General features: G+C 43.2%; 3 protein-coding genes across 5 annotated transcripts in view; all 3 read right to left on the bottom strand.

Moving 5' to 3' along the window:
* COQ3 (coenzyme Q3, methyltransferase) overlaps positions 1-3036 on the bottom strand; it is a 27691-nt gene extending 24655 nt beyond the window's left edge. Inside the window, exon 1 of the mRNA XM_026654063.2 lies at positions 2898-3036. Coding sequence (XP_026509848.1) covers positions 2898-3003 — 106 coding nt within the window. The 5' untranslated portion in view covers positions 3004-3036. The remainder of the gene's footprint in view (positions 1-2897) is intronic.
* A 15022-nt stretch (positions 3037-18058) lies between these two features.
* On the bottom strand, positions 18059-46913 carry PNISR (PNN interacting serine and arginine rich protein). Its single transcript, XM_024198420.1, has 12 exons — positions 46799-46913; positions 37869-37975; positions 35841-36026; positions 32983-33206; positions 29160-29346; positions 28769-28959; positions 27607-27744; positions 26484-26583; positions 25715-25768; positions 24137-24307; positions 18629-19733; positions 18059-18390 (listed from the first exon to the last, which is right to left on the bottom strand). The coding sequence occupies exons 2-12, from the start codon at positions 37954-37956 to the stop codon at positions 18360-18362; spliced, it is 2475 nt and encodes an 824-aa protein (XP_024054188.1). The 5' UTR covers positions 37957-37975; positions 46799-46913; the 3' UTR covers positions 18059-18359.
* A 20556-nt stretch (positions 46914-67469) lies between these two features.
* Positions 67470-72089, bottom strand: part of USP45 (ubiquitin specific peptidase 45) — an 85871-nt gene continuing 81251 nt past the window's right edge. For all 3 annotated transcript variants that reach the window (XM_024198422.2, XM_024198424.2, XM_024198425.2), the window contains one exon: positions 67470-68479. In XM_024198422.2, the coding sequence (XP_024054190.1) occupies positions 68349-68479 (131 nt within the window). In that variant the 3' untranslated portion in view covers positions 67470-68348. The remainder of the gene's footprint in view (positions 68480-72089) is intronic.

The following is a 72089-nucleotide window of genomic DNA, read 5'->3' as shown; positions in this document are numbered from 1 at the left end:
AGATGTAACCCCCACACCTTCTGGGTGTGGGACTAAGGACAAAAATATAGTGAGAGTGCTAAGATGGCGTAGCTGGCATGGCAGCATGGCTCAAGGGAGCAACTCTATATTAACCTTTGTTTCTCTATGCTAATTTAAGGACTTTCAGATTCTGTATGCTAGGTGATTAATAAATTACCGTCTTATTTTGGAAAGGATGCCTGGTGTCGCAGCAACTACTCATTGAGAGCACTGTGCCCTGAAAGGGTACCACACAAGTCTCCCACAGAAGTCTGCCTTGGCTAGCTTTGCTGCAGGGAGCCGAGGAGAGAAACAGGGATCACTGGTGCCCAAAGGCCCAGTTTCAAAGTCTGGGAGGTCCCGGGCCTGCCCTTGTGGAACTTTGCGAGTTCTTGGGGCCCAGCACACAAAAAGGATCACTCCCCAGGAACAGGTCGTAAGCTGGGGCATAGACCAGACCCTGTGAATCCATGACGATAGTACTCTTTAGAACTTTACTCCTCTAAGCCACCTTCGCAGGCCAGTAGTTCCATTCAAAATTGCCAGCTTCAAGCTTTAATAGAGCAAACAATCCATTAAATGTTTCTAAGCTTAATTTTATATAATAATTAGTTCCATCCTAAATACATTGACAATTATCTTTCCTGTTTAAATGACTATAGCAAAGTAGCTAATTATTACTCACTGTCGAACTTCCATCATGCCAACCGACCAACCCTCCATTTGTTTCTAAAGAGCTACTCCTCCTTACATATTATAACAATTTAGTCTGCAAGTACAGTATTGTGACATTTCTAAGCCACTGACCACAGGAACTGCAATGGTGGGCAACCTGCGGCCCGACAGGGTAACCCACTGGCAGGCCGCGAGACAGTTTGTTTACATTTGCACAGCCACCCGCAGCTCCCAGTGGCCAGGAACGGCGAACCACAGCCACTGGGAGCTGCGGGCAGCCATGCAAATGTAAAACTGTCTGGCAGCCCGCCAGCGGATTACCCTGATGGGCTGCGTGCGGCCCGTGGGCTGCAGGTTGCCCACCACTGAGCTATATTATGTAGCTATCACCACACATTTTACTTTGTGGGCCTTAATTGCGTGCTGTTTATATCTTTCACCATGATTTGTGCTCACTAACATAACCTTTGGGGCCTCTCCTTCCAACACTCCTGCATGACCCTAACAAAAGGTCTGCCATTAAACCACTTAAGCTAACATTTACAGAAAGCCCCTATGAGCCAGCTGAACAAGACAGCCTATGGTGCCACTTGTGATCAAACTGGCCTCAGATATTCTGCAGATAACAGAAGGAATCCCTAGTTGTACCCCTAGGTTTTCACATGCGCTAAACTAGAGAGCTGAGCTGTTTCCATGGGTAAGCTCCTTGCTCTGAAAGTTAACTGTAGCCAAGAAAGGCTGAGTTTTACCTTCAGCGCAGACAAGGAGCGCTAAAGAGAGTAAGCTGTGAACTGTATAGGCTGGGGCTCCCAGAAAGACCCAGTGAAGTGAAATCACTGTACATAATCCCAACTATACATATAAAATGATGAGGTCTAATTTAGCTGTTACCACTCAAGAAAGAGATCTTGGAGTCATTGTGGAGGATAGTTCTCTGAAAACATCCACTCAATGTGCAACGGCAGTCAAAAAAGCTAACAGAACATTGGGAATCATTAACAAAGAGATATACAAGATGACAAAAAATATCATATTGCCTCTATATAAATCTATAGTACACCCACATCTTGAATACTGCACACACATTTGGTCACCCCATCTCAAAATAGATATATTGGAATTAGAAAAGGTTCAGAAACGGGCAACAAAAATTATTAGGGGTATGGAACAGCTTCCATATCAGGAGAGATTAATAAGATTGGGACTTTTCAATTTGGAAAAAAGATGACTAAGGGGGGATATGATAGAGGTCTATAAAATCATGAGTAGTGTGGAGAAAGTAAATGAGGAAGTGTTATTTATTCCTTCTCATAACAGGAGAATTAGGGGTCACTAAATGAAATTAATAGGCAGCAGGTTTAAAACAAACAAAATGAAGTATTTCTTCACACAATGCACAGTCAACCTGTAGAACTCCTTGCCAGAGAATGTTGTGAAGGCCAAGATTATAACAGGGTTTAAAAAAAGAACTAGATAAAGTCATGGAGAACAGAGCCATCGATGGCTATTAACCAGGATGGGCAGGGATGGTGTCCCTAGCCTCTGTTTGCCAGAAGTTGGGAATGGCCGACAGGGGATGGATCACTTGATGATGACCTGTTCCCTTCATTCCCTCTGGGGCACCTGGCATTGGCCACTGTTGGCAGACAGGATACTGGGCTAGATGGACCTTTGGGCTGACCCAGTATGGCCGTTCTTATGCATAGAAAGCCTAGCTTCCAGGCGCTGACTAAATGCTAGCAAACACGCGTTACCAGGGGCGTAAGAGACCACGCTACTGTTTTCGAGGAGCTAGAAGTAGCCCTGACAGTCGGCTAGCACTTGCCCTGCGGGGTTTCAGCCTGTTGTCCTTGCCACACGCTGCAGCTCTGGACTATGGCAGGGCTGCTGGGCCCCCGGCGCGTTTGCACTGTGCCCCGGGTAAGCGCCCGCCCGCTGCATGGCACTCGGGCGCTGTCAATCACGCCGCTGTCTCAAGCCGGCCGCAGAGGCACCGCGGCGGTTCCGGAGCCCGCGCCAAGCGCCGCAGAGCGCTACCGGCCCCTGCACAGCCACAGGGACTGGCGGCGGTGGAGGCGCGTTCAGCGCTGGGGGACACGTAGCCCGGCCGCCGCGGGCCGCAGGCAGGCCCCGCAGGAAACACCCAGAGCCAGCTGGTGCCGCCGCCCCGGGCTGCCTGCCCCAGCCCCGCTTGGCTCTGGCCGGGCCCAGGAGGTACTCACCGGCCGCTGTCCCCAGCCTCCTCCCCGGCGGGCCCGCCCCGCTGCTCCGGCCCCGCGGGGCGACTAGAGCCCGGGCTGCTCTGCTCAGCCCGCCGCAGCCCCACATTGCCCCAGGCAGAGCGCTGCCGCCGAGCTCCGCCCTTAGCGGGACCCGCCTCCCGCCGCTGCACAGTTCCGGGCTAGGCAGGGTGAGCAGATCGCGAGAGGAAAATATCGGGAGGCGGGGAGGACACATAAGGCCGGGGGCGGGGCAGCCACAGGCGCACATCCCCGACCGGAGCCATTGGGCTGGGGGGGACGCACAGCCCCAGGAAGGTGCGAGGGGGGCGAACGGCCCTGCGAGGGGCTCATGGCCCCAGCTCCACCCCCCCTGCAGAAGCCGCGGGGCAGGGGCGCATGATCCCAGTTCCAGCCCCCGTCGCGCTGCTGGCTCAGCCCAGCTGACAGTCCCATCACCTCACAGCAGGACCTGTGAGTGTGGCCAGGGGAGGGGGCAGGACGTGGGGGAGTGAGTGTCTGGGAGGTCTGTGGTGGGGTGCCAGGCAGTGGGGGAGGTTTGTGTGTTTTGGGGTGCTAGGCAGTGGGGGAGATCTGTGTGTGTCAGGGCACTGGGCAGTAGGGGTCTGTGTGGGGAGCTGTGTAGTTGTGGTGGGGCTGTGGGGAAGGATATTGGGGGAGATCTGTGTGTTGGGGCACTAGGGAGTGGGGGGTTCTGTGGGGGGGGGGCTGAGCAGTTATGGTGGGGCTGTGGGCAGGGGGGCACTGTGCAGCAGTGGTGGTGTGCAGGGCACTGTGGATTTGGGGGGGGGGCACTGGGCATAGTGGGTCCAGGGGGTGTTGGGCAGGGGAGTTGTGTGGCACAGCATCGCCCGCCCCCCGACAGGAAGGGCCAGACGGACCAGTGTGCATCTGATCATGTCATGCATGCCCCATTGCCCCTGGCCGGCCCCCCGCCCGCTTTCACACCTGAGGGCTGGCGCAAGGAGAGGAGGTGCGGGGCTGGGCGGCGCTGACCTGGGGCGGCTCCCGGGAAGCAGCAGGCAGGTCCCTTTGGTTCCTAGGGTCAGGGTGGCTGGGGGGGGGGTCTCCACATGCTGTGCCCACCACTAGCGCCAGCTCCGCAGCTCCCATTGGCCGGAACTGTGCCAATGGGAGCTGCGGGGACAGGGCTCTCATGGTGCGGGCAACGTGCAGAGCCCCCTGTCCGCCCCGACCCTAGGCGCCAGAGGGACCTGCCTGGGGCAGGAGTGAGGTGGGATCCCAGTGGCGCTTACCTGCGGGGGCTCTGGGGAAGCGGCCGTCAGGTCCCTCTGGCGCCTAGGGTCATGGGGCTCTGCGTGCTGCCCGCGCTTGCAGGCCCTGCTCCTGCAGCTCCCATTGGCCGCAACGGAGACGGCGCTGGTGGTGGGCATAGCACGGGGACTGGAGACCCCCCTGCCTGCCACTGTGCCTAGGGGCCACAGGGTCCTGCAGGCTGCGGGAGCCTGCTGGCTAGAGTGACCAATCCACTCCAGCCCCACGCCAAAATATCGGGACAAATGGCGTCCCAACCGTACATTGGTCGGGACATGGGACAAACAACTATATATCGGGACAGTCCCGATTTTATCAGGACGTCTGGTCACCCTAAGGCTGGGCAGCGGCCCGAACGGCTCCCGGGAGACATGTGCAGGCACAGGTGCTGCGACCGAGGCTATCAACCCTGCCCCCCGCCAATGGGAAGCAGGAGTGGCAGAGCCCCTGCCTGACCCACACTTCTTTATTTATGTGTCCCGAGCCAGAGTGAAAAACATGATCGCCGCACAGCATATAGCAGCCCCCTGGGAGAGCCCCTCCATCTGCCTCCCCAGCGCTGCAGTAAGGTCACTGCATTACCGCCCCATTACCGCTTTCGGGGATTGTCTAAACACAGTATTTGCACCAGTTTATTTTAAATCCGTTTAAAATTGATTTAGTTAAACCTGTGAAAACTTTTGTGTGGTTTCAACCTAGTTATATCAATGGTACCTGTATATATTCTGACACATTAACCCAACATCAGAAATAAATCTGACTGTGGAAATTATAGAGGAATCTCTCTGCTAGCAACGTCAGGAAACATCCTTGCTAGATTTCTCTTGAACCATTTTCTTCCTCTGTGAAGACATTCTTCATGAATCTCAATGTGGATTTCTACCAGCATTTCTCAAATGCAGCCACCTGGGGCTTTTCTTGTGGCCACAGCACGCTGTGCTGTGATCTGGTGAGGGAAGGAAGCAGCAGCCTCTCACCCAGGACCGCTATCAGAGGTTGGGTCCTGCCCCCCCCTCTGGAGCCACAAATGCTGGAGGCAAAGGCAGCCAGCAAGTTCCCCACCTTCCCAGGGGCAGTGGGGTTGAGTTTTTCAGCTCTGGGGTGGCAGGCAGCGAGCTCCAGCCATTGGGCTTTAGGCTCCAGCTATGGGCCCTAGCTGCACGGCAGCAGACAGGCCGGCCCCAGGCTCATCCCTTCCCCTCCCCCTCCCCCCTGCAGCCCCAGGGTTTGGCTGCACTAGCCAGGCTTCGGTCATGTGGCAGCAGGCTCCAGCCCGTGGCTCGCCACCCCTTCCCCATTGCCTCTGGCCCCTGCTGCCTTCTCCGGCCCTGGGCTTCCACCATGCAGCAGGGGGCTCCATCCCCCAGGCACAGGGTTTCAGGCTCAGGCCCCAGCTATGGAGTTCTGGCCCTTGGCCCCAGCTGTGTGGCACCAGTCGGTGCTGATCCCAGGCTCACCCATCTGCCCCAATTGCCCCTGCTGCCTCCCACAAACCCCCCCATCGACTCCCCCCCTCGCACCCTGCTGCCTTCCTCTCCACCACCCCATCCAGGGCTTAATTTGTCCCAGAGCTAAGTAAGGCTACTGTGAAAAGTGATATTTGTTAATATCACTTTTCACAGCAGACTTAGGAGCCAGCTAGGAGACTGTGAAAAATGATATTAACATACAAGTATTTCTGTTTACAGCAGCAGTTGTAGGAGCTAGCAAGTCTTTTAAAAACAAAAGAAATAACAAAAAAGACAAAAACATGCAAAGCACTTTGTGTTTCTGTTGTTTAGGCCTAGTAAAGAATGGAGACAACAGTACATTTTTATTATTCAGTGTGCAAAAAAAACCCTACATGAATAAATTACGATTTGGACATGTATATGTGCATATTTGGTTTTCCTAAAGTTAATTAGTACTTCAAGAAAAATTGTCAGAGCAGCCACCAGCACGAGTGCGTGGCCATACTCTGAGGTCACCAAAAATTTTGTTGTGAGAACCCCTAGTTTAAACCATCTAGCGGTACTGCTGACATGAACTTTACTGCTTGCCAGCTGCAGGAAAAATGTAGAGAACACCACAGACCATTATATCTGGTGTTCATGGACCTGACAGAAGCCTTCGACTCCATCAAGAGAGAAGCACTGTAGAAAATCCTTCTGAAGTATGGATGCCCACCGCTATTTATCACCATTCCTTGTCTCTTTCACAATGACTTGCAAGCAGTGATCCTTTGTATTGGATCTACTATGGTGCCCTTTAAGATTAAGACATGCATTAAGCAGGGCTGTGTTATTGCCCCAATGCTCTTCTCCATCTTCCTCGCTGCAATGCTCTATTGGATCATTGACAAGATTCCGGCAGCAGTGCAGCTAATCTATCAAATGGATGCTAAGCTGTTCAACCTCGGCCACTTCTGATCCAAAACCAAAACGTCACTGACCTTCATCATTGAGCTTCAGTAGGGTGATGATGCTGTAGGGGCAATACCTTTGAGATTCCCTGTGTAAAATATTTTTCCCCCACCCAGGTTCCAGGCTCCTTTCCAGTACTGTTCTTTCCAAACTCAGGACTTGGGATGGAAGAGGGAGAAGAGGTAGGCTACAATATCTGGGGAACTCCTACTTAGGGCCTCTTCTCCTTGTGCTGGAGTAGCCAGCTCAAGGTGGTAGTAGGGGGATTACTTTGTGTATTTCTCGAGCTCCTACTGTTGGGGGAATCTTTGAGAGGTATTCCACATATAGTAACTGCAGTGTCCACAGAAATAGCGGGTGTAACTGGTTGCTCAGTAGCTGAGAGCCACAACTGTCTTAGTCCAAGTTTCAGAGATTTCTATCTACCTCAGTCTACAAGTCCCAAAATAGTGGAGTCCACAAATCTCCCGAACTCCTCAGACATCTGGCCTCAGCAACCTACTGGCCCAATCTAATCACTTTTTGTGCAACGGCCCTAAGTCTTGTCCCCCCCCCAACCACTTTGCTGCTCAAAACTTCTGCCTGTATCATTCTGCCAACAGACCCAGCCAATCTAAAATGGCTGCATTCACGGTATCATAATCTGCTGCTTGTTCATCACTGAGTGACATTGACCTTTTTACAAGAGATAGAAAGCCACATGTAGACTCATACCCTCTTTTCCCAGGCTGCTCCAGAAGCCATTCTCTCAAGTATTAACAAAAAAGCCTCAGGGTCATCCACTAGGCGCATTTTGCACAGCATCATGCCCATTGCCTGGTTATCACTCCCTATTGAGGGACTCACCAACTTCTCAAAGAACTGTTGCTGCACATGCAATTGGCCTGCAATAAATTACTGTAGGCTTTGTTGTTGTTCAGCTTGCTAAGATAACAAGAACCACCTCTCTGTGTGCTGGATCTGTTGAAACTCCTGTAGGGGTTGCTGTAACTCGGGGCTCGGCAACCTGTGGCACGCAGCCCGCCAGGGTAAGCACCCTGGCTGCCCGGGCCGGTTTGTTTACCTGCCGCGTCCGCAGGTTCGGCCGATCACAGCTCCCACTGGCTGCGGTTCACCGCTGCAGGCCAATGGGGGCTGCAGGAAGCGGTGGGCAGCACAGCCCTCGGCCCGCGCCGCTTCCCGAAGCCCCCATTGGCCTGGAGTGGCGAACCGCGGCCAGTGAGAGCCGCAATCTGCCGAACCTGCGGACGCGGCAGGTAAACAAACCGGCCCCGGGCCGCCAGGGTGCCAAAGGTTGCCAATCCCTGCTGTAACTCCTACTACTCACCTACCCACCACAGGAGTTCCTTCAGATTTCCCAGTCTGCCCACTTCAGCTTCCCTTTCCAGTCCTTCACATACAGTGGAGTAGGAAATCCCAGGACAAGCCTCCAAATTCCATGAGGTTCCCTCACGCTGGCTTTCTCTTTACAAGCAGTGCTCACACACCCTTGGTGAGTTCACTAGCAGTGCGCTTTATTTACAGTGTCTTATGGCTGGTCCACACTAAGCCCCCAGTTCGAACTAAGATACGCAACTTCAGCTACAGGAGTACTTGTGGCACCTTAGAGACTAACAAATTTATTAGAGCATAAGCGTATGAATAACGTAGCTGAAGTCGAAGTATCTTAGTTCGAACTTAAAGGTACTTACCGCGGGTCCACACGCGGCAGGCAGGCTCCCCCGTCGACTCCGCCTACTCCTCTCGCAGAGCAGGATTACCGGCGTCGACGGCGAGCACTTCCGGAATCGATTTATCACGTCTAGACAAGACGCAATAAATTGAAGATCGATTGCTTGCCGCCGAACCAGCGGGTAAGTATAGACGTACCCTTATGCAGACTTCATGTCCCATTACCATAAGGTTTTTCCCAAGTTTCAACACCCCTCCTGGCACAGGGTGAGAGAGGTCTTACCTCTCTGAGATCTTGGGCTGTTTTACCTTTCCTTCTGTTGCCTGTCTCCCATTTAATAGTCCTTAGCTGATGAGCTGAACCACCCAGTTCTAATCAACTCTCAATCTGGCCCATGTGGGGGTGCTTACAAAGTGCAGAGTGGCGAGTCAGCCCTACGCTACTCCCACTCTGTCACAGGTTGTTTTTGAGTGTGAGTGTTTGTGTGTTTGTGTTTGCAGAGGACATCAAAGATGTATCTACATCTTATTGAACAATGTTGAGTTACTTAGTATGAGCAGAGGATAGTAACAAAAGCTTGGATACAATACAGTGGTTGTACTGGATTAAGAATTTAAAAGTTTTGTTTCCAGGCTGTAACAGGCAAAGGGAAACACTGAAAATGTGGGTAAGATCATCAATGGATCTGATGCTAATTGAGAACATTAAACTAACACAGTGTTGAGAAATGATGACAGAAAACAAGTAGCAATTAAGACATGTCAACTTGGAAGCAGTAATTAGAATGCTTGAATCAAGTGGTGGTGTTTGTTTTTTAGTGGATTATAATGTGCTAAAATAGACAAACAGGTCTTAGTGTGCTGCATTACTAGGAGGAAACCTAATCAGGCAATTTCTATTTTTGGAATATGGAATTATTGAAATAAGGAACAAGGGCCCAGATCTACAAAGATACTTAGGAGCCTAAACCACAGACTTAGGAACCTAAGCCTCAGGCACTTACATTTCAGTTTTGGTTCCACTATGATCCACAAAACTTCTGCTGAACCTGGTAGGTGCCTAAACTACTTGGAAGCCTAAGTTTTCAGGGTCAGAGTTTTCTAGCACTTATGTTTTTGCATCTGGGCATGCACATTGCTGTCTCCATCTAGGCAGCTGCACACCTAACTCCTGCGTAGGTCCCAGAGCAATTCACCACCCCAGAGGAAGACAGGCAGCGGAATGCCTAAATCACATTCAGGGCCCAATCCAGTAGGTGTGCTTACAGACTGGATTAGGTCCCATTCAAAATTTGGCCACCTAAGATGTTGCCCACCTTATTACATTTAGCCCAGGGGTTAGAGCATTCACATGGGATGTGGGAGAAACAGGTTCAGTTCCCCCCCTTCTCTGCCAGAGGGGGGAAAGGATGTGAATAAGGGTTTCCTGCTTTTCAGGTGAGTGCTCCAACCACTGAGGCTATGTAGTATTCTGATTTTAGAGGGTTCCCCCAATCTCTCCTATTGAAGCTGTGCCAGTCGCTAATGAAAAAGGGAGGGGGGGGGGACAGGAGCCTGGGCCTCCTACTCCCCAGAGGGCCGCCCTAAGCACTGGACTAGTCATTCTCATGTGCGCACACACAGAATTTGCCGTATCTCAGTGGTTAAAGTACCCTCCAGAGAAGTGGGAGAAGTGTGCAAATCCTTTCCCCTCCTGTCCCCCATCAGAGAGAGGGGAATTGAACCTGGGTCTCCACATCCCATGTGAGTGCATTAACCACTGGGCTAGAAGTAATAAGGTGGGCACCTCCTCTCACCATTTTGTGTGGAGCAAGGCATGTGTCTAACTACTAAGAGATACCTTAGGCCCCTAATCCACCTGACTACATGTGGCTGGCTCCCTGTTTGGGGATCACTAAGCAGATGTGTCACCTTGCAGCCCAGACTTAAGTCCCCTCCCCTCTCAAAGATAGGTGCCTAGGACACATTGCTCGTTACCTTCTCCCACTGGCTAGCTTAGGTGTCTCCCCGCCTACCATGCTGGCTTTTGTGGATCACATTCTAAGGCACCTATCTTTCCTCATTCATTGTACAGGGAACCTAGGTGCCCAAATCAGCTTTGAGGATCACGATGATTTTCCAGGAGCTGGTGTAATGCCTCCATCCATCATGGCTTCCACCCAAAATTGGTTTATCAGTCTGAGTTTAGAATTTTATTTAATCAAAATGAAAGTAAAAATCAGGATTATTTTAAACAATATTTCCCACAAGTAACTGAAGTTACAAACTTGAAACAAACTTCTGGGGACAGAGACTTTCTAGCAATTCTGTTTTCTCTAAATCTAGTGAGTATAAAATTAAGACCCTCAATGCTACTTGTAAGTGCAAAGGAACATGTAAGGGGTACAGTAGCCACAGTTTAGGACCTCACTAAGGTCTCACACAGGATTATATTTTACCTCTTGGAGAAGCAAACACACAAAATTGTTACCAGTTTTCCAGCAAACTAAGAGAGATGCATTTCTTAACTTTTACATCCAACACTGTTTCTGCACTAAGATGATATAGGCTACCTAAATTAATAGGTGGACCACTAAAAGCTGTCTTATGTTATGTTAAAATTGTGACTAAGGCAATTTCATTTGACAATGTGCATCAAGAATATGCTATGGGTTCTAACAAAGGGTTTGGGACTAATGCATAAAAATTAAGTGCTTCCTTACTACATTTTTGGAGATAAAAGGGACACACCAATAGCCACAGTGAATTCTATCTACACAAAGAGGACAGAGACAGGACAAAAAGAGAGACAGTAGCTGCAGTCCTTAAGAGTGCTCCATCTGAGAAAATGCCTGAGAAAATGCCTTTGTACAATAAAAAGAGGAAAAAAATAAAATGAGGAAAAGAGGGCAGTAGAACCAACCCTTTCATAAAACCAAAAAAGACTTCATTTGAGAGAAGCCTTACAGTGCTTAAACATGGGGAACTGAAACAGGCCTCTCTACGATACTCTTGTACCACTTTCTATTCATTTTGCTGATGAAATTTTTAAAAAAGTCATGTAATGTTCAAGTGCATTTCCTTGTAACAATGCAAACACTAGAAAGCCAGAAAACCATGCAGCAGGCTCATCCAACATAAATCTAGGTGGTAAGTACTAGTCCACTACCAGTAGCAAGGCTTGAAAAAATTTGTTGACATTCACCTGTTTCTACTAGTTCAAACGAAAAGTCCTCTGGTGCTAGGTTTACATTTGTATTGCTGCATGTTCACTGCCTCACTAATAAATCAGCTTCCACACCCTAAATAAATCAGTATTGACACTTCCTCCCATAACATATTTTGGGTTCACTCAAATTAATTCTGGACTTTTCCTTCCTCTTCTTCATATGGGTAAACATGCTGCTTGCTAATCCTCGCTGGAAAAGCACCAGCAGCTTTAGCTACTCCACTCCTCCACACCCCTGAATTTAAAAGAGAATGCTGCTCTGTCCCCTTAGTAGGAATGTGTTATGGCTTGTATTTCAGTAACTGGCTACTTAGCCCATTACTTGCCCAATAAGTATGATTTCCTGATCAGGCCTAGGCATTTTTGTCTTCTAGCTCTTCAATCAACTACTGGGTCTATTGGTGAGCTTGGGATAGGATGCACATAAACTATTTAAAACCATTCTGTGAAACCTAATATAGTCAGTTCTACTGGAGGTGAGATGGATGCAGGGGTCAGACATCTGCTGGCTCTATGCCTTAATTGAAACTCTTGAAGCAGGTGCAGAAATTAAGGGTTTAGCCACAGAATCATTCAAGGACAAGGTTGGTTGTAGGCCTCCTCAGATAGTCGTGCCCATGGATTCTTCATTCTCAGATTATCTGTATACCTTAATGGTCTCTGTAGCTGCAATCACTAATATTTAGGAGCTTCCTTCAGCAGTCTAAATATGCATGGAGAGGTCCATGGTAAACATCATGGAGTCTTCTGCTCTCTTCCCTGGTTAGAAGAAACTCTGGTAATTTAATTTGTAAGTAATTTATTTCCTCCCTCATCATCATGATGCCAATTATAATAGAAATGATTTGTGAGAGAGGAGGGTTGTGTAGTCAGAGTCTCAATATGTTGGCTCTCTGGAAGCTAGTTTTAGTTTCAAAAGACAAACTGGATGAGGACAACTGCTTAGAGGCCCCTGGTCTCACAGAAGTTTGTCTCAGTGATGAGGACATGTAAGAGGCCTTTTCACTTTGGAGTGTTTTCGGGCTTTCTGTACCATCCCTCCCCGCCCGGTAGGTTCATAATGCTCAACAGGGCCAATAAAATAGTAATCTGTAAGAGTAAAGTGGTAAAATCTCTTTGAGGAGTCCATGTACCTGAAGGATTCCACGGCAGAGCTGTCAAAGAATCCTGGCTCAAAGATAGAAAGGAGGCCCTTTATGCTCACATGCAGGAAGGTTTCTCAGGACTCAACACTGAATCTCATGCTTGAAGAGAATTAAAATTTTGTGTTTCAGACTTCAGCAATTAGTTTGCATAAGATGAGGAAGAACAATGCAGATGGGAGATTTGGAAGAAGAGCTAGCCCTCCATTTTCCACGACAACTTGTTTAGGATGTATAGTCTAGAACTACACCAGAAAACCAATTATTGGTACCTCCTTTATGGCATAAGGACTAGTGCTTATGTTGTCATTCTTTTTTTAATATTTATTTACTGCATTAAAATATTTATTTACAAAAAGTACAATGGTCAAAATTTTCACTTAAGCTGAGTAAGATCTATATGGATGGTCTATTCAGTCTTTCTACTTCTATATGCTATAATTTTAAATAAGACACAGCTAGTAAGTGGCAGCCTTGAAAAGGTCCCTCAGAGCCAGAGAAGGTTATAATGTACACCTCTACCCCGATATAACACGACCCGATATAACATGAATTCGGATAAAATGCGGTAAAGCAGTGCTCCGGGGGGGCAGGGCTGCGCACCCCGGTGGATCAAAGCAAGTTCGATATAACGCGGTTTCACCTATAACACGGTAAGATTTTTTGGCTCCCAAGGACAGCGTTGTATCGGGGTAGAGGTGCAGTATAATCTCCCAGAACAGGAAGTTACTAAACCATATACCAGAAAATTTGCAAAACCTCAGTACATAAAAATCTGTAACATTAGCAATGTCCTTTGTTTGACTACATCTGACTGATTCATCCATCTGCATCCAGTTTGAGTTTTCAGATAACAGTTCAAGTCCCCAACTGTCTCCCACCCTTCAGAAGTTTACCAACTGTGCTATTTCACTTATCTTCACATAGACACAGCCTGAGAGTGTTAGTGATGCGTTCAGGCCTGTATATTTGCCTGAGATAGAATTTTGGGTTTTCTTTGCCCGTTTGACTTATAATATTCTTACTAACCTGTGAACAAAGACACTCTCTGTTGCATCTGCCCACAACCAGAAGGGGTTTATAGCACGAAGAAAAAAAGATAAGGAAGAGAGTTAAAGTGTTGCTGGTTTTAGTGGGAGTTTAATATATGACTGTTTTGACTTCTACCTCAAGGCAAGGTCAAGCAACCAGTTGGGAGGGACAAGGGAAGGTTGGGGGGGAGGGAAAGGAGGCGTAAGAAACACTAAAAAGCCAAAGAAATGGTGACCCTGGCCAAAACACAACCTCACTCCCTACCCATCCCATGGGATACAAAAGAGGTGGTATCAAAGCCCCAGACTCTCGACCCTCCAAAAACGGAAAATTACCATAAATTGTAAGGGGTGGTGCTGGGGCATGCACTACAGGTATAATCGAGCCTGCTAAGAAAGAGCTGGGGGGGGGGAGAGGAGAGGAAAAATATCTACTGGTGTACAAAGCTATGGATATGCTTGCTTGATTAACCCCAATAAACACTGCATTGCTTGCACTTCAGACTCTGGTCTTCTTTTTGTCTGCGTGACAATAACCAAGGGACGATGAGGGGAAGCCCTAACAGGGAGGATACTATTTTCATTCCACCCCAGCCTTCATTTGTGAACTTGGGTTTTAAAGAAACCCCATAACATTTACTCCATACACTTAAAAATGGTGTTTCCTTTTCCCTACTGCACAAATCTTTTACAATTATTTTAATCTGTGTCTGTTTAGAACAGGCAGAAGCCTGCACACATCTAAATTAATAGAGCATCCAAATTTAGAGTTCTCTTTATTTATACAAACCCCCCATTATATACTTACCCACAGAATTGTTTAAGATCATGTCTCCTCCATCTATGAAATTATACTTGACATTCTTATTTACCCTTCCCAAACATGCTCATAAGTTTAATGTACGTGAATGTCAACAATGTAACAAAATTAATGCCAATGTACTGCTAGTAATAGATGTTCAGTATATGCTATTTAGCTAGATCTATGGAATTTTTAAATACAGCAGTACTGTAGTATGCTCTCTTTATTGGCAAGTCACGACCAATATCAGTGCAGTTGTGTCAAATGTAATTTCCATAAGTACAGGATGTGACAAAATTCCAATTGTTGGTATACAGATCTGTCTCATGTTACGCTGGGGTTACGTTCCGCGGTCAGCACGTAAAGCGAAAACTGCGTAGTCAAAATGATCCTCAAAAATCCCTTAAATCACCCATAAAGTACAATTTTGTGTATACAACCCTGTACAGTACTATGTATTGTATACAGCAATGTACAGTACAGTATATAATAAAGACTACATATGCAAAATATAATTTTAAAGTATTTTAATAACAGACAGAAGAATGAAAATAAAAAATGAAAACAGTACAGTGCAGTACTGTAAACCTGAACAGTCACCAGTCATCCTGGATATTCTTGCTAGTCTTGTACTGTACACACTCCAATGATTAGTCTTCCTCTTCCGCTGACAACACTATTATTGAGTCATCAGGGCTTGATGTCGATCCAGGAGACGATGGGCCAGGCTTGGGTGACGGAGAGCGAGTCGTAGACGAAGTGGTTAGCTCTGGTTCAGCTCGAGAAGTTGATTGTGTAGGCTCTGCTGCTGCTGGTTGTTTTTTCTTTAAAAACATGGTGATTGGCAACTGTCGCTGTTGTCTCTTGACCTCCTCAAATATTTCTTGGTATGGTCTCAAATCATCCGTAATACTACGTGTGATTTTGAGGCTTCGTTCCATAGAAGGATCATATTCAGAAATTAAATCATTCAAGTGTTTTGCTGCTTGGAACACTTCAGAAAATTTATGAAGATTCCAAGTTGCTGGCTCTTCCTGTTCGTCGTCATCTTCGTCTTCTGTAGACGATTTTATCAGTTCCTCTAACTCTTCGTTAGTCAATGTTTCTCTATGGCCCTCAATTAATTCCTCAATTTCTTCCTCGAGGATGTCAACGAAGCCATCACTACCCACTTGCCTGGCCACCTGAACAATGAGTTGCACTTCTTTGTCAATGGTCGGGAAACCCTTAAAATCATTCACAGTCTTCCCACAGGTTTTGCCAACATGCATTGACTGTTTCAGGCTTGATTGCATCCATTGCCTGTTTAATATAAGTGATGCAATCAGCAATGTTGAAGGCCTTCCAACACTCCATCACATTAACATTGGGATCAGCATCCATAGTGGTAAGGATCCGTGAGAATGTAAGCCTCGTGTACATGGCCTTGAAACAGCTAATGATGCCTTGGTCGAGAGGTTGGAGGATGGAGGTGGTATTGGGGGGGAGAAAGACGACTTCAACGTCGTTATGCGCAAACCGGAGTGCCGCAGGATGGCCAGGAGCATTGTCTACAATCAGCAACACTTTAAAGTCAAGTCCTTTCTCTTCAAGGTACTGCTTGACCTCCAGAATGAAACACTTGTGGAATCAATCCAGAAATAATGCTGCCATCACCCAAGCCTTATTTGATTGCCAGAACACAGGCAGGAGACTTCTGTTCTTGCCTTTTAGGGCACGGGGATTTGCAGCCCTGTAGAGCAAGCCCAGCTTTATTAAATGCCCAGCCGCATTTCCACAAAGCAACACAGTCACACGGTCTTTAGCTGCTTTGAAGCCAGGGGCGTGTCTTTCTGATTTCGAAATGTAAGTGGGGGTGGGCTTTTTTTTTTTTTTTTTTCCCCAGAAGAGCCCAGTCTCGTCAGCATTAAAAAGTTGTTCTGGAAGATAGCCCCTTTCCTCTATGATTTTCTTTAATTGTTCGGGGTAGGCTTTTGCTGCCTCCTCATTGGCAGATGCAGCTTCACCAGTAGTCTGCACACTTTTGAGGTTGAAGTGGTTCCTAAAATTGTTAAGACAACCTTGGCTGGCTTTGAATTCCTTCTTATCAGAAGGCTGTCCCTCTTCGGCGGGAGGTTTGAACAGCACATAGATGCTAAGAGCCTTTTCTCGCAACATGTTGCCATTGATAGGCACACGTTTACGGTTCAGGTCTTCCAGCCATAAGTTTAATGCCTTTTCAGTCTTCACTAAAGTCTTATCACGCACTTGGCTCGTCACCGTAGCAGTTACTGGAGCACTTGATGCCACGGCTTGATGAATTTCTGTCTCTCGAATCTTGATGGCATGGATGCTAGATTCGTTGCGGCCGTATTTACGCGCCACGTTGGCGATGGACATACCGTCTCTGAATAAGTCCAACACAGCCAGTTTTTCCTCCAGCGTTGGAACACATTGCTGTTTCTTCGGTTGAGCACCAGATGAAGTAGGTGCCTTGCATTTAGGGGCCATGTTATACAGTACTAAAAATATGTACTGTCTCTTTAAACAGTATAGGCACAGTAGAATCTCACTCAGCACGGCGAGATGCGCACAGTGAGAGGCACAGGGGGACTGAGTATTGTAGTGGGAACAGCAGATTCGCTTCTCCCATCTCACACTCACTCCGGGGCAGACAAACAACTTTTTTTTTTTTTTTTGCCAACCCTCCAGGGTTATTATAGGGGAGAACCTTATCACAGGCCTAAAGACATGCTGTTGCTGTCAAGTCCCCCCAAAAATATATTTTAGTGGGAACAGCAGATTCGCGTCTCATGCTGGTGGAATCGCCTGCACTTCCCCCCCACCACCCCCCGACCGCGCAAAGCTGAAATTGCGCATGTTAAATGTGCGTAAGATGCGACAGACCTGTATAAACCTTTCATACTTTTTTTTTTTTTAAACTGAACAGATAATATAAGATCTGGACTGAAAACCAAATGCAGTGCATCACGGAAGCTGTATTCCACAGTAGTGTATCTTAAACTTAATTGTAGCTGCTTTATTTATTTTTTCCAAAATAAAAATCTACGCATTCCCAAATGTCTAAACTGTCAAGATAACCAACTCTTCACAAAATTCTCACTTCTTAAGAGAATTGATAGTCTATTGAGAGCAGCGTATTATCCATTATTCTATATGCCAACCAGTATTAAGTAGCATTTGAACACAAAATAGAAGTGGTTGATTGAGGAATATAGTTCCAAAGCTGAACATTCATGGTGCACATGATAAGTTACTTGCACATATTCCTAATGGTGCTCGGTTGGGTTTAGCATATTTCATATTACAGAATGATCCATATTTTACACACACAGCATATGTTACTTGATAGTCCAAAAAAGGAGAACTGTAAAAAGGTTAAGACATTTTCATCTAAAGAAAAAAATAATTAGAAGTCTATTCCTTTTTCTCCCCAACCCCCACCTAATTGAATAATCTTAACAAATCCCTGGACCAAAACAAAAACAAAAAAACTCACATACTTTGAAAAACGATAGATGTTAAAAACTTTTTTCAAAGTACAGCTGCCTTTTAAAAAAAAGTACTATCTATATTTTAATACGTAAAATTAAGGTGCAAGAATTTTAAACAAAAATGAACTAAAGAGCTTTATTGACATCACAGTACATTCAATAGTAATTTTAAGAACATTACAGCTGAAAGAGAATGGCATGTTTTATATTCTTATTAAGCACTACTGTTTCTGAAAAAATTGCAATACAAAGAAATCCTATTATTTAACTGAGCAGCATTTGGAAAAAAATACACCTATTTACAGTTTAAAAAAGGATTCTGGTTTCACCTACACAGCCACAATGTGCCTCTATAATGAGACAAGCCCTTAAAACTCATGGAATTTTTTAATGTCATATCACTGGTGCCACATCGTTCCTCAGCGTTTACGACGAGGAGGGGTTGTTGACCTGAAAAATAAAGAGAAAGGGGAAAAAGTTAATGGGGAAAGACACTCCGCCCCAAAACCACACATACTTTAGGCTTAACAATTAGTAATTTTAAAAGACTTCCCAAAATTACTTTTGCCCAAGACAATTATAACAAATACCGAATTTTATTTAAAAAAATACTTTCATATGTTGTACACAGGAAGACGAATAGTAAAAAAAAAAAATAATCAGACAAAATACTTAAAAAGTATACTACCTTGATCGTGACTTAGACTTGTGTTTGCGGCTTGCCTTCTTACCAGACCTTTGAGATTTCTCCATGGATCGTGACCGACTATGCTTTGATTTCTTAGCCTTCTTTTCTTTGCTGCTTCCTGGTGATTCAGAACTGCTCCTGACACTAGATTCAGAGCCTGAATGTCTTTTACTATCTTTGGTAGAACTTTTTTTGCTTTCCTGTCTAGAATCCTGTCTTAAAATTTTAGCAGACATTGAATTGCTGCGAGAGAGAGCTCTTTCACTATCTCTTTTTCTCTTTAACCTACTGTCATCATGATTGCCACACTTACTGTCTTTTTCTTCTTTTCTTTGCTTCTCTTTTCTTTTCTCCTGGTCTCTCTCCCGTTCTCTGTTCTTTTTCCTATCTTTATCTATGCTCCTACTTCGTTCCTTTTTCCTCTCTTGATCTTTCCCTTCACCCTTGTGCTTGTGCCTATTTCCACTAAGACTTCTATGCTGGTCATCACTTTTACGCCTATCTCGACTCCTGCTGCGACTAGCACGACTAGCTCGCCTATCCCTTGAGTGACTACTGCTTCTACGCTTCTCCCAACTTCTTTCCCGGGAAGGACTACGATTTTTTCGTCTCTCCCCCTTCTCCATGCTATTTCTACTAGACCGTCTCCTTTCTCTTATCTTTTCCCTACTTCTACTCCTCTCTCTCCTATTTCTATGAGAATAACTCCTACTTCTACTGCGCCTAATTTTATGTGATGGAGATCTACTGTGACTACGTCTCTTCTTCCTTTTAGGAGAGGAAGACCGTGAAGAACTGCGGCTACTACCTGAGCTCGTACTATATGATGTACTAGATACAGTACTGCTGCTACTACTGCTTCTACTGTTGCTGCTAGTGGTACCACTACTAGAACTTCTTGACCTACTCCTTCCTGTTCTCTCTTTTTCTTTAACCTCTTTTTTGGGTTCTATATCTGGTGCAGTTTCACCTGGAGATCTTTTCTTTTCATTAAACACATCATCCTCTGTTTCCTTCGCTTCCTGTGGTGCTGAATTGCTATTTTGCTCTTTATTAATGAATTCATTCATCTCTTTTGCAATTTTTTCATGTTGTAGTTTTTCTTCTGGAAAAGCATATGAAAGAAAAAACAGAAATAATGCCAAATAACATGGTACAGATACATGGCAAGAGAACAAATGTGCTGTCTTTCTTGGCTAAGGAACAAGTTCCCAGACCACCTTAGTCATTTTTAGAAAACAATTCACTTGCCACTCCTCACTACACCACCATCTTAAAGTTCCCGGATGACTTTTGCATCGTCTTTTAACCCCCCCATGCTTAATACTGTTTAACATACAGGATTTAATTCACAAGCCTGTCATGACAGGGAGCTGCATGGGATGACCTAATTTTATGACACTATAATTTAGAAGTGATTTCTAAAACCTGCTTTCTGATTTTTTTATTTATTTATTTTTTTAGGGCGAAACAGGAGATATTTTTAACAGTTTTGGATGCTATTTTTGTTTACATAACTCAAGAATTTTGGCAAGTGATTAATTCATACTTTATGTTCGTATTTTAAATGTATCTGGACTTGATGCATATGGGTAAGAGAAACCATTCTGTTTCCATGACGACAAAATCACCTCAAAGCGGTATGTACTGCAAGATGTGTTAACTTCTCCATTCCACCCTGACGGACCACATCTCTAGAAAAGGATAGTGGAGACTCCATACTCACTCATTCAATCATTCAAATCGGTTCTTTGTTGAGACTAATTAGCAATGTTGTGGAGGGAGAAGGGGCATGGTAAAGGCTTGTCTATACATGGAGTTGATCCTAAGTAACTCCATGTATTGATATTTTCTGGAATAAGAGTGTTCACACATGGAGTTAATCAGGAACAACTCCATGTATAGAATCAGAAGGGTAGCCGTGTTTGTTGTTTTTTACAGATCCAGACTAAGAATCCTGTGGCACCTTAAAGACTAACAGATGTATTGGAGCATAAGCTTTCGTGGGTGAATGCCCACTTCATCAGATGCATGACATTCCCATGCATCTGACAAAGTGGGCATTCACCCACGAAAGCTTATGCTCCAATACATTTGTTAGTCTTTAAGGTGCCACAGGACTCTTTGTTGCTCCATGTATAGACAAGCCTTCAGCATACCAGACTGCTGACAGATCACTACCAGTATGGACCAAAGTCAAACTGGTGACATGAAAGTAAAAGAAGGTTATATATCCCATTTCCAAGTTCCCCAAATCATCCAGATCTTCGATATATTTTATTTTAAAATAGCCCTTAAGCAAGAAAAATAAATACTTATGAATTTTATAAGGTTTTTCAGTGCATTACACCCATTTTAAACATATTAAAGGATAAGATACCACCATTTGAGGGGTAAAAATTAATTTTAGAATACTTTTTCCCCTTCAATATAATTTTTTTTTAAAATAGCAGAACAAGACACCGTTACATTAAATGCATACATTGCCAAAAATCTCAGCTATCCAGAAAAATCTGTAAGTGCTCACCTTTTACAATTCAATTATAATCAACTCTGATATACAGCACACAGAGATATGGAGTAACAAGATATGTTTGTTTCAGCTGCATGTTGAAGAGGTTAAAGGTTGCCCTCCAAAATTCTACATAAAACTGAGTCAGCTGTACCTCACTGAACACAGATAACGATTACAGTTGTGATCCAAAAATGTACTCAACCAGGGTAAAGCACTTCTGTTGCAATAAAGCTTTTTTTGTCTATTTATGATAGGAAACATCCATTTACTGCTCTATCTGGTGATAATTTAGTCTGGCTAAATAGCTATGCACAACTCCATTGTTTGCTTGCTGTGACAGTTTAAATGGCAAAGTGAATACCTCAGAAGTGAAGTGTTTTCTAGCTAATGGGCTTGGGCCCATAGCTTTAATATTGCCTTTAAGTGGGGAATATTACATGATGAGCAGAAAACTAAACAAAAATAGTATTGTTTTCATGTAAATATCCTAATATAAATACAAATAAAAGCAGGGGAAGAGAAACTGAAAATTGAAAGAGGCAACATGGTTTCTAAACAGAAAGAATTTAAAAGCCACACAAAACTTGGTTTGAGATACACGAACACACACTTACTTATTGCAAGAACTGCCTTATGAAGAGACCACCTTTTACAGGGGTGGGAAAAAACCCAGGAGAATGAAGTGATCTGGAAGAGTTTTTGGATCATTTTCACTTCAAGCTTCACAAAAAAACCCACCTTCTTGAATATTCAGCAATGACAAAGGTTCTGTGTTTGCTCGTGTTTAACTAGAAGTAATCGAGCAGGCCAGGAAATTAATATTATAAAGGACCACCTAGACAACAAATTTAAAATAATCTTTCAAAATTCCATAGTTTCAATATTTTTCCTCAGGGAGACCTCTTCTCCCTCATGTAACCACAATACAGAGCACTTCCACATTCCTCTCCCTTGATATATGCATTTAATACACCTAAAGAGAGGAATGGAATCTAAATGTTGAGATATCACACCCCTTTATGAAGGAACGGCTGATCCAGGTCAGCTTCCAGGCCCTTAAACAAAGAGGAGAAAATGTCCAACTTCAACACAACAGGAAATAAATATGCCAGTGATACACTGTTTGAACTTTAACTGCCTTGCCCCCATCAGATCCTGACTGAAGTAATGAATTGCCAACAGCCCCTTTTTTTAAGCAAAATGATTGGTAAACATTATTCTCTGCCTACATCCAGTGGACTTACCCCACTCTGAGACTTCAGTGAGCCTCTCACCCATGCATGTACCAATCACGATTGCTCTCCAGGCAGGAAACACAGAAGTAACCCCAGCACATTTTCTTGTGCTGTAACCATCATGCATGAGGGGGGACTTAATATCCAAAGTGTTAGGAGAGGTAGGCCAGAGAGAGCTCTGATCAAGGCTATGTTCTCAGAAGCTATAGTTGGAGTGACTGAATGTGAAAACTGGAACCGACACCAAGTTATGAAGACACACATATAAACATACCTAGTTGCATAATCTGAGGTCCTGAAAGGAACATTTTAGCAGAGTATCTAACCTGGAAGTGTTTCCTGCAATGGGACAGGAACTTTTGGCTGGTTTTGAGAACCCAAAAACCCAAAGGAACTTCTTACTGTTTGAGTGAATGAGTATGTGAATGCAGGCCTCTTGCAGAATTCCTTCTATTTGACTTGCTGAATCATGAACAATTGAGTCTCCGAAATTAGATTGGCACACAGAAAACAGAGTTCAATTTCTTCACATTTAGAATAGAGTGGAACCCAATAGGTGCCTTAGGCTACAAAAAGCAGTGAATATATCTCTACATCTGCTTTAAGAAATTGCAAATCCTGGGTCTTACTTTCTTCAAGGATTGAGCAGTCACAAATCACTCCAAACCAAAATTTCAGCAGTTTGAAAGAAGATAATCCCTCTGGCTGAGGACTGCTCAGCTTTCTCTTAAGAGACCCAAGTTGCAGTATGATTTTCTTTGGGGGAAGAGGGGGAAAAACCCTAAGGCAAGCAAGCAACATAAAAGTCTAACTATCCACAAAGAAGCATCCTATGCTAAATCTAGGCCTAATGAAGTGACAAGAGAAAAATTCTAAAAAAAAAAAGGCAGGAAAAGGGGGAAATCCCCCAAAAAATCATAGCTTATCCAGCCACCAAGTTTTCACCATCTAGTGAGAGACAGAACCAGACTGCCCCTTTGAAATGGGGAGTGACATCACAAGAGTTATAATATTTTTCATGTATTTAGAATGTATATATAAAATTCTTCATCTGCACAAACTCTTTTCTTCATCCACTAGTAGGCTGACATATACCCACTGTGTAGCCTGACAAATAGGTTTGGAGAATGGTTCTCAACCTGAGAATACTTTGTAAATGTATATTATTTCAAAGATCCTTGTGCAATGCAGTCCTTGTAAAATTCATTCGCATGTGAAGGGACAACATAAGGCTTATGCCCCACTTTAAAGAACAGTGGAGAAAAGGCTTCACATGGTCCCTCTCCATAGGGGTGAATTTTACCCTAAATCAGGACTGATATTTTAAAGGAATTTAGTTTTGAAAACTATCTGTAGAACCCTGCACATACACAAAATTTGTATCTGCATCTGATCTGCAAAAACGATTTGTGGATATTTGCGGATATAAATCAGATATCCATGGATTTGCAGGGCTCTATCTGTTGTAATTTGCTCTTTTAAAACTGAGAAAGTAAATAAATAGTCTATGAAGAACATATATAATGGATTTTACAAGCAGGAAAGAAAAAAAAGGGACACAAAACCAGTTTTTGGCAAAGTATCTCAAACACATTTTTGTGCAAAACTTTAGAATTAAGGAACATCATTTTTATATAAGGCTCCATATGTTTTAGCCTGAAAATAAATATATAAATATATATATATATATATTCCACTAAGTTGTAAAATGTATGTATGTATATGTTTTTACAGCAGGAACACATTTAAATGACTTACCTTCTAGCTGTTTTTCTAGTAATAGTTGCTGTTCTCTCTCTTTTCTCCAAAATGCTTCCTGTTTTTGCCTGATTCTGTGTCGTAGTTCCTCATCATCAGTATCAGATGATTCAGAGCCTCTGTCACTCCTCTCATCTTCACTGTCTCCTGATCCATAACCACCCAGTCCACCTGCGTGCATAAAGCCCAGTCTATCACGAGGAAAGATTAAGCCTTGTTCTTAATATTTCTGTGGGGCAAAGAGGAGAGTACATTGCCCTTCTTTCACTTTCTCTTCTCTGAAGAAGCCACTTATTCTGAGGGAAGTGCCAATGCTGGTTGACTGGAGTGTTCAAGGCCCCCATTTCTGTACTGGTGCTTATTATCTGGGTTTACTCCTTCTGGAACAGCTTGTCTATTTCTCAGCAAGCAACCACTGTGATCATGGCACTTTTCTCATTGTATGGAAGGGCAAAAAAAGCTCCATATAGAGCCAGTAACAATGCCTTCCCATGTATCAGCAAGCACACAGACAAAGCAGTGAAATGCCTGGGACCCTGTCCCTGAAGACATCTCTGCAATGACTTCGGCAGCCTTCAGTTGTCCAGGGCTTAGAATTCCTGAATGCCATATCAACTTTTCTACTGTGGTTTAGAAAATACTGTACGTCAAAAGGTACAGAGATGGAATAGAAATGGACTTCCCTTGCCCCCAAAAGAAAGATCTGAGTATATACTGGACTGATACAAAGTAACCTTAAACATCTGACACAGAGGCATTTTACTTTCTTTCCATTTGAGTTTTTCTTAATCTTTATTACAATTAGTTTAAAAACATCTGAATAATTGGGACAGAGAACATTTCACCTTATGTAAAGGAGTTCAACAAAGTTCACAATATCGTGTAATCAGCATATGATCATTGACATTTTATTGTAGCACTGCTACTAGACTATGGTAAGATGACAACATTGGGAAAGAGCTTTTCCTATTACATCTCAGAATGCAATTCTACGTTTCACATCCTGTACATCTTCAAATTGATAATCGTGGATATGGGAGCTTTAGTAAGTGTGTAGTTTTTCAATGAAAGTATAAATTTATTCTAAACATTTGAATAGGCTTTTTTTTTTGCAAACCAGAGCTTTGCATTTTTATCAGTTATATTGTCAACTATTACCCACGGTTAACATAGGCTGGACCAAAACGGGAGTAATGCATAAAAATAGTCATCTTCCTTCAAAAAGATTGTAGTTTGCTCCTGGAACAATTCAAAAACCATCCTATTAAAATTAGTTATCGAGTAAACTATCCAGCCAAAAAAAAGTAAGTGTACTTCTCATGTGTTTACCTAGTTTACAAACTTAGGCAAGATTCTGATACTCTACTCATATGATTAGTTCTTTACTCCACAAATTATCCCTCTGAAATCTGTGAGATAACTTGTAGAGTAAGGTTCTACCCAACATGAGTAAAGGTAGCAGAATGACCCTTAATTATTAGGGTAATTACAACCTAGTTTCAACACACAATTTCTGGAAATGCAAGGTAAGAGTGATCTCCCCATTAAGCCCCTCTCAAAAATAAGGAACATACTTACCGAGCCCAGTGAGGGAAGCCAGTGCACTGGACTGTGCCAGCTGTTTTGCAGGAGCTTTGTATCACATCAACAACAGGAACAACATGTTAACACAAATAGCCACGATTTCATAGTCATGAGAGTCTATGGTATTGTTAAATCTACTACTATTGCTGTTTTTTGGAGGGAGAGAAGAAACATTAAAAACGTATCATCCATTTAAAACCAGTCCTAGATTTTCTCACCATGTAAAAGTTTCACATTATAAATGTGAGTTAATAGTCACTTGCAAACCACAAATCTATATTCAGAGATCCGTTTCCAAGTTACAGCATCTGCATATATATTTCAAATACCAGTATTTACGCATTTAATTTTACTCATAATTGTATAGAAAAAAAATCACCTGCTATTATATATAGAGTGGCTTGTTAACAGTGAAAGAAAATGAGCTACTTGAGGATTCATATTTGTCTCTTTTCATTTCTGATCAACTAAAAGTTTGAGGTAAAATGATAGCATTAAGAAATAGATATCTACACTGCAAAAGCCATTAACACAGAGATACCATCATAACTAAAGAAATGAATTATATGAAAGAAATGGAATAACTGAAGTAACTCACAATACACTGCACAGGACAACAGTATATGATTACTGGATTTGAGCTCTAGCAAATCAGATGCATTATATATTGACTGCTCTTGGGAACAGTTGCTATGGAGTAAAATGTTCTAAAAACATGCAAATATAAAATATTCACTGAACAAACTAAAAAAGAAAAGCATACCTTTAGTTGCTTTACGATGTACGTCTTTGGCTACATAATAAATTTCTTCATTTGTGACATCTAAAAGAATCTCTGTCAGCAGCAGTTTTGTCAACATCATCTGAAGAAAATAATTTTAAACAACACTGGAAGCAAAGTATTTGGACCAAATTCTACACTTTGTTACACATATGCAACCCCACTGCTTTGCATGGGTGTAAAAGCATAATTTGGTTCCTTTTACTTAATTATTTTTTCTATACAAAAGATCAGTTAAAATTAGGACTCTGAAGTAGTTTGGAAATCAAGTCGAATTGAAAAAATCCAAACAATCTGTACTCTCACACTGACCTATAATCATAAGCATTTCACATACAGAAGCAGGGTATGAAATCCCACTATTACAGATTGTACAATTACTTAATTTCATTAAAATAAAGTGCATGCATACGACTTCGCAGGTTTGGGGCCTTAAATACCAGGACTTCAGTTGTAGTGGGTTCAGAAAGAACCACAAAAACCTATACGAGTCACCTGAAATAGCTTTTCTATACATAGGAGACAGAGACCCTCCAATGAATACTAGGTCATAGTGGGAAACAAGCTCCCATTTCTCATCGTGCAACACCACAAAATATTGCATGTCAAATAATTTTAATTCTTTGATAGAAAAGTTGCTGCTAGCCCAAGCCTAAATCTTGCTATTCTTGGGCTTTAAGAAACTGTATTTTTAGCAAAAAGTAGATATCCGGGGGCGGAGGGAGAGGAGGGTTTGGAATGTTAGAATAAATTCCAAGGAAGAATGATAGAATTATTAGTGGATGAAGACCAGTGAGGTGGGCAAAAATGCATGGTAAATAATTATATTGTGTTTCTTTACATCTTATTAGATAGCTCTTGACTTCACATATATGGTATAGTACACACACGTATGTAAGTATATTTTCCCCTATGTGGAAATGCTATCCATATGTTAAACTGGAGACACATACGACTCCATATATAATCCCAGTACAGTATACAATCTATGTTACATATTTATTTAAAATGTCAGGCATAGAAAAGCACAACTACTCTTTTATGCCTAAAGCCAGAAAAATACGTATAGATGAACACCCTTTTGAGAGAACTATGTTATTTATACCATTTGATACTCCTTTTCTTCTTCTGTCATTTCTGGTTCACTTTGCTCCTCTTGAGGAGCAGGAGAGGGGCTCCTACTAACTTTTCCAACACTTGCAGCTTCTGTGTTTTCGATGTCGTCTTCTTCCTCATCACTGTCCTATAAGAAGAACATTGGATACTTTAGGACTAATTCATAATTAAAACAAGGAAGTTTCTATTTATGGTTCTCAACAGAAATTGAAATACAGCACTTCAGAATGAAGCAAAACAGCCCTCCAAACAAGTAAGTGATCCCCCTTCCCACTCTGCAAGCCCTTGGAGCCAGAAATCCAACCATAAATCACCAGCTGCAATGCAATGCAGGTTTGGTAATCCTCAGATGGACTGTCAAATCAGTATTTTCAGAGGACAAGCCATGGTGGGTCTTTTTGGTTAGGACACGCAAAGCTGTTCTTTGAGGCAGGGTGTGGAGGATATAATGTGAGGGGATCAACGTAGACACTTTTTCCCAAGTGAATGGGATTTATGCATGGATTGGAGGAATCTGACTACGGGATCCAGAGAAAGGACCCTCACCCAAGAACCTAGGATATTCGTCAGGCAAGGCAGCTGCCCAAGGAGAAAAACTAACGGCTCTCGACTGCTCACCTGACCCCTCTGTGTCCAGAAAGGCCACCTATGCAGTGGTCTGGTCACTGTAGGATAGGTATCCAGCACTGCAAATCATTTAGGAAGAACTACCACAGACACAAGGCTACAGCATAAGACTCTCTAAATTGGTTCATTTTGGCAAGCATCGATGCACTGGTACATTTGTACTCAAACTAGTCCAAGTACAAACAGTTCAATTCTTTACCATAGACACCTCCCCTCCTAGTCTATGCCAATTACCAATTTATGTAAACAGAAAATAAGGGCCAATTTTATCACTGCCTCTTTGCTATTACAAACCAAGTAAAAATAAATATTCTTTAAGCTATGCTTAAATTTTTGCCCATTATCTAGCAAGAATTTACAAAGGTCAGGTAAGTGGCACTGCAGTTAACACAAACTTAATTTTTAACATGAGTAACAAATAAGTGTTGTAGATAAAGAGAAACTATTTTTCAGGTTAGAGAGAGAAATGTTAAGATCTTTCAGGAAAATAGATATCTAGATCAAAAGTGAATGCTTCTACTTACAAATTTACTTTTCTGAGGTAACCGTGGACCATCTCCTTCTTCAGCTTCCTCACTTGCTTTCTTTTCTTTTTTAGACATCTGAGAACGTTGCTGTTCCATTCTCTCTTTTTCCAGCTTTTTCTGCTTTTCTCGTTCCATCTTTTCCAGACCCTCACGAATCCAAGCAGGAAGGGTTCTACGTTTCACAGCATCTGCATGCCAGAGATTTATAGTTTTGTCAGAAGGAAAAAAAATAAAGAGATACATCTTTCTCACCCAATTAGAATTTTTTGTTGTTGCTATTATTAAGTTGTAATTACAGATTTCAAATGTTACATTTCTTTTTACAATGAAAACCATCTCTGAAATCATGGTTTGGGGTTTTTTTCATTAAAGTGTGGTTAACATGTACCAATCTGTGGAGGCTCCTGCTTCACAGGCATCGCGATGGGTGAACGTTGACGGTCTCTGAACGAGGGCCTTTCCCTTCGGTTCTGGGGAGGCGCTGAAGGTGCTGGGGGACCTGGTGGCCCTGGTGGTCCTGGCTGCCAGTAAGGTGGATGAAATCCACCTTGGGGTGGACCAAAAGCCGCCCCATGCTGAAAGAGTAATGCAGTTCATTTTTCTTCACATTTAATACAATGCACTCTAAACTTATTCCTTGGGCTCCACATAGCATGTGTGCACGCACATGTGTATGTAAGTGAAACAACAGAAATCCAGGCAAATTGAAATCATGGATTTTTCTACCTAGGTATGGTCTTTCTTCCTGTTTTACTGTGGTCCCCAAAATCTAAAGTGTCATTTTTATTTAAAAAGTCACTATTATTTATTTAAGAACTTCTGGTTTTGAAAATAGTTTTTAGAATGTAAACCAATGCATAGACACCATAATGAATCTATGAATGGGCTGCAGACAACCCCTTTTCACAACCTCTCAAAACTGAAGTCTGATACCCATCTAGCTGCTGTCAATATTAACCAATTCACTATCAACTACCATCAGCATACTCAGTTAAAGCTGGGGTGCACAAAGTGCAGCCTGAGGGCCAAAGTAGCACGCAGAGTCCTGAAGTGTTGACATGAATCACTCTCTCCCTATAACTACAACTTGAGGACAAAGGTGAAAAGCTCCAACTTTTTGTTGCTTGTTGCTGGACTTCACCTGCAATCTCCACTCATCTATTGAGGATGTTACAAATAAAAAGATATATTATGGCTGATCAAAATAATGCATATATTTATATGCAAGTTTGGTATAGTTCTTGCATTCCTACCAAGTTGCCATGCAAGTCAGAGTTGCAAAGCTGTGGCACAGATGAGTGCATGTTATAGTTGGTTCCTAGAAATAGCCATTGAAACCATTTAAAAGGATGGCATATAGATATAAGGTTGCAAGCATCAAATATTTTATGACTGGGTGATTTAAGTCAAAATCATTAAATTGCCAATTTTCACCATGATTTAAACAAGCAGGACCTTGATTAAAATGGATTATTTTAATCTTGTTTTGCATTTGTACTTCTTAGTTATTTTCTTTTAAAAAAGCTTGATTCTCATTGGTTGGTAACCATTAAAACATGCTGATTTGCAACTACATATACCCTTTACACTAAATTTGATACTACTTTTTGTTAACCAGGGGACACAGTATATCTATGCACATTTATTTAAGCAATTATATAGCTTAATTTTTTACATTTTTTATTATGTCTGAAATGGTACCTATTATATGGATGATACGTTTCTTATTTACTAGGTTCATTTTTATGTGTGATTTGTGTCAAGCTCTAATTGCATGCAAACTGCAATTCAATTAAAAATGCACAAGAACAGCATTTTAATTTTTTTTATTAGTTAACTAAAACTCCCTTAAATGTGCTGGATACATAAAAACAAGTTCATCAAAACATGTTTTGCATTTAAAACTGATTATTAAGAAAAGTACTATATTCTGTCCATGACTAGTCCTACTAGGCACTACAACAATACAAATAAATAAAAATAATAAGAGTTATCTGTAGTTAATAAATTGAACTGATTGTTTCGGGTTACCATGTCCTTCAAGATTTTAGAACTAGTAGATCTCATTCTCTCACACGGAGTTTTTATTCACAGACTGGAAGAGGAAAACAAACTTTTCTTCTTTTTCAACTCCAATCAACTTTTTAAACTTTGAATGAACTAGTCATTGAACTATCTGAATAATCTGAAATGAAGAAAATATCTGCTACTACTATCAAAAGCTGGCTTAGTACTTCAACAAACTCTGGTTCCAGGTGCTTAGCCAGTGACTTCCGCCAGCTCAGTATGTGATTTTCTTTAAGATTTTGGCAGAAAACATGTTCTGTTTAATATTTACAAGCAGTTCAGGATTTAACACAGGTTGTCTTAATTTGAAATAGGTTTATTTTAAAAAAGAAAAATGTTTTAAATTTAAATTAAAAAAATCTGATTTTTTTCCTCTCTTTTTAAATCAATGTTTTATTATATTCTTTTGGTTATTCAAATAACAGACATTTAGTACTTTCAATATAATTTTAAAGATAGTAGCATTTACTGCATCATCTGCTACAAAGTGGACTTTCAGTACCATTTTTACAGGATTCTGAGAAGTTGTCTATAAAACTTTGTCCAGTAATAGCAGACAGAAGACTTTTATAGCCTGAAGTATTTGAAAATGGATGGCTCATCTCACATCTAACAATGATGCCAGACACTAAAATTTAAGAGTAGAGAAATTAGGATAGAAAATAGAAATAAATTCCTATACCTTTTGTCAGTCTTCCCCACAGATTTCTATTGTCTGTGAATATGAGGTAGATGTTCCAAAAGGTAATGGGTGTTTATAATTTATTGTAACAGGTTTGAGCATACAATACCATTGAAAATTGGGGGGGGGGGGAATCTAGAGTAAATTCTTTGGATATAGACTTGGACAATATCCCTCACTGTAATACTTAAAAAAAATCTATTCTTTATATACACTGCACATAACGTGTTTGCAAGAGTAAAGAAAAAAATTGGATGTGAATTTTTTTTTAAATAATTGTTTATTCATAGACTCACAGAAGATAGACATGGAAAAGATCAATTGGATCCTCCAGTCTATCTCCCTGCAAATGCAGGGCTATTCCCTACAGCAGGGGTTCTCAAACTTTTTCTTGCTGAGGCCCCCCTCAACATGCTATAAACACACCAGGGCCCAGCGGGGGGAACTTGGGGCTCTGGACCAGGAGGGACCCTTAGGCATAGGCATAGTTTTACTTCTATTGGGGGGTGGGGGAGTGGAGGGCAAGAGCTGGCGGGGCTTGAACCAGCTCCATACATCGGGGTCCAGGAAGGGAGTGCCACCTCCACCCCCCGACTCACTCAGGCGGCCACCCAGCCTGCCTGGGCTGTGTGGGGATGCAACCAAAATATATAACTCAAAGGGGGAGGGGACTCAGTTCAAAAAGGTTGAAAACCGCTCAGGGTGCAGGGAGGGGATAGCTAGGGGATGTGTGCAAGCAGGGGAGTAGCTTAGGGTGCAGGCAGGAGGTAGCTAGGGGCTATGTATGGGCGGGTGGGTGATTCCAGTGCAGCTCCCAGCTTCGGGGGGGGGGGGGGGGGGGAGAGGGAGGAGGTTTGCCGGCTTCAGCCCCACACCGCTCCTGGCTTCAGGAGCTTGAGGGGGCGGGAGAGCGTGCGCTAGCTTCAGCCCCGCGTTACTCCACCCTGGGGCGGGGTGGCCGCCAACTTCAGCCCTGCGCCGCTCCCAGCTTCAGCGCTGGGCTCGGGGCACTGGGTTTCAGCCATGGGGCTCCGCGGATCCCCTGAAAGGGCTCACGGATCCCCAGTTGAGAACCGCTGCCCTATAGTACATTCTCTAGTATATTTAGGTATATTATTTTCTTAACTTTATTTAATGCTCCTTTCTTTTACACAACTTTGTCATGTTAATTATATACTGGAAAACATTGAGTCATTTTAATCTTGCACATAACCACTTCTCATTCTTTGTACGGAAAAAATCTTGTTTGGCCTCAGAACTGAAAACTCTAAAGTCTTCTTCTGTATGCATAAGGTATTTTGCATTGTGTTAAAATGTATCTTGGCTGCTAAGATTTAGCAGCTAACAGACTTCTTGTTTGTAGAACTGAAGAGTGACAGTCGCCGCTAGATATTCTTAGAGGAACACTTCCACAGAAGGGACTCTGTACGTCTACAATATTAAAGCAACAAATATGTTTCACCTGATAGTCAAACTGGTTCACTGGCCCCATTGCAAAGTTATCGGGTGGTCCCCCAAAGTTGTGATTGTTCTGGTTAAATATATGCCTGTTGTCAGGGGCAAATTCCCCACTATCCTGACTGTTGCTGTCTTCAGATGGAGGAACAATTTCCATTGGACCAGGGGCTGGAGGCATCCACTGTTGATCTGGAGGTGGATGTGGAGGTTGGTGAGGCATTCCCCATTCTGTTCAAGATTTAGAATAAAATTCAGTATGAAGTTAACAATGAGACTTAGACAAATAATAAATGTTCGTAAGCTATCAATCTCATGAAGTGCCAAAAAACAAGACATTCAGCTTTTGTCTGATAAGGAGTCAGGTAGGTATAAACTGATATATAGTCATAGATTAGGGTTAGAAGGAGCCATTATAACCACCTAATTCCTGCTTCAAATCCAAAAAACGTGGTTGAATTATAGCATATATCTTTTAGAAAGACATCCAATCTCTATTTAAAAATCTCCAGCAATGGAGAATCCACCACAATCTTGGGTAAATTATTCCTAGTCTGAATTTGTCTAGTTTCAACTTCTAGCCATAGGATCAAGTTATGCCTTTGTCTGCTAAACTAAAGAGCCCTCTAATATCAAATTTCTGTTCCCCGTGTAGATACTTATAGATGGTGATCAAGTCACCCCCTCCACCTACTCTTTGATAAGTTAAACAGATGGAGCTCCTTGAGTCTATCGCTCTATGGCAGGGCTTTCAAATCCTTTAATCATTCTCATGGCTCTTCTCTGAACCTTCTCCAATTTTGAAACATCCTTCTTGAAGTATGAACGCCAGAACTGGACATAGTATATCAATAGTTGTTAGAACAATACCAAATACAGAAGTAAGGCCAGTACCAAATACAGAAGTCCCTCATCCTGTCACTATGGCCTATATTCTTTGTTCCTAGAAGCATGACTTTACATTTGGCTGTAGTGAAATGCATATTGCTTGCATCCATCTTACTCACTGAGTCAGATTAAGAGGACAAGGCACTAACAGAACAATTATTTACCATTCCTCCAATCTTTGTATATTGTGCAAACCTGATTAATAATGATTTTGTTTTTTCCAGGTCACTGATAAAAATATTAAATGGCATAAAATCACCCAGAACCCCACTAGAAACATAGCCACTCAATAATGATTCAACATTTCTATGTCAAGTTCTCTATGTTTACATTACAATGCAGAAAGTTAGTCAGAACAAAACTACCAAAAAAACAAAAACAAAAACCCTTAAACCTTGCAAACATTAAAGGCAATATTCAGTACTGCATATCTTAGAGGTGGCAGCACAGAACTTGAAGACCAGGAGTGGAAGGACTAAGGTGCCCTTAAGACACCTTTGAACCTGGGGGCTACTCAAGGGGTAATTTAGACAGCCCTGAGGGCTGCCCTACTTATTGCAGCTTCCCTGTGGAAAGCAGCACTGCTCAGATTCTCTGCAGAGCGGCATACTGGAGCCATGACTGCCCTGGATCTTTAGTGAAAGAGGAAGAAGAATGTGGTTAAGTCACTGAATTGGGACACTATACACCACATAACTTCTACCTTTCAAACCTGACATTCTACTCCACTTTGTTAAACATGTATATGTACCACAAGTGATTGTCTGAGATAGTCTAAATGAAAATTTCCATTCAGTTCACATAGGCACATTTGCCAAAGTGCCAACAGAACTTTGAGAAATCATTGTTTTAACGTTTTAAACATAATTCAGTGCACATGTGCAGATTTTGGGTTTTTTTACCCTCCCTTGTAGCTATAAAATCAAATGCAATTTTCACTAGACCAATAAAAAACCATCTACAGACTTAGAAACTGCATTCCTGCCAAATTTCAAATCGCCAATACATTCTGCAGATGTGCTAGATCTGTTTTTTTAAAATTGCAAAAGAAAATGTTTGCAAAATAATTCTTGGAAATAAAACTGCAATTCTTCTACTCCTTCTGTTCTTGAAATCAGCTCTATTTTTTTTTTTTTTTAATGAAACTATCAGGACAAACATTTTCCTTGATAGGAAAAGAAATATACATTTCAGCCAAAAACTAAATATTTGAGAAAGTTGTAATTAACTGAAAGTGACCCATTTTATTGTAAATGTTCAGTTAATCTTAACTATAGGCATCCCATGTGCGGTGCATATAATGGGTAGGGCAAGACCTGGGGAGAGCAGATCACCTCAAAAAGGAAGACACATACAATAAAAGTGTATTTCACAAGCAGACCTCTGCCCTTTCTGATCTCCAAGCTGTTGTGCCTTGAAAGGACACCACAGCAAGCATCCCACCAGCTAAGTGCTGGACAGAACTCATTCCATAACCTGTCAAAAACATTGCCCAAAACAGCTAAAAGGGTTGCAACAGAGTGACAATAGGTGCTCTCTTCCTCAAGAGCACATTGTGCCCTTCAATGCTCCAGCTCCTACCAACCTGGGAATAAGACGTGAAACAAGTAACTGAATCCCACGGGGGGAAAACCAAACCAAACACTTTCTATATTAAAATTCAAAGACAAAACCCAAAGACTATTATATATATACACACACTAACTGGTGTCTATGAAAATTTCAGATGACTAGACTGTGCTATAAAATCTTCATGACTGTACTCTTTCCCATCCCTGAACCAGCTATTTGTTGAATGTAGACATCATGTTGTCAGAAGTAAGTGAATGATGCAATGGGGAGGGTGACACACACAGAAAATAGAGAAACAGAGGATAATATAAATACATATTCACACATTCACCAAATTACCGAATAAATAATTAAAATATGGGAGGGGTGGGGGGGGGGGGAAGAGCGAGAGAGAGACACACAAACCTGGCTGCCACATTCTGTTGAAGTTGGGATCCCCCTGAAAATTACCATGGTTGTTTGGACCAGGCTCTATTCCGGAAATATCCTGTCCATTTGGCATCATTCCTTGTTGTTCTACCACGCTCTGCTGCCCCGAGGCTTCCCGTTGGGCAATCCATGCCTGAGCTAATGCAGCCCAGTCAATCTGGCCTAAAACAAATTTTAAAAACTTTACCATTTCAGTATTTAAACTTCCAAAATACAATTCTACTAGTGAGATATACATATATTCTCTTAACAGAAGAATCACTTTATTTACCTACAACTACCTTGCCGATGATTCATGGCATGTAATTAATTACATTTTTATTGCCGATTGCAAATACGTCAACGTGTATGTGCATACTGTTGCAGTGCAGTTTCTCTAAATGAATACTATATATACTGTTTTAGTTTTTCTATCATTACTTGAATGGATGGTAGTTATACTCTTGTTGAGAGTGAAGAATACAAATTCAGATTTTAAAATGTGTAAACTCTGTAAATTCTATATTAGTGAAGTTAAGTTTAAGGAAGATGTATAGTTAGAGCACATTTGTAGTGTGTGTTAAAATGATCTTTTATCTTCTTATAATGGTCTTTTGAGTTCCTACTCCTTTTTTGTTCCCTTTTCTCTGTCACTCCTCATTTTTACCTTGTCTATTCTCCCATAATGTTTTCTTAACTATTGTCTGTTCTGCTTTGAGATTGGACTTGCTACTTTTTTGTAGCAGTAGGCAACAGGTACAATGTACTTCAAAGTGAATGACTATACATTAATTACTCCTGATTTAAGTTATCTATGTACAGATGTGTACAAACAGGAGCACAGAGTTTCATTTGCTAATCATCTAGTTTAAATGCACATTTTCCATTTTTCATGTATTTGTTGTCATATACTGTTGTGTTATTCTTATTTCATATATTATTTATGGAGGACATAACTTGTGTTTAGTCCTAATAACCTTTTGGCTCCACATGTATTTTGAGCACCTCTCTTTTTCTACAATTCTCATCTATATCAGTTTTAGTTCTGCAGAACATTAAAAAGAGTTATTTTAAAAATTATATAGTGTCTTACATCTGAAAAGGGACTTGCTTGTGGTAAAGATTTAAATAGACTCCAGGTCTCTGGGTCACTAGTCCTCTGCATTTTCCTCAAGACCATCTTTCCCCTACTGTATGTTACCTCACCTCTGTTATGCAATTTATCTTTACAAGAATATGGGGGAAATAACTTACTTGGGGTTACACCACTGGTGAATTACCATAGAGCCATCAATTCACAAAGATACTGTTATAATAAGTATCAGACATCATAAAGTCAGCAAATATTCTCTAGGTAGAAGTGCAGTTGGGGATAGTTTATGCAACAGACAAAAACACAGAACTAAAGACATATGTGTCTGCCAGCATTCTGCACACTCTAGTTGGGCAGGGACCGTCTTACGTGTTTGAAAAGCATCTTGCACACCATTCACATTACTGTAACCAAAATAAATAATATATCCATCTACACAAAACCAGATTTCACTGAAGTGATTTTTAAACACATCTGCATGCACACTTTACCAGACAGGCATTTCCTAGTACAGCAGGCATTCTCAACTGCAAGGTTTCTCATGACTTAGCTTGGCCAAAAGCCAATGTTTCTGAAAAGAAAGGCCAAGAGCCATCAAGAATCACTAAGGCAACAAAAATCAAGAATAAGGCAGACTAACTGTTGGGAATAGATTATAGTCTGTCAATACTTTATCAACCCAAGACAAATCAATTCACTTACTTGTACTGTACATATTAAAAAATCAATTGGAGGACGGGGGGGGGGGGGGGGGAGAGAGAAGAGACACTAAGCATCATTGCGCCCAGAAGAGCATCAGAAAATACAATTTCTCAATAGCTGGTATAAGAAAGGAGTAACCACAGTCATGCTGTAATCCAAGGACTAAAATTCAGATTACAAAAAATAAATTAAATTGTATTTTGATAGCACAAATCTTGTTGTTTACTTACTTGGATCTTGCTGATGCTGGAAGGACTGCATCCACTGTTGCTGGTTCAAAGGCCATTGCTGCCAAGGCTGTCCACCTTGATCCCACATCTTTAATTCTTTATATATTCTACATTTAATTAAAAAAATGGTTTTACATTTGAACTGATACTCAGGAAGCTTTACATACTTGAACCTATTACACAATTGCACAGAGACATTTAACTCCTGCAAAACCAAGTTGACAAAGCAGTATTGGTTTAATAGCATTTTCCTCCAGCTAAAATTAACTGTTCAAAACATCAACTGAAAGAGGTTATTAAAAACAGCTGTGTACTGTTTAAACTCAACAACATTGTATGACTTCTGAAACACTAATATTCTTTCACTAAAATTTTCATAAAGTATTTAATAAATTACAAAATGATATGCAAGATGTGGTAATAAGTTTCTTAAGATAAAGTTATATGGCAGCAATTTAAATAAAGTAAATATTAGATTACCACTTAACATTTAAGGAGTTATTTTTATAACTAGAACAATATTATCCAACTGATGCACTTGTGTGTTCTTTAAAAAACAGATAATATTATATAGACAGCATATCTTGTGGAGAAAGGTATTTTTCTATACACCCTACAAACAATGCTGTTATCAAGAGACAAAGAAAGGCCCTGATCCTTGAAGCTGATCTGCACAGACTTTACTGGGGTTCCACACAGGCATCAGGCTCTACCCACATAGATCGGCTTGTGGGAGTGGGGCCAAAATGAGTTGTATGTAATTCCATGAATACGGCACAGGTAAAAGAAAATGCAAGCCTCTTGGAAGCTGTGAAACAAACTTTGTAGGTTTTTAACAAGACCAGTTCAATTTTGAGATTATCAGAGGAATTATCAGCATGAATTTATTTTACTTCTTTCACCACCTTTTTGTTGCAGGATAAAACAAAGAAGTTTCATTGTTACATTAAGGTACCATACTACTTAATAGCACCAGTTTAGGACATACTGACACCAAATAACACGAAGGCAGAGCACAAGTCAATAGCATCTTGATCTGTAACTAAGAAGCCCACTTTGTTTTTGTATCAGTAGAAAGATGGGAAAAGTTACATGTCAAGGGCACAAGCCTGGCATTTAAAATGATCTTGCAAGGTCTGACTTAGGCTTAAGAGAGTGTCTGTATTAGACTGCAGGTATGAATTAAAGCAACTTTACAAAAACCTTGCCTTCATACATAAAGAAATTGTACACAATTAAGTTTGGTTTTTCAGTGATCTTCATATCTTTTAATTGTGAAGATAAATCAAGTTTCTTCCTAAATATTTTTGCATTCTACTATAAAGCATCGGAAACTGTAGACAACCACTAGACTCCAAAGAACACGATGCCAGCTGTCTTGATTTCTGGCTTCTATATTACAGTAAGAAAAGCTAAAATATATATTTCAATACTCCCATTGTTACTCTTCCACAAAAGCAAATACCGCAGGCTGCTGTAGGGATGTCACGTGACAAACAAATGGAAGGACGTATTAGTGTAACTACTGATCAATGCAGTTACACCAATCTATACTTCCCTAACATAGACAAGGCTTTAAATACTAATAGTCCACCACTAGACTCTGAATACTAAACAGACATTAATGCCATCCCACTATGGCACTCAGGAGTCATGTACATAAATGACATGCAACTGACAACATGAATACTCAAAATGCATTCTGATTAATGCTCAACCAAAAAGATCTAATTATCTGTTACATCCCTAATTGGGAATGAACAAATATTTTTTCTGGGTACCTCAAGCCGACACATTAAGATTAAGATCCCAGAATGTTATTAACAATTTTACACTGAAATGAGCTGTCAAAACTGGATGCTCCATGCTGCTAGAAATGGACTTCAAAAGAAGCCCTGCTCTTTGGTTTATTCTTTGAAAACATAAGCAGGTAACTTGCTTGAAAACATTAGCAGGTCTTTGTAATAATTTAAAGAAACAGCATAATTGTAAAATACCACAAATGGCTCCTTGGTACATAAGTCCCAGCAGCCCAGTTGTGTAGGAGGATGTACAGACTATTTAATCTTACTATTGAAGGGACTATTCCATTTACACAGTTTGTTTTTATTGAGTAATCCTTAGACCTCAGTCAGTAGTAGAGATAGCTTATGCACTCCTCTGATGGCCAAGAAAATGATACTGCAACACTAAAAAGTACCAATATTTCTATAAAAGAGTGGTGCAGTGAAGTACACAAGGCAGTAGATTCAGTGACAGGAACTTATAAGAGAAAATGTAGAATTAAGAAAACATGCCCTTTATTTTTGGATTTATATAGAATAACCAGACTTCATAACCAATCTCCCTTTTGCATCCCATGATGGTAAACTAACTCACTTTTAATTCTGCCTCTCTAAAGAAGATATTCTGACAGGATTCTCACTCTTGGGTCTCTGCTTCCTACCATGAGACCAATCTCATACTGGAGGTTTGAAACCTTTCCTCCAAATGAGAATTTTGCAATGATGGTATCTCCAAAGAGAAAATTACATAACTTGTAATTCTGCTTCACTAACAATATAATCTCACAAGATTTTAACTCTTGGAGGGTGATGGTCTCAAACCTCCAATATGAGGCATCAGTCTCACGTCTGGTCTACGCTACAGAGTTAGGTTGACACAAGGCAGCTTACGTTGACCTAATTACGTGTCTACACTAGAATGGTGCTCCCGCCAATGTAAGTCACCTACTACCTCGACCCAATCACTTCACCTCTGTGAGAGGCATAGCGTTTATGTCAATGTAGTTAGGACGATGCATGGTCAGTGTAGACCAGTGGTTCTCAAACTGGGGTTCGTGAACCCCTGGGGGTTCACGAAAAGTTACAGGGGATTCTCGTGAAAAAAATTTCCTAATGGCAGAAAGAGCTGTCCCTAGGGACCGGGACAACTCGGGGCCAGCAGCCCAGAGCCCCTGGTCTTCCAAGAGCTCAGCAGATCAAAGCAAGCGTAACTATCACGCTGAGGAGATTTAAACTTCAAGACTCCTTATAGGAAATGGAAAGGGCGGTGGATATTTTTTGCTGTTTTTAAAATTAAATAGACAGCTAGTATTGTTTTTAAAATTCCTATGAAGAACAAGTTTAAGCTTTGTTGTAACGTGCGTTGTTTGATGGACTGCTCAAGACCTGAATGCTTGTGTAGGAGGAACTCTTTGAGTTGGCTTCTTAAATGCCTTCATGCTGTTTCACATTTGATACTCCTTGATGAAACATAAGAGCCTTGTCTTATAAGAGGCTTATTCAAAATGATACAAGCTACGAAAGTGAGATCTTGGAAGAGTGTTGCCATTTTCATAATGTAATAAAAATACTGTAATGATAAATAATAATAATGATAGTGTGTAATAAGCTTGTCATAAAAACAAATTTTATATTTCCAAGATCACTGCTTTTATAATTTATACTCAGGTAAAGGAGCAAATCCCTGGAAATATTAATTTTTAGGAGTGGGTTCACTCGACTTGACATTTTAGTGAAAGGGGTTCACAGGTTGTTAAAGTTTGGGAACCACTGGTGTAGACCTGCATTACTTACATTGCCTGCTGGCTGACAGCCCAGAGCCCTGCCGCCTCCTCCCACTGAGGGATTGTGTGGGGGGGGGGGGGGGGGGGGAGAAGAGCCCAAGCCCAGCCGCTGCCCAGGTTCTCCTCTCCCGCCCCCAATACATCATCGGGAGGCGGCCAGGTGAGCCCAGACCTGACAGTAGGAGCCAAAGAGGAAATGTGAAATAATAGCAGCCATGAAACTGACAAGAATGTCAATTTCACTGCTGGAAGGCTCCCTGCTGTGAAATTGCGCCCCAGCCTGGCTCACAGCCCCAGGTTTGGGAAAGGGGGACTCCAGCTGCAAATTTGTAAAGCAGCCACCCCACACAGACAATCTGGACAGAAAAAGACTAGAGTTTTCTCTTAGGAGGATCATATATTAGAGAAAACTGAAGTCTTTCAGTCCAGATCCTCTGTGTGGGGTGGCTGCTTTACAAATTCACCACTGGGACACTATGATTCTCAAGCCAGCATGGCTGGCCATGGGAGGATCACTGGTGCCAGCATTTTGTAAGACCTAGTAATTCTGTGAAGCTGTAAGGTTTTAAGATTCAAAGCTAGTAATTAATTAATTGGAACCAAGTTATCTGTTTTATCCATAACAGACTATAAAGGACACATCTACCCAAACTTCATGGTGAAAGGTATAACTAGAATGTGAAGGCAGATTTATTTTGTCTCATACTCCTAAGCAATAAATAACAGATGCTATTCTTGTATTTTTCCCTGTCAGGATCACCAATTTAGTGCTCTCAAAAATAAATTTAAAAAATTGATCTCAGAGAATTGATGGGTGTCTCCACACAATAACTGACAGGGTGTTAGGCACTTTCATCCATCTGAAAGTTGACACCCTTTTCTTCAAATTAAGAACTGACACATGCAGGCAGCAATGATCGGAGGCTGTAGAAGACGGAGTCCAAGTTACAGAGATATAAGAAAGACACCTCTGAAATTAAAGTACTAGATGAGCTGATTAAAAACTGTATTGCTAAGGCAAGCATGGTGCCTAGTGGGAGTACTGCCACACAAAAGATAAATGGTTGGGACTTTGCTTTGCCTGTCTTTTTCTATGCTGGCGACACCACAGAGGTAGAGCCCCTTTGGGTAGCACTTGGACAAATCCAAATCCACTTCTCACTAATGAAAATTCACTATAACACAGAGTCAGTAAGAGCTGTGGGAGGTTCTAAAAGATATTTCCCTTCCAAAGAGATGGTGGAGCCCCTTTGAGAAGGAAAGAAATGCTGGAAAATACAGTTCAGTGTACAAACAGAATCTGGGAGCTTGAGGAAGCTGCACATCTCTCTTGCTGGCTGGATTCAAATGTTAAGCAAGACATCTCCCCTCCAATAGAGTGGCATGTCAGTTTGGCATTTAGCAAATGGGAAGAGGGTACGACTCTGATCTCATAAATGAATACAATTTAAAAGGCATAACTGGATATAAAGGTCCAGAAAAGAATGTTAAATTCATATGTGCCTACCTGGAAGGGGAAATCAATACACACTCAAACACAAAGTTGTGGTAGTTTCATTTCTGGCTGTTTCACCTACCAGTGAAATTAGCTCTCTCTCTTTTGCATTTCCTTGCTCTCGCATGCCAGGAATAAACAAAAGACCACTTAATCAGAGCTCTACGAATTGTTTTCTTATTCCCCCATGTCAGACCAGAAGACTGGAATCTATTAAAAATCTGTTTACCAAAGGGGGAACGAGAACCTAATTCAGTTTTCTTGCTATACAGACATTACTACCTGAAAGAAAGGTACCTAATGAATTCCAATTACCCTTTTTTTTTTTTTACTTGTATATATTTTCCTGTTACAGACAATGTAACAGTTATACAATGTCACAGAATAATATAAATAGTTTTGTAACATTCTCTGTAATACTGCTTCTGTGTGTTATTCTTTAAAATACTGGCCCAGATTTCCCCCTCTAGTAGAGCTATCTTGTGACATGCCACCCACACAAAAAAGGGCCTAATGTTGAAGCAAACACCTATGAGAGAATCAACATTTTGTAGGAGGACCTTCTCCTGCTGTAGATCTGGTGTAATGGCATGTCCAGGGCCTTCCTAAAGCCCAGTGATCCCAACAGCTATAACAGACTCTTGGAGACAATGGCAACTAGCATAATTTACAGTGGGGGCTGACCCAGCACACAGCCAGTGCAGGACAGAGGGAAGCACAAAGGTTACTTAAAAGATATCTATGCGTATCCCCCCAAATAGCAATGTGCACTCGTCAGCCACAGCCAAGAACAGGGGTCACAATAATCTTTACATACATTTCCCAATTCTTTCAGAAAACATGCATTTGTTCTTTTTGCCCCCCTCCTTGTCCCTACAATGAAATATTTTCTTGTAGATTTGTAATGTGTGCCCAAATATGCTATACAGGCCGATAACAACAGGTAAAAGCACCAATTTCCCTTATTTCATTTTTTTTTTTTTGCAGGATACTAAATATATTACTGTATTTGGTGGCCTTTAATATGAAAACTTTGCAAAGTGAGTTTGGACTGAGTTAAGATAACTATCTTGGGTGTTACTCTGCTTCAGCCAACCCATTTTTAGTTGACCAAAGGCTTCAGTGTTACCATGAGTAGCATTTCTAAGTTGCTGAAGTTATTTATTGCTCAGTTACTGTGGTATCTGCCTTATACCTAAGATAGTCAGAAGTATCATAAACATTTTTTTAAATATTTGTTTCAAATGTCAACTTCTTGCAGAATATAATTATTTCTAAAGCTTCTGTTAGCAAGAAGTCAGAGCAAAACCCAATGCATTTTTATCTCAGTTACTTATCATTATGGCCCTTACAGTTAGGCCTAACTGCATACGGTCTTAGTATCTGAAGTCTACTTTAACCATTCTTCCCAATGTCCCTTTGTCCAAGCATGGAATACAGGCCTTCCAAATATGTACCAACGATCCAAAATAAAGGACAAATAAAGGACAAATTGTAATGTGTGGCTTGTTTAGCACCTGTAACAGTCTTCAAGAATCAGGAATTCTGAGCAACATTTACATTACTACCCACCGGAATGAAGCAGGTTGAACAGAGGTAAATTTAACTGAAAAATTGTTATAAAAAAACCTGTACTGAAAGAATAATCCAAAGGGATGAAACTTTAGTCTTCTGTTATTTCAAACTTATACTTGAATAATGAACTGAGCCAGAAAGATAACTTTAAAAAGCACAATAGGCAAAATATGGGCAACTGCAGTGTCTTATGTGCACTTTCTAATGTTTGGAGAGATAAAGACAAACGCGCACAGTTACATCCAAGCCATCATAACCTGCCATATTTTATTCTTCTTCACCTGGTTGTGGATCAGATAATCTCACAAATCTGTGACTAATGTAACAAATATACCAAATCTATTTTTAAATTATCTTTATATAGAAGATTACATTGATATCATATACAGAAACAGCTGCTGGACTGTTTACATTTACATGAGAAATAAAATTATTTTTTTTAAATCATGGTCAAAATTCTACTAAATTTAGAAAACGTTCATGAAAAAACTGGTGGGTGCACAAAGAAATGAAATCAAGTCACCCCAACTAACAGGGCTGGCACTCGATTTTTCAACTGATCATCCAATGTATTGTGTGCCTGAATAGTACTATCAGTCTACATTAGACTGTAACATCCTTCCTGAAGGATTTGTTTTCTATAGAAACCAAGCACACTGATGAGGCATACGATACATAAGTAATGTCTGTGCATCAGGGAAGGTGACTGTTCCATTATATTTATTTCTCTAGCCACGTAAAACCCATCCAAAGACCCACTGCAAACCTGTTGTCAATGGCAACCTTATGAATCCATACCTGGCTTGCCAGCCATGGAAGGAAAATGAAGCTGGAGGCACCTGCCCCCACAATATTTGCTGAGCCTAACCAAAGGCCTAACCTGCTTGAGACTCTCTCATCTGGGGGATTCATTTTAAAGCAAGAATATGCTAGCCTCCCCCACTCCTGAGAGGAAGGCTCTTATTGTGTGTTTTAGGGCAGGTACGATAGTAACAGAAGAAAAGAAATAATACATGACAGGCTGTGAAGTTAAATTTCCCCAAGTTAGGCAGGTCAAAGCTTTAGGTAGAACAGTAGCTACATAATTAAGGGCCCAATCCCTTATTCACAGAAAGTAGTATATACACTCATACAAGCAGTCCCATTGAACTCCATGGAACTGCTTGTGTAAGTATTACTCACTTAACAGGAGTAAGGATTGAAAACTTGAGCTCTGATTAAGGAGGTGTTTAGAAATGTCCTATCTCTGCTGAGCTGTTCAACTAAGTGTAGGCATTTTGTAAATGATAATATTGGTAATGCTACCCCTTAGGAGTCCCCCAGTGGAATGATCATCACACATGCTGGTGCAATGCAACATATATTTCACATTAAGTATTTAAAAGAAGTATCGTGGTAATTTAACAGTTACAGAATCCTGACGTTACGGCAAAAACCTGGCTCATAGCTATTACTGCTCTGGTCACTAGCACACAGAATCACCACTGCAAACAGCTGAAGAATCCTACTTTTTTGAGTTTAAAGAGAGGTTTGTACTTCTCCATCAGCTGGCCCATGAACCTATCCCTCTTGTCACTCGCTTTCTTGTGCCTGAGCAAGGCACTGCCTAAGTTACCCCAATTACATAATCGTCACTGCGACCTAAACACAAAGCAGGTCGGGTATATGCAAACCTAGTAACCCTCCACCCAGGATGGCTCAACTGGGTTTCAGAGTAAGTTTAATGGCATTGTCGCAGGCAAAGTCCAAAAGCTGGGCAGCCTTAGACACAACAGGCAGGTCTCCCACACCCACTGGGACCACGGGCACATGGCAGAGACCTCAACAAAGAGCTTCCCTTCCTGCTCGAACAGCAGCGTGGGCTGCGCGCTCCAACCCATTGGACCCATTCTGCTAGACTTGACCACTTACGCATGCGCAATATGGGGTACCGAGACCAGTCTCCATCAGTCTCTTGGGTACCCCCTAGGACAGCAGCGCATGCGCACCGCGAGAAACGGGGGCCACTCTCTCCAGTCACCTCGATTGTACCCCAGCTCCCTCGCGTAGCGCATGCGCAAGTGCCAACCGCCACGGGGGCGGGAGATGCTCTTCCTCTCATCGAGAACATAAATCTCTCCCCAGGGGCGGAAGAAGCCTCGCGCTGGCCACCCAGCCCCTCACACAGCGAGCGGCTCGGACAACAGCGCCGAGCGCCCTCCAGCCCCTCCCCCCTCGGCTCGGCGGGGCGGGGATGCCAGTCGCTTCAGCCCCCCGGTCGCCGCGATGAGCGCTGCCCGCCCCGTTACTTACATGTTCCCTCTCCTCCCCCCGCCGGTCACAGGCGGCGCCGCTTCGTCTCCTTCACCGCCACCGCCGCTTCCTCCCCCTTACTCCTCGTCTTCACGAACAAGACAATATGGCGCCCGCTGGCGTTCACCCGGTAGTGAAATTTGCGTCACTGAGCTGACCCCTTCCCGGGCAGCGTGAGCGCTCTCGGGCGCCATCTTTAATGTGGGCAATAGAGTGGCCGTGAGTGACTCCCTATCAATCGCCCTCTTTACTGAGGGGAAGCGGGCTGCAACCTCTCTTGCAGCCATCTTTAGCAAGGGCAAGACCCGAGCTTCAGCCGCCGCCATCTTTAGCGAGGGCGACTGCAACGATTTCACCCTAGCACTTGGGGTGGGGAAGCCCCTGTGGCTTCAGCAGGGACCGCGGAGCTGCTGCTGCTGCTGGGTGACGGGAGATATCTTGAGCTCAGACAGCGCAGGCCGCGGCGGGGAACCCCACCAACCCCTCCCGCCGCAACCACACACTGCTTTCCTACACCGTCACCACCACCCTCCTCCCAGCCTGTGCCCCCCCCCCCCCCCCCCCCCCCCCCCCACACACAACCCATAGCCCCCCCCTCCTCCCCCTCCCCCCGCACCCCCCCACCGCTTTCCTCCACCGTCACCACCACCCTCCTCCCAGCCTGTGCCCCACCCCCCCGCACCTCCCCTCTCTCACACACAACCCATAGCCCACCCGTCATCCCCCTACCCCCACTCCTCTACATCACAACCCCATTCCCCCCACCACCACAACCCCGGCCCTGCTCCCCAAACCCCACCACAACCCATATCCCAAACCCCCACCCCTGCATTCCTCCACCTCACAACCTCCTTTCCCCCTACACACCCCACCACCACAACCCATATACCACCGCCGCCATCCCTCACACCATGATCTGTACCATGCATTCCTCCACCTCACAACCTCCTTTCCCCTTACACACCCCACCACCACAACCCCTGCCCTGCTCCCCAAACCCCACCACAATCCCTCCCTGTCACAACCCACACCCTACCCCACCCCATGCTGTACCCTCCCCTTCTCCCACAACCCTCATCCTTCACACACACTCCACCCCAACCTGTATTCCCCCTCACACACGCACATCCCACAACTTGTACCATACAGATCCGCTCCATCCCCCACCAAAATCTCTATCCTATCCTCTACTCACACACCTCATGCACCCACCCCCACTACACTGCTCCCTCCTCTATATACCCATTACCACTCCAATCCATATCCTTCTCTGAACAGACATCTTTTGTCTGATTCCATATCCTCCCCCCTACACACACAGACCTCTTGCTACATCCTGTATCCTTCTCTACACAAAACCACATCCCTACACACACTCACAACTCATCCTCTTCTATATACACACACATATCTATGTACACACCCAACTCCTACTCTTCCTACACCCAGACACCCACAACCTATATCTTTCCCTACAGACACACACACTCTTGCCACAACCCATGCCCATAGCCAATCCCTCATCACAACCTATACCTCCCCTACAATCTCCTCCACTGTCTTACTGTATCTTACTGATGAGCTGACCAGTTTCAAGATAAAGTCTATGTACAGAAGTGAGGTATCTAAACTTTCTGCTATTCTATGGAGCTGCAGGTTGTGATAGTCCTGTCCTGCTCCAGCAGTGCGACACTGGAAACCAAGGACTGCATCTAGAGTGCACAGGAAGTGGGATGTGTAGGCACTTCCTGGAGGACTTATTCTACATCCCATCTTTCTGTATTTAACTAAAACATTATTAAATTAAACAGACTATAAATGATAAATACGATAACTGACAACAATCCTTCAAGTTGCTTAAACACAACCATGTCTTGATCAGTCTTCCTGGGATGCTGTATTGCAAACCATCTTTAGAAAAAGAACAGGAGTACTTAGAGTGAAACATATATTGAGGAGATATATATACACACATACAGAGAGCATGAACAGGTGGGAGTTGTCTTACCAACTCTGAGAGGCCAACTTTTGAAGTGATAATCAAGATAGCTCAGTACAGACAGTTTGATAAGAAGCAAGTGTGAAAATACTTACTTCTTATCAAACTGTCTGTACTGAGCTATCTTGATTATCACTTCAAAAGTTTTTTTTCTCTTACTTAATTGGCCTCTCAGAGTTGGTAAGACAACTCCCACCTGTTCATGCTCTCTGTATGTGTGTATATATATCTCCTCAATATATGTTTCACTCTATATGCGTCCGAAGAAGTGGGTTGTAGCCCACGAAAGCTTATGCTCTAATAAATTTGTTAGTCTCTAAGGTGCCACAAGTACTCCTGTTCTTTTTGCGGATACAGACTAACACGGCTGCTACTCTGAAACCCATCTTTAGAAAAGTCCTTGTTTGTAAGAAACTGTTCAGTCCCATGAAATAATGGGGGCAGTTTGTGAAATATTTTCACCTTGTGCATCTGCTCTCGCTTCTCTTATCTTGGCTAAGGTGTCAGGTATCTCAAGCATATTCCTGTGTAAGATTTTGCCTTCATCTATGATCAGTGAGTATGGGTGAGGTGACACCTCTTTGATCACTATAGCTTTGACTGGCCAGCACTCATCTTGCCAAATTCTCACAGAGACTTTGTTTTTTAACTGTGGAAGATGTCTTACTCCTTTATTGTAATATTTTGTCTGATTGTACTTTTCCAGTCTTTTTCTCAATTTCACAGTCTCCTTAGTCAGACTTTGTTTTTGTCCCATATCTGGTAATCAAATATTTATACTTCTGTTGTAGAGGAGTTCCACATTGCAACAATATAGCTCTATAGTTGAGTAGTGCCACAAATGGATCTTCTTTACATCCATTGCTTTTTTGAGCAAGTTCTTCACTATACATGCCACCCTGGTACTGCAAATAGCAGTGTGGGGGCTGACTGTGCTGTAGTGGTTAGTGCCAAAGTAACTGGTGTTGAATGAGTCATTGGTACTGCAAACTTGGTACCGCAGACTTGGTACCAGAGGCAATAAGTTTTGATCAATGAGACATGCTAAGAGTCGGGTACCATGCTTCCTTTGGGCTACAGCAGTACCCTATTCGGGCTGTGAAATCCCCTTAGACTGCGAATGAAGAAGCGATTTCATTCTCTGTATGCTTGGGTCAACTAACTGGGATATGTCCCAATGCTTTCTAAAGGAGTGATGCTCCTTTCTTACCTCTATCAGAAGTTTTAAAGTTTTAGCTGATGATCCCATAGCTCTGTGAGAGTCTATAGTCAGGGCCATCTTAGAGAACAGAGCTTAGGAGCTAAGGTTGATCGGGGGTTTACCGGGGCACTTCTAGACTCAAACTGAGTTAGTCCAGGGAGGTCTTGCTTGCCTGGGTCTGAGGAAGGTCAAAGCCTGGTCCAAGAGAAAAAGTTTGAAGTGAGCCTCTCTTACCTTCTGGATCCTTTGTGAAAGGAACCTAGAAATGGTACATTTATCAGGGGTGTGTCTGTCCTTGAGGCAAAAAAGGCATCTTGTATGACCATCATTAAGCAGACAGGAGGGACAGTTTTTGGACCCGGAAGACTTAGGTTCAGTCATGACTAAGTCCCAGTACCAGGAGAAATAACTTCTCTCCAAAAATATCAATTATGTTAATGGGCCAAAACTACACTGACTACACATTAAAAACTCCTAATCTTAACACTATTTACAAATATCTACAATAAGTGGTTTAGAAAGTGTGCTGAGATGCAGACACTGTTGGGGTTCTGTCTCTCAGCCATGGCAGTAAGAAGGAACTGGGGGGCAGTTGGGCCTGCTCCATCCTTTATTCCCTTGGCATGAGGACATTCAGGGTGCATCCATGTCTCCAACAGAAACTGCTGGCCAAAAGATTCCAATCCTGAGCACACGGGATACATGTGCACCAGGTGTGGAATATATATGGACAGGCACTCAAAGAATCTTAAGTTATAAGACATTTACAGTAAGTTCAAATTGTCTAATATTCTAATTCTCATTTTCTTTCAACTTACATATTAATTCCTCCCCCTCCTCCATAAAGGACTCATTTAGTAGGTATATTCAGTCGGGGTTATAGATAGCACTAATGTGATAACACCTTTAACAGCTGGTACCCTGCCTAAGTGCCATCAGACTCTTCATCCTTCCTGTCAGGCACACATTTGTTATAACTGACACTGCCTGTTGGAAAGTAAGGTAACACTTGGGTGTGAGGTCATGAGATGGTTATAACTCTCAATTGTGACATCAGAGCTGTGCAATACCTCTTTTTAAATGCTTCTTTTGCAGAGGACCCACAGAAATTTCTGCACAACTTAAGATTCATGTGTGGTGAGGGTGGAAGTAGGTATGGCTGGAGCAGTGATGGAGAGGGATAATTTTTTTAATTAGATCTGTAAAAGTCCTTACTGAATTTATTTAAAATAGACCAGATTCTAGTTGTCAAAGACTTAACTCTGAAATTTGAAAGCATGCAATTAAAAATACCCTACATGGGTGTATTAAAATCATCCTTTATAAATGGGCCCTGTTAGTAACTTTAGGGCCTGATTTTGTACCCAATGGCAATGGTCCCATTGCTTTCAGTGATGCAAAATCAGACACTCAGTAGTCAGCATGGTGCTTACCATTGTGAATAGTCTCATTTATTTCAATGGTGTACACCATGATGACTTAGCATTGGAGAGGTGGGCAGGAATATCTACGAATATTTGAAGTGAACACTGAGGTCAACCAGGTTACCATGACCGATATCACTCTCCTGAGGATAACACAGCGAGATAAAGAACGGATGTTGCTTGAATGCCAGCAAACACCGGGACCATACGCTGCCATGCCATGCAATGATACCAGATTACTTGCTACTAGCATGGCGTGGTCAAGTGTCCTACCACAGAGGACGGAATAAGACTGCCCTGCCCAGAAACCTTCTGCAAAGGCTTTTGGAGTACCTCCAGGAGAGCTTCATGGAGATGTCCCTGGAGGATTTCCGCTCCATCTGCAGACACGTTAACAGACTTTTCCGGTAGCTGTACTGGCCGCGAATGCATCCCAAGTCCTCAGGGCAAATTAATCACTAAAAACGCTTGCTTTTAAACCATGTTTTATATTTACAAAGGTACACTCACCAGAGGTCCCTTCCATGGCTTCATGGTCTGGGATACCGCCTTGGGAAGGTTGGGAGGGTATTTCAGTCAGGCTGAGAAAAAGATCCTGGCTGTTGGGGAGAATGGAGTGCTGTGTGCTCTCCGCAAGCTTGTCCTTCTCCTCCTCCTCCTCATCTTCCCCGTCTGCAAAATCCTCAGGCATGGCTGAGAGTACCCCCTCCTCGGAATCCAGGGTCAGGGGTGGGGTAGTGGTGGCAGCCCCCCCTAGAATTGCATGCAGCTCAGCATAGAAGCGGCATGTCTGCGGCTGTGCCCCAGACCTTCCGTTTGCTTCTTTGGTTTTCTGGTACACTTGTCTGAGCTCCTTAACTTTCACACGGCACTGATATGAGTCCCTACTGTGGCCTCTCTCCATCATGCCCTTGGAGATTTTTTCAAATGTTTTGGCATTTTGTCTTTTGGAACGTAGTTCTGCTAGCACGGAATCATCTCCCCATATAGCGATCAGATCCAGTACCTCCCATACGGTGCATGCTGGTGCTCTTTTTCGATTCTCGGACTTCATGGTTACCTGTGCTGATGAGCTCTGCATAGTCACCTGTGCTCTTCACGATGGGCAAACAGGAAATGAAATTCAAAAGTTCGCGGGGCTTGTCCTGTCTCCCTGGCCAGTGCATCCGAGTTCAGATTGCTGTCCAGAGCGGTCACAATGGTGCACTGTGGGATAGCTCCCAGAGGCCAATACCGTCGAATTGCGTCCACACTAACCCTAATTCGAACCAGCAATGTCGATTTCAGTGCTACTCCCCTCGTCGGGGAGGAGTACAGAAATCAATTTTAAGAGCACTTTATGTCGAAGTAAATGGCTTCGTTGTGTGGACGGGTGCAGGGTTAATTGGATTTAACGCTGCTAAATTCGACCTAAACTCATAGTGTAGACCAGGCCTAAGCTGCAACCCCTCCCCCCCCCCCAAGGTATCTTTGCCAAGTCATAGCATGCCTGTATACACAGGCTGTGATCCAAGAAGAGATCCTTTGGGACAAGACTGGACGCCCCTTCATATGCTTTGCAATTGTGATGAAGAGTTGTGTTGATTTTCAAAATGGCTTCATTCGTTCAATGTAGAAGGCTAATGCTCGTCTGACATCCAGGGAGTGGAGCATTCATTTCCTGTTGCTAGCATGCAGCTTAGGAAAGAACACAGGAATAAAATATCCTGGTTAGCGTGGAATTGCGAAACTACCTTAGAGAGAAAGGCCAGGTGTGGTCGCTACTGTACCTTATCCTTACAGAAGACCATGTATGGGGGCTCCAAGGTTAAGGCCTTAAGCTCAGACCCCTTCCTGGCTGAAGTTATAGTTGCCAAGAATGTTACTTTCCAGGAAGGGAAGAGGAGGGAGCATGTTGCTAAAAGCTCAGAAGGAGGTCCCATCAGTCTAGCAAGCACAAGGTTGAGATCCCAATGGGGAATTGGCTGTTTTATTTGAGGATGTGGCCCAGCATGGGTTTCGCGAAAACTCAGCAACCCACTGAACCGGCACAGAAAGCTGAGATAGCGGCCAGGTGCACTTTTATTGATGATACCAACAGACCTTACTGTTTTAGACACAGCAAATAGTCCAGGATAAAGGGAATCGATGACTGTAAGGGCGGGAGTGTGTTTTTGTAATGCCCAAATGGAGAATCTTTTCCACTTGGCCAGATAGGTGGCCCTAGTGGATGGCTTCCTGCTGCTAAAGAGGACCTCTCTAACAGGGTCTGAGCATGTATGCTGTGAGGGGTTTAGCAATGGAGTTTCCATGCCATGAGATGGAAAGACTGCAGATTGGGATGCTGGAGATGGCTGTGGTCCTGGGTGATCAAGTCCAGGACCAGGGACAGGGTTATTGGCTTGTCCACCGACAGGCCTAGAAGTGTGGTGAACCACTGCTGGTGAGGCCACCCTAGTGCTATTAAGATCATTGATGCTTCCTGCCTTCTGACCTTCAGCAGGACCTTGTATACAAGCGGGAAGGACAGGAAAGCATATAGTCCATGGTCCTTCCAAGGGAGGAGAAAAGTGTCTGTGAGTGAGCCCGGGCTGTGATTCAGGAAGGAGCAAAACTGGTCACACTTTCTGTTGTACTTTGTTGCAAACAAATCTATTTGGGGAAATACCCACCATTGGAAGATGCTGATCACAACATCTGGGCGGAGGGACTACTCGTGATTGTGAATTGACCTGCTGAGATGATCAGCCAGTTTGTTCTGGAATCTGGAAGGTACAATGCCTCTAGATGTATCGAATGGACAATGCAGAACTCCCACATTTTGGGGGGCTTCCTAGCACAGGGGAGAGGAGCGAGCACCACCTTGTCTGTTTATGTAGAACATCGCTGTCATGTTGTCAGTCAATACCGATACACATCTGCCCTCCAGATGGGCCTGGAATGTCTGGCAAGCAAGGCACACCAATCTTAGCTCCCTGACATTGATGTGCAGCGAAAGTTCTGCCTGGGACCAGAGGTCTTGAGTCCTGAGTCTGCCTAAGTGCGCCACCCAACCCATCACTGACGCATCTGTTACTAGAGACAGCGAGAGTTGGGGCCCAGAGAAAGGCACTCCCACACACACCACTTGCGGGTTGAGTCACCACCTGAAGATTGAAGGTTTTTCCTGGGTAGTGCCATTGCACCTGGCACCAGCTGGGAACTGAAAGAAGACAGATCTCTTCTGCTGGACAGTAGTGGTGGTGCTGATCCCTACACTGCCAGGGATACAGGCACCAGCAATGAGAGCAGATCCCTGGCTGCAGTGAATGCCTCTGGAATTGATGGTACCATAAACACTGGTACTGCGCTGTCTGCCAAAGATGGCACCTCCAGTGCCAGAGACAGTGGGGCCTATGTAGGCACCGGGGTTGCTGGTACCAGCTGTTGCGGTGCCGAAGTAGAGGAATGGCCTGACCCAGGTCTCACTCTGTCCCAGTCTCCATGCCTGGCCATCTTTGGTGCTGGGGATCGACTGCTCTCAGCCGGCTGCCTTTTGTGTTTGTTCTAGGCACCGGGGATGCAAACAGTGCCGAGACTCTTGCACAGCGAAAGGGGCACTCTGCACTGATGCTGATGTACTTGGTGCCGAGTCCAAGTGACTCGGTTCCAAATCAGGTCTCAATGCTGTCTTCCACGCACTTGAGACAACTGGAGTGAAGGTCGTTCAAAGGCATCTACTGCAGGAAGCACAGGTCTTGAAGCCCAGTGGCTGAAGCATGCTCAGGCACTGGGAAACAAACTCTGCTAACTGATGAAAAAAACTCCAAGCACTTACTAAATAAAACTGAATAACTATTTACAGCTAAATCAACTATGTACACTACACTACAAAGAATAGCGAAAACCACTTGGAAAGTTTGCCAAAGCAAAGACAGCAATTCCAGCGAGCGTCACGGGTGGTAAGAAGGAACTAAGAGGGCACAGCATTGGCTGGGCCCTTTATAACGGTGTAACGAGCATGCGGCACCAGAGGGTGCCAGAGCTGACCTGACGGATACCACTGAGGGAAAAAATTCTGGCGACTGTGTGTCTCGGGGCGCGCACACACCTACATTGGAATGGACATGTGCAATCACTCAAAGAAGAACTCAGTATTAGCAGAGAAGTGGACTAGATGACCTAACAGGTCTTTTCCATCCCTAATGTTCTGTGACTCACCAGCTTTTACTAGCATATGGAAGGAATTTTGTGTCAGTGATGCTGCCTAATCGTTTTTTGCATGGGCAGTGAAGAATTATTTTTCCATATGGAACTATGTGGGAAATATATTAATTAGGGAAAACATGGACTTAAAAAGCAGTCTGGGAAGTGAGCTGGAAAATAAAATCTTCTCGGTCCTTAGTCCATCAGCTGAAGTCAAGAAATAGGGTGTTTTCTACATCTTTCCCCATCCCTTCTTAATCTGTATATTTTGAGGTAACTTTTTTTCAGAATAAACATCTTCATTTTGGGCCTGTATAAGGCAAATCTGACTATCCATTTTGTGTGGATCTCCTTAATTGTACTGTGTTCCTGATTGAGACTGATACAATAATGTGTCAAAGAGATATAGTTTAGATTTTGTTTAAGTGATGGAGTCACAGATGTGGTGTGTTGAGGAAAGTATTACAGAAATGCATTTTGCTTCACTTAAAGTGTTAAATACTCCTCTGCTCCCCCGATATACAATGTCAAACTTGTACTAACTGCTGAAATGAAAACAAGTAACCAAAAGCTGATATGGTATGTGATTAAAAAATGGGGGGAGACTTTTCCCAGGGGATTCATAGACTTTAAGGTCTATTGCAATCACCTAGTCTGACCTCCAGACATTGCAGGCCACAGAACCTCACCTACCCACTACTGTAATAGACCCTTAACTTCTGGCTGAGTTACTCAAGTCCTCAAATCATGATGTAAAGAAGTAAGTTACAGAGAATCCACCATTTGCTCTAGTTTAAACCAGCAAGAGACTCCTGCCCCATGCTGCAGAGGAAGGTAAAAAAAACCCAGGGTCTCTGCCAATCTGACCTGGGGGGGAATTCCTTCCCAATCCCAAATATGGTGGTCAGTTGGACCCTGAGCATGTGGATAAGACCCACCAGCCAGACATCTGGGAAAGAATTCTCTGTAGTAACTCAGAGACCTCCCCATCCTAGTGCCCCATTTGTGTTTATTGGGGATATTTGCTACTAGCACTCGCAGATAGGCCGCATGCCATTTTAGCAGTCTCATCTTACCATCCCCTTCATAAACTTATCAAGCTCAGTCTTGAAGCCAGATAAGTTTTGCTCCCACTGCTCCTCTTGGAAGGCTGTTTCAGAACTTCTCTCCTTTGATGGCTAGAAACCTTTGTCTAATTTCAAGCCTAAATTTGTTGATGGCCAGCTTACGTCCATTTGTTCAACATTGGCGCTTAAGTTAAATAACTCCTCTCCCTCCCTGGTATTTATCCCTTTGGTTTATTTACAGAGAGCAATCATATCTCCCCTCAGCCTTGATTTGGTTGGGCTAAACAAGCTAAGTTCCTTGCACCTCCCCTCATAAAGTAGGTTTTCCATTCATCTGATTATACTAGTAGCCCTTCTCTGAACCTGTTCCAGTTTGAATTCATCTTTCTTAAACATGAGAGACCAAAATCTCACACAGTATTCCAAATGAGGTATCACTAGTACCTTGTATCAAGCCAATAATACTTCTCTGTCTTGCCTGATTCATCCTAGGATTGTGTTAGCCTTTTTCATGGTTGTGTCACATTAGCAGCTCATAATCATCCTGTGATCAGCCAATACACCCAGGTTTTTCTCCCCGTCACTTCCAACTGATAAGTCTTCAGCTTATAGCAAAAATTCTTTTTTAGTGTCCCTAAGTACATGACTTTGCGCTATTAAATTTCATCCCATTTCTATTACTCCAGTTTTCAAGGTCCTCCCCATCTTGTATAACATTCTGGTCCTCCTCCACATTGGCAATACCTCCCAACTTTGTGTCATCCATGAAAGAGGGTTCCAACTGGAGAGACCAGCCCAAAAGACTACAGGGACACAGTTTTTCAAGATCCTTGCAGATATCCTTTAGGAGCCAAGTTCACTAAGCTTTGATGCTCTACCACTTAAAGTTCTCTAGCAATTCTTAATGAAATTGCACCCACAAAACCTCATACAAGACCAAGTGCTGTGACTATTAAGAGCTACGTAGACCATAAGATTTTCTACAACACAATATTTTTACCAGTAGTTTTTGTTCAAGACTTGCTTTCCTGTTTTCTCCAGTCCCATTTAGTTCCTCACATTTTAACACAATAATTCAAATGAAGAATATTGGTTTATCACTTCAGCAAACTATAGGTGACTGCCCAGTGACTCCCACAAATTGAGTGGTTCAACTTCTAACACTGATTTGCAGATGCCCATTAAAATAGCAGCAAGCAACTCTTTAGTAGTTATGCATCTACCCTGATAGTCTGGGTCTTTCAGATGAAACATAAAATTGAATTCTTGACTGCTTAGAGTTATTAAAGATTAAAAGAATAAAGGGCTGTTTGGTATAAAGAGTTGGTAATGGGATGTGGATTCATTTCTAATTCACTGGTTTAAATCCAGCCCATTATCTTGTGGTAATGTCACAGCCAGTGTCGAGCGTACAGGTATACACATCACAATTGTATCCTTGTGCTAGTATTGATTTTCTTTAATGGCGGGTGTCCCAGAAAGGATTGCATTTTTTGATAGATGATTGATCTCTGTATATGCAGGCTGTAAATTGCTCAGGGAATCTTCTGAGTGAAAGATTCTGTACATACAAGTTTATTTTAAAATTAAGTAGACAATCATTGTGGCTATTCTGGACACAACCCTTTAGGAAAGATGTGGACAAATTGGAGAATCCAAAGGAGAGCTACAAAAATGATAAAAGGTTTAGAAAACCAGTCCTATGAGGAAAGGTTAAAAACACTAGGCATCTTCTTGAGAAAAGAAGACTGAAAGGGGATCTGATAAGTCTTCAAATACATTAAGAGCTGTTATAAAGAGGATGAGCTGTTATAAAGAGGATGGTAATCAATTGTTCTCCAAGTCCACTGGAGGTACAACAAATAATGGGCTTAGTCTGCAGCAAGGGAGATTTAGGTTAGATATTAGGAAAGACTTTCCAATTATAAGGATAGTTATCCTAATTATAATAGGCTTCCATGGGAGGTTTTTAAGAACAGGTTAGACAAGCACCTGTCAGGGATGGTCTCAGGCCAGAGGTCGGCAACCTATGGCACACATGCCAAAGATGGCACGCGAGCTGATTTTTAATGGCACGCTGCTGCCTGCCGGGGTCCCGCTCGCCCGCTGCCGAACCCCGGCAGTGGGCTGAGCCGGGCCCCGGCAGGCAGCAGCATGCCATTAATAATCCTGCCCGACCCAGCCCGCTCCTCTCCGCCCCCCACTCTCTCTGGCGGGGGCAGAGGGCAGAAGCAAGCTTGCTCCTGCTGGCTGCTGCTGTACAGCAGGCTCCGCCAGGAGCCAAGCTTCCCCCTCCCCCGCCTCTTCCCCCAGCGTGCTGCGTGGAGCCCCATCTCCTCTCCCTCCCTGCTGCCGATGGCCCTTGCGAGGGAGGGGAGAAGAGCAGTCCCAGCGCCCTCGCTGCTCAGACTGGTAGGGAGACAGGGAAGGGAGGCAGGAGCGGGGCCTTGGGGAAGGGGGGTAGGAGCGGGGCGTATCCCTCCAGCACACTGCCATGAGCCGCTCAGGGCAGGGAGCACCCCCCCGATCCCAGCCCTCTGCCCTGACCCCTGCACCCCCCTTGTACCCCAGCCCCCTGCATCCCCCCCACAACCCCATCCCTGATTCCTGCACCCTCCACACATACCCAGCCCCCTCACACCCCCTCACACGCCCCCAGCCCTCTGCCCTGACCCCTGCACCCCCTCTCCCTGCATCCCCCACTCTTGCACCCTCCACACATACCCAGTCCCCCATACCCTGACTCCTGCACCCCCTCACATACCCTCAGTCCTCTGCCGACTCTTGCATTCTCCACACATACCCAGCCCCCCCCACATCCCTGCCCTGACTCCTGCACTCCCCACACCCCCTGCCCTGACTCCTGCACTCCCCACACATACCCAGCCCCCCCACACCCCATGCCCTGACTCTTGCACCCTCCACGTCCCCACCCTGAGCACCAGACTGGCAGCGGGCTGAGCGGGGCCGGCGGCTAGGACCCCAGTTGGCAAGGGGCCGGCAGCCAGAACCCAGACCGGCAGCGGGCTGAGCCGCTTGGCCCGCTGATGGTCTAGGGTGCCGGCCCTGCTCAGCCCGCTGCCGGTCTGGGGTACCAGCCCCTGGCCCCGCTCAGCCCGTTGCCAGTCTGGGGTTCTGGTTGCCGGCCCCTTGCCAGCTGGGGTCCCAGCCACCGGCCCCGCTCAGCCTGCTGCCAACCTGGGGTTCTGGCTGCCGGCCCCGCTCAGGCCGCTGCCGGCCTAGGTGAACGGAACCCCAGGCTGGCAGCCGGCTGAGCAGGCTGGCGGCTTAAGATCAGCATTTTAATTTTAAATGAAGCTTCTTAAACATTTTGAAAACCTTGTTTACTTTACATACAACAGTAGTTTAGTTATATTATATATAGACTTATAGAGAGAGACCTTCTAAAAAAGGTTCAAATGTATTACCGGCACACGAAACCTTAAAGTGAATAAATGAACACTCGGCACTACACTTCTGAAAGGTTGCCGACCGCTGGTCTAGGCTCACTTGGTCCTCCCTCGCCATAGTGGGCTGGACTTGTTGACATCTTTTCCAGCCCTACATTTCCATAATTCTATGTTCAGTTTTACATGAAAATAAAGTTTAGTTCTTTCCCCATATTTACATTTTTACAGCACTAATGAATTCTTGAACAATACATCCACTATGATTAGAAAGCCATTGGATGAGTACTATTATATGTATCAAGATACATGGCAAGTGTTTTAGAACACTTCATAGAGGACTAACGTCATGGAAATTAATATTACTGACATGTAAAGTTTCTCATGTGCATATGAGTTTGCAGTGTTAGGGCCATAGTTAGTACTTGATTTAAATATGAAACACTATGAATTTAATCAAATCAAAGGCAAGCATACATTAAATATGGCAGTAAACTATTTTACTTGATCCTCTAAGCTCTGCCAGGGTACAGTGCTTACTACCATTAATAATGTTATTTATTTGAATGGGACTACTCAAATAGTAAGTATTATACCCGGTTATGTCTGCAGGAATGTGCACCATGTGAGCACTTTAACTCCTGTGATAAAGGTTTTTCCTTTTATGAACTGTTCATCATAACATCTTTGTTATTCTGTTTACAAGTTAATTGATAGAAAATGACTACCAATGTAATAAATTAGCCAAATTTAAAAGGTTTATCCAAAATTAATTGGATAAATCATAAATTAGTGCTACTGCATGCTTCTTCTCCAAAAAAAGAAAGGCACCCACTTTTATACACTGGCTAATGTTCTGTACACACACTGTTCGATCAGAAGATATATGAAACAACTTTCTGAAAACTGATGAGACGGTGAATGTATAATGAATGTTTTGACTTCACCACAAAAGGGAGAGGACATTGTTTTCTTTCTTTCTTTAACCAAAAATGACAACTGAAGATTTGTGGAGAGTCAGGTATGCCACATATCTTAAAGTTAGACAATTTAGTAAGTTCTACAAATGTTCAGATATTTTATTCACATATTTAAGTACACAGCATACACCGCAGATGCAAAAAACAAGATGGGTATGAAACAAGTGGTATCTTTATTCTGTAAAAAAAAATTACATTGTGAAGGTACTTAAGATATTGCCAAGTGATATAAAAACAGAGAGAAGAGAACAAAGTGAAATGTAAAAACTGATTTTTAATGTCCAGCCTGAAGTTAAGTCCTTATTTTCTTTAGCAATAAGATTTGGTACTGTCAGTCTACAAACAAAACTGTAAAAGAAAGAAGCATTTTAACATTGCAATATAAATCTAAAATTAACCCTTTTGATCATAGAAATACTTGATAGATGCAAGAGTAAGAGTACTGGTATTGAGCCAAACGGATGAAGAGAAGGGAGAAGGAATAACAATCAGCATTTAAATACATATTTGATTTATTTCCTGTTTATTGCAAATAATTAAAGAATTAGTATGTCACACGTTTTTGATTGCTTAGATCCATGATTCTGCAAGCACTTACAGGGATGAGTAATTTGACTGTAATTGAGCTATTCCCATGCATAAGTGTTTGTAGGATTGGACCTTCCTTTGCAGAATAGTTAATTAGGGAATTAATGTCCCAATGCTGTAATGAGCTCTGCATAGGTACAGGGTCTGACTGCACATTACTCCTGAGGGCATTCTGCACCAAAAAATAAAAAATTCTGCACACAGTATTTTAAAATTCTGAAAATTTTATTTGCCAAATAAATGTGGAGGCTCCAGCATGGCATTGGGGAGCACAGGCCACTGGCTGCACAGAGGTGGGAGATCACTGTGCAGCTTCCCTCTCCCCCACCCCGGGACACGGACACACCAGTGAGGCTGCACCCAACACTGACACACCGCAAGGACTGGGCCTGCCCCAGAACACCCCAGGGCCCTGCCCCTCCATGCCAGGTGCACCAGGTGTGGAGAGGCAGGCTCAGCAAGGCAGGATCCAAGTGTGGAGAGGATCCAGCTGTGGGTTGAGAAGGTTCTGTGTGGGGCAATCTGAGTGTGGGCAGCTCAGTGGGGGATCCGGGTGCAGGGGGGATCTGGATGCACAGGGGCTTGTTGGAAGGTTATGGGTGCAAAGGTAATGGGACTCTGCAGGGTGGTCCAGGTGAAGGTGGTTGAGGCTCAGTAGGGTGGGTGGAGTGAGGCTTGGCAGGAGGGTCTGGGTATGAGGGCGTCTGGATGCACGGGGGTTGGGTGAATGGGGGAGCAGCTCCCTGTACAGTGATCCCTTCTCCTGCAGCTGAGGAGCGATGGGTGCAGGAAGGGGGGGAGTTTGCAGAGCATGCAGCCAGGGGAGAAATCTGGGGGTGGGTCTGATACAGATACTGTGCAGGGGGAAGAGGAAGTCCCATCCTCTCCAACCCAGTCGGGACTAGCAGTCAAGCCCAGTGCAGGGTCGGAGCCACCAGCCGGGTCTTCCCCAGTCCCACCCCCTGTCCACAGTGATTTACCTGACGGCTGCCCTGGGCACCCAAAACATACTGCTGGGGAGGGTTGCATGACCGCTCTTATGGCTTCCCTTTGCTTCCCCCATCAGAAAGTTGTTTTTCTGCAGGGAAGCAAAGAAATCTGTGGGGTACACAAATTCTGCGCACGCGCAGTGGCACAGAATTCCCCTAGGAGTAGCACATAAAGCTCATTGCAATTTCAGGTTACACAATTCAGAAACCAGAGTTTAATACAACTGTAAACAATGGGGTTATAAATATGCACTATGATTTCATGTAAGAGTCTCCAAAAATAAATGTAATCAAAATAAATGCTTTCATAAGCAGGATGTGCAGTAATTTTTCTTTAAAAAACAATATTACTGCAGAATATTTTGTATTACAAACATAATAGAATAAAAATATGAAGTTGCAATAAATAGAAGAAACATTCTTAATTAGAATATATTATTGTATTTCTGTTCTATTATCAATACTTATATTTCCATTGACAATTTATATACAAGTTGTCATCCTAAGTGTAAACATACAGTTATAATTAGGCTAATTTATTGCATGTACAAAGTAAATTCTTAGGTTTTTTTTTTTTTTTTTTTTTTCAAAATATTGTGCAAAGAAAATAATTGCTCTTACAGGGACACCATCAATTTAAAAATTACACTGCTTTCTGAACATGGTCTTACCTACTATTGTAACAATTGCCACCTAAAATTACTATAACTGGAAAAAATTAGAGATTTTTTTTGTTTATTTTGTCCACTTAACAGCACTTTCAGTTTCCCATTGTTTGTCTGAGTCTTTTACACAGCAACAGGGGAAAGAATTTTTTTTTTTTTAAATATGTGTGAAAATGTCATTGCAAAACCACAAAAATAGACAGGGAGATTCAGATGCAGTAACAAACTACTTAACCACATCTTAAAAGCTGTTTAGATTGCAACTTGATGTTGTCCCTTTTGTATAGATTTATAAAACTATGTACAAACTTAGATATGGCAAGAAGCATGTCTAGAAATCAACTACCAGCTGGTGAAAAATGTATTTCACAGCTACTGCTATATCAACAAAAAGCTGTTTCATGAGACCATTGCACAACTGTGTGGTAAATTGTTAAATATCCAAACACCTGTTTTCTAATCTTTACATTTGCTGTAGGTCTCCTCCATCTGCCCTCCCCATCCTCTATACATCATTCCAGGTGGGATTTCCTTTTCAGAAATAAGTTTTTAATAGTTTCAACAGCTTAGTTTCTGTTGTTAAAATCTTATTTGAGCAGTTAGAGTTTTTTTCTCTAGTAGACATAGGCACATTAATCTCTTTAGCATTTAAAATGTCAGTTTGTAGTATTATTTGAATATAAAGTCCATAGGAGAAGAAAATGGTGACAAAGATATACAAGACATCTCAAACTTCTGATGACTTCATAAACCATTGTTATACTTGCCAACATTTGAAATCCACAAACAGGGACATTTGGGAAGAAAAAACAGGTTTACTTTATGGAAAAAAACAGGATTAAAAATTCTGGAGGTGGCCAGTGGTAACCAATTTTTGCAAAATATAGGGACTGTACCTTCTAAACAGGGATAGTTACCATGCACACACACTCACACCTGCCAACAGTCCCATTTTGGACAGAACTTTTTGCCTGTCCCACATGCTGGGATTCCTCCACACCATCAAGTTCCTGCAGCTGGCCAGCAAAGGAGTTGCTCAGTGGCCATTACTTGCTTCTCTATCTTCTCAGGCCTTTCTGCAACCCATATTGCATTCCACAGAAAGGCAGTATGAGTAGCAGGTCTGTAAGTTGAGCACCTTACCAAAGGCTCCAGTAGATCAAGAAATGTGGATGGTAGTGAGAAGAGATAAAAGAGGGGTGACTGACAGACAAATTCCAGAGGCTGGGAGAACATCAGGGATAACCAAAAGTAGGGGTAAGGAAGGGAAAGATTGGTGTCAGAGTGAGAGGAGAAGGAGACATCGCAAGGAGGGATGGGAAAGGGTAAGATGGGATAGATGGAAGAGGACTGTTCCCCTACAAAGACTGCAGAGGAATCCTGCCCCTAACAACTCCAGGTGCAATAGCAGGCTATATTACCTCTTGTATCTGCAAGAATATAACAGTAAGGCATAGTTATGATCTACCCTTGAAAGTTTGGTTACATGGAGGAGGACCATAGGCCCCGGAAGGAGACTTCATTATTTTGGAAAAGTATATAGGTGCGGGAACTAGGGGTGCAGAACCACCCCTTGGCTTGAAGTAGTAATAACAACCCAAATACATGGTTTCTACCTTCAGCACCCCCACTATAAAAATTGTTCTAGGATGCTTATCCAAATGCTGAATCTTTGGGGGCTTTGAAAATGCATCAGTTGCAACCTCATGATACAGCACAAAGTGGTAGGTAGGAAAAGGCAGGAGCATTTTCACACTAGCCTAACTAACATGCAACAGAATGCACACAGAATCCTGAGGCAGCTGGAGGAACCTAGTAGCTCCCAGATTATCCAGTTTATCTGAAAAAAGTGTCCTTAGAAAAATGTTTCAAATCTTAGCAAGTATGGGATACTACGTGACTAGAACCTTTGGAAGTCTGTGTCATCTTCTCTCTCAATTCCTGATGCAGAATGTGTGTAGCTGTGGAGCTATTAATAGACTTTTGTTTGGAGTAAGAAACAGAGTAAGGTTTACTGTGGGAAAACTATTGCCCTAAGTAGTTAAAAAGTTATTGAAGGAGGCATAAGGCTTGAAGTCTGTGGCCTCATTTTACCAAAATAATTCTCCATATAAAGCTATAAATCCATTGCAGAGTATGTTTTCTGAACTTTCAAATTAATTTTTGCTCCATATTTGCTGTAGCTTCCGCCACACACTGCTAGTGTTTTTTGTGTTTTAGCTCATGTCGCTTTTACTGCCAATACCAGAACTCCAGCAGGGAGAGCAATAAGCATCTTGGATAGATGTACTACTTATAATATTAGGATTAGATTCTGTTTTCATATCATTTCACTTTATTTTTTTGCATCTTTCTTGCTGACAAGCCTATAAAGCAGCATAAAAGCAAGGAAATGTGTGCCTGAGCCCTAATGGGCAAGTTGTCCCTCTTCTGCCACGGCTGCAGCAGGATCCCTGGCAGAAGAACCCAGGCATTTCTATTGCCTTGGGGGCAGAATTTGGACAGGCCACCCAGTGGGTGCAAACTGATTGGAGAGGAGCAGAGGCCAGCTCTGTGAGGACTCCATGACCTCATGCAAAGTGATCTCCTTGGGGCTGACTGGGCCAAGAAAATCTCTGCTGTTGGATCCTTCAGTCTTGCATCCCACAGAGTAGTGCTAGGCTGAACATCTGGCCAGTTAACAGAGATTTATGTATGTAAATTCAGTGGTTCTAATACTGGACCATTGGTGTGTGTTCTGTGGAGCAGATTCTGTCACAGTGGTGAAACTTCTCTGTCAGCATTCCAGTGACATGTTTGTTGGGAGTCCCATCCACATTAATCTTATGAGTTTCAACTAACTATATAGAAACAGAAGGGGGGGGGGGAAAGAGAGAAAAGAACACCTCTCTGCACCCTGTGTGGCTTTATCTAGATTAGGAAAAGTGGTCAAGGTAACTAATATGTTAGTTAACTCCAACCTCCCCATGACCTTTTCCCTAGTGTAGACCAAGGTCAAGACTTTTTACCTCACTTAGGTGGTTGAGGTTGACCCTTAGGCTCCCACAAGGGTTGACCGAGACCAGCTAAACTGAGGTAAGAGGCATTAATTTGAATCTACTCTGGGGGAAATGTCTGGGTTAGCCAACATATATTAGCTAACCCTGCTGTAACCTCAACTTCTTCTAAACAAAGGTATGACCAACTAGCTGCAACTAGCCATTAGCTCCCCTGTATCTGCTATAGAGCCCACAGGCTCTAAGACATTTATGCCTGCTTACCTCCTGCCCTCCCACATTGGAGTTTTGCCAGGTGGATCAACATGGCAGCGTGTGCTGCCATGGAACACTGTGCTGCAGCATGTGGAATATGGAGTCCCCCTGTGCAGCCTCTGCTCCTTACTTCTGAGCTAGGTAACTATGGTAGCTCCTGCTGCTTTTCACACCTTGAATCCCTGGGGTAAGAGGTGGGATGTGGCTATCAGTAAGCTGCAGGCTGCTTTAATTGCAGCACTGGAAGTTCAGAGTTCCGCAGTAGGGAATGCTGGGGTGAGGAGGACTGGCACTTAATTTTCACCATGAAACTAAATGTTTCTACTGTTGAAACAGTAAACAGAAACAAACACAAAGCTTTTTATTTACCAAATAAACCGGCAGTTGTGACAGATGGGTTGCAAGCTAAACAGAAATTAGTTATGAGTTAGCTAACTTCAATAAATTATCAGATTACCTAAAAATTAAAATAACCCATTTAATTATAAGGCCGAAGACTGACAGAAATGATAGTCTACTACATTTGGGACAGAAATAATGGGGCTGCCAAGAAAAATAAGTGCTGACATTGTGGCAGACACAATACCCTAGGCAGCTAGAGTATTAGGGATAAATTCTGCCAATGGACCTCCTCACCTTCTCCACTGACTTCAAAGGTTGTTGCTTGTACCTATTTGAGGGCAGAATTTGTCATCTACTGTCCAACTCTCACACACTGCAAAAATAATTTGTCATTTATTACTTCTGTGAGAAAAGTAATCAGCAACAGACAAACACATTTGTTTTTAGAACCAATAATTAGTAACAGAATTACCCAGTTGTGCTTGAATAACTCTGTATATATATATATATATATATATAAATATATATATATATATATATATACACACACACAAGCTCACTATGTACTGTACATGTGTAATCACAACCAATGTATAGCAGTTTTGAGTTTTTACTAAAATACAGAACTATTTGAATAAATACAATGGCTATATATTAAATCAGTAGACTTACAAATGACAGACTTACGGCAAGGTTATTCCACAGGTACTAAAAGGGTAGAAAATTCCTATAATAATGCCATTCAGAGATGGCTCAGAGCAAATGTATCAAACCTAACTGGGTTTTTGAGAGAATCCAAACCCTAAATATTCTATTTGCCATCAGGAAGCATGAACTGGTAGATGCTATATTTTTAAGTTTTCCCAGTAGTACATCAGGAAATTACACTGCAGCATTAGCCAATCAATGTTGTCCAATGTCATCATTCCATTCTGGAAGCACTGCTTTCCAGATAATAAGTCTGGAAATATACCATGATGCAAATTTGTTTGTAGAAATCTTAAGACAAAATATCTAACCCAGCAATTTGTATGATCTGAACTAAATCTCACAGAAGATGAGTAATTTTGCATTATTACTGTCCATCGGGATTCCAGGCACTTAACATTACCAATGTCATTTTCATTCTTAACTGGTTTAAAATCATGGGTGAGATCCTGGCTCCACTGAATTCAATGGCAAAACTCCCATTGATTTCAACAGGGCCAGGATTTCATCCTGTGTGTCATTTACTCTCTCTTTCGCTGATACAGGGAGTTCAGGAATTTTAATGTTTGGCAAAATGTACATTTTTAAGCTAGTGTTGGGGTGTTGATAATCAGCTTGATTGAAGTTCAGGGTCAAAGTATGGTATGTTTTCTATTAAAGGGCAGATTAAGGCACAATATTTACAGGTACTGCAACCACTGCAGCATTTAAGTAAGATAGACCAAATAACCATTACCATTTTTCAAATTAAACCGGTAAACACTCTTACAATATTCTTTCATAAAACAGCAGATAAGCTTGTGAATTTAGTACTCTTGATTCTGGAACCATCTGTACATGGACATCACTAACATACACCCACTGTCCTGCTGATGCTCCCACAGTTTCCTTTAAACCTGAAATGCAAATGCAAAGAGTTACTATTCACCGGCTTATACCTTTACTATCAAATGGCACACTGGTGCTTCACAGAAGAGGTGGGAAAATACCTTTGAACACCTCAGTTATTCATGATTTAGAAACATATGTAATATTTGTTTACACTGAATAAGTTGAAGTTTTTTGTTTTGTTTTTTACTTTGTAACCAAATAAATATGTATTGGAAAAATGTCATAATGAGAGGAGCAGGTAAAAGGTAATATTTATATAGAATATGACCATTGTTTTATGCCATTCACAAAAATCGTATTTACACTGGATAACTGTCATATTTTTTTTTTTGCCATGTCTTTTCTCAAAAAGCGGCTTGTCCTCCATTGTGGTTTTTTTGAATTACATTGATAATGTCTAGTACACAGGATCAATTCTGAGATGGAAAAAGGAATATTTCAGCAGTTATTTAATAGCAATTTAAAAACACTACAAGGATCCACTGGGCTCCTGTGAACTTTCAAAGAGAACCAAGTGACTAGTGGAGACTTAAGTTTTCTTTTAAGAAGTCAATACATCTCTAGTCCTTTTCCTTGTACAGAGATGGGCTTCTAATATAAAATGATTGCTAGCAAGGACTGGCAGTTTTTTTTCTAAAATGAAAAAAAGTTACAGACTGCCACCCCCCCCCCCCCATCAGCCCAATTCTCCTGCCCAATAATCACCCAGCCATTATTTGGCAGAGCTCCTGGCATCTTCTCCTTCCCTCCATTATTTCATAGGATGCCACTTCAAACTCCAGTAGAGTCACCAGGAGAAATTTTCAATCCTCCATGAAATAGTATTTCTTACTTTTCATACTAAACCAGAGTATTTGGTATTTTTTGCATACTGACACTGTGCCTAGCATAGTATAAGACTCAAAATGGAACAGCTTCTGTTTCAAATAACTTTCAATCTAAGGGTATGTCTACACTACGAGGGTAGTTCGATTTTACTTAAATCGAATATGTGGAATCGATATTGCAAAGTCGAACGTGTGTGTCCACACTAAGGAGAGTAATTCGACTTTGTGAGTCCACACTAACGGGGCGAGCGTCGATATTGGAAGCGGTGCACTGTGGGCAGCTATCCCACAGTTCCCGCAGTCCCCGCTGCCCATCGGAATTCTGGGTCGAGCCGCCAATGCCTTCTGGGTAAAAAAATGTGTCGTCATCCGTCCGTCACTAACGCCCTCCCTCCCTCCATGAAAGCGCCGGCGGGAAATCAGTTCGCGCACTTTTCTGGTCAGTGACAGCGCGGACGCCACAGCACTGCGATCATGGATCACGCTGCGACCATCGCTGCAGTTGTGGCCGTTCTCAACACCTCGCAGCTTATCATACACCTTTCCCTGAGGCAGATGCAGAGTAATCAGGCGAGGAGGCTACGACACCGCCGTGATGGCCTGAAGTCGGAGAGTAGCACAGAGCTGTCAGAAACCACGAGCCCCAGCGCCCAGGACATCATGGTGGCAATGGGTCATGTGGATATTGTGGAACGGCGATTCTGGGCCCGGGAAACAAGCACGGACTGGTGGGACCGCATAGTGCTTCAGGTCTGGGATGAATCCCAGTGGCTGCGAAACTTTCGCATGCGGAAGGGGACTTTCCTCGAACTTTGTGAGTTGCTGTCCCCTGCCCTGAAGCGCCAGAATACCAGGATGAGAGCAGCCCTCACAGTTGAGAAGCGAGTGGCCATAGCCCTCTGGAAGCTTGCAACGCCGGACAGCTACCGGTCAGTCGCGAACCACTTTGGTGTGGGCAAATCTACCGTGGGGGTTGTTGTGATGCAAGTAGCCAACGCAATCGTGAAGGTACTGCTCTCAAAGGTAGTGACCCTGGGAAACGCGCAGGTCATCATAGATGGCTTTGCCGCGATGGGATTCCCAAACTGCGGTGGGGCTATCGTTGGGACTCACATCCCTATCCTGGGACCGGACCACCAGGCCAGCCAGTACATCAACAGAAAGGGCTACTTTTCAATGGTGCTGCAAGCACTGGTGGACCATCGGGGACGTTTTACAAACATCGTCGGATGGCCGGGCAAGGTTCATGACGCTCGCGTGTTCAGGAACTCTGGTCTGTTTAGACGGCTGCAGGAAGGTATTTACTTCCCAGACCACAAAATAACTCTTGGGGATGTGGAGATGCCTACAGTCATCCTCGGGGACCCAGCCTACCCGCTAATGCCCTGGCTCATGAAGCCCTATACTGGCGCCCTGGACACAGAAAAAGAACTGTTCAACTACCGGCTGAGCAAGTGCAGAATGGTGGTGGAGTGTGCTTTTGGCCGTCTCAAAGGGAGATGGAGAAGCTTACTGACTCGCTGTGATCTCAGCGAAACCAATATCCCCATTGTTATAGCAGCTTGCTGTGTGCTCCACAATCTCTGTGAGAGCAAGGGGGAGACCTTTATGGCGGGGTGGGAGGTAGAGGCAAATAGCCTGGCTGCTGATTACGTCCAGCCAGACAGCCGGGCGATTAGAAGATCCCAGCGGGACGCCCTGTGCATCCGGGAGGCTTTGAAAGCTAGGTTCCTGAGTGAGCAGGGAAACCTGTGACTTTTCAGTTTGTGGACAGAAAAGCTGAACCTGCCCCCGTTTCTTTACCCAGTTCATTTTGACTATCTTCTCCAGTTACATACCCCCTTCACCCCCTTCCCCTTCCCAAAAAATAAAATCAGTTCTATTTTGTTAATGAACACCGTTGTCTGTATTGCTGTTTTCGCGGGAATGTTTTAAACCGGGGACGCAGACTGTGGCGGGGGGCGAGTTTAGTGTTCTGATGCAAATGATGCTTCTAAACTCCCGGAATGACAGGCTCCGCACTGGTGCACTGGTTATTTCAATGGAGCCTGCCAGCACTCCTGGGGGGGACTGCGTGTATGTGTCGGCTATGTGACTTTCTGGCAGGGGGGGTAGGGTTACAGATCCCCTGCTGCGTGGATCTGTGAGCCAGGATAAGGACCGCTGCATAAGATCTGTAACTGCCCTCCACCGCCACAAAGTCACAGAGCAACCCCCCCCTCCCCCCCCCAGAACATGAAAACCACCTCCAAGACTGATCAGGGTAACCAGTGACTGCACTGTGTATGTGACCTGATGCTGGACCTGACCCCGCCTCTGTACCCTGCTAAAGGTAACTGTCCTGTCCAATTACCAAGCCCCTTTCCCCCCTTCAGACACACTCTCCTCCAAAAGAACAGGATGGAAACAGTAATGAACAGGAACAAATATTTTATTATGAACCACACATGAAACGTGGGGGGTGAAACTTGGACGGGGGCTTGTGTGAGGTGGGTAGGAAAGGACTTTTCAAATTTTGGGGAATGAGAGCCTTCTAGTGCTAGAGCAGTCTGCAGGGGTTGACTGAAAGTTTTAACGGCCCTTGCCGCCCCTCCTTCTTTGGACTTTGGGTGAGGGTGGTGTGGGACTTGGTGGCGGGGGAGGGCGGTTAGAGATAGACTGCAGCGGGGCTCTGTCCTCCTGCCTCCGGTCTTGCAGAACATCCACAAGGCGCCGGAGCGTGTCCGTTTGCTCCCTCATTAGTCCAAGCAGCTTTTCAGTAGCCTGTTGGTCCTCCTGCCGCCACCTC

Source organism: Terrapene carolina, unplaced genomic scaffold, assembly GCF_002925995.2.
Source record: "Terrapene carolina triunguis isolate 2854851 unplaced genomic scaffold, T_m_triunguis-2.0 Scaffold42, whole genome shotgun sequence".
NCBI classification, from domain to species: domain Eukaryota; kingdom Metazoa; phylum Chordata; order Testudines; family Emydidae; genus Terrapene; species Terrapene triunguis.
Note: the sequence above shows the minus strand (reverse complement) of the source record. Positions and strands in the feature narration are given on the sequence as shown.

Coding starts and splice junctions, on each gene's coding strand:
- PNISR (XM_024198420.1), bottom strand. CDS start 37,956: ATGTGGGATCAAGGTGGACAGCCTTGGCAGCAATGGCCTTTGAACCAG. Junction 28,960..29,159: donor GCAGGAGCCTCCACAGATTG/GTACATGTTAAC, acceptor TCTGGCATGCAG/ATGCTGTGAAACGTAGAACC. Junction 18,391..18,628: donor AAGTCTAAGTCACGATCAAG/GTAGTATACTTT, acceptor TTTATTTTTCAG/GTCAACAACCCCTCCTCGTC.